The 60,948-nt window shown below is 46.2% G+C and overlaps 3 protein-coding genes across 5 annotated transcripts; 1 reads left to right on the forward strand and 2 right to left on the reverse strand.

Moving 5' to 3' along the window:
- Window positions 1-4,123: 4,123 nt before the first annotated feature.
- LOC149320400 (uncharacterized) lies at window positions 4,124-37,825 on the reverse strand. Of its 3 annotated transcripts, none has more exons than XM_089501300.1 (4): window positions 36,375-37,825; window positions 14,884-15,005; window positions 10,081-10,184; window positions 4,124-7,950 (listed from the first exon to the last, which is right to left on the reverse strand). In XM_089501300.1, exons 3-4 carry the CDS (start codon window positions 10,109-10,111, stop codon window positions 6,245-6,247), a joined length of 1,737 nt encoding a protein of 578 aa, XP_089357426.1. In that variant the 5' UTR covers window positions 10,112-10,184; window positions 14,884-15,005; window positions 36,375-37,825; the 3' UTR covers window positions 4,124-6,244. The 3 variants fall into 3 exon arrangements, with proteins under 3 accessions (XP_089357426.1, XP_089357419.1, XP_089357412.1); XM_089501293.1 differs by lacking the exon at window positions 36,375-37,825 and adding an exon at window positions 23,509-23,573; XM_089501286.1 differs by lacking the exon at window positions 36,375-37,825 and adding an exon at window positions 19,009-19,101.
- A 3-nt stretch (window positions 37,826-37,828) lies between these two features.
- LOC149320401 (uncharacterized) lies at window positions 37,829-48,190 on the reverse strand. Its single transcript, XM_089501607.1, has 4 exons — window positions 48,121-48,190; window positions 41,940-42,043; window positions 41,042-41,162; window positions 37,829-40,671 (listed from the first exon to the last, which is right to left on the reverse strand). Exons 2-4 carry the CDS (start codon window positions 41,973-41,975, stop codon window positions 39,455-39,457), a joined length of 1,374 nt encoding a protein of 457 aa, XP_089357733.1. The 5' UTR covers window positions 41,976-42,043; window positions 48,121-48,190; the 3' UTR covers window positions 37,829-39,454.
- A 341-nt stretch (window positions 48,191-48,531) lies between these two features.
- On the forward strand, window positions 48,532-57,945 carry LOC149320402 (uncharacterized). Its single transcript, XM_089502309.1, has 4 exons — window positions 48,532-48,794; window positions 49,720-49,832; window positions 50,713-50,833; window positions 55,342-57,945. Exons 2-4 carry the CDS (start codon window positions 49,797-49,799, stop codon window positions 56,004-56,006), a joined length of 822 nt encoding a protein of 273 aa, XP_089358435.1. The 5' UTR covers window positions 48,532-48,794; window positions 49,720-49,796; the 3' UTR covers window positions 56,007-57,945.
- The last annotated feature ends 3,003 nt before the right edge of the window (window positions 57,946-60,948 follow it).

Genomic DNA, 60,948 nt, shown 5'->3' on the forward strand with positions numbered 1-60,948 from the left:
GCTTCTGGGCACAATACAAGGTGTTGGTGATTACCTATAAAGCCCTAGATGGCTTGGGCCCAGGGTACTTGGAGGACCGCCTCTCCCCATATAATCTGCCCCGCACTCTCAGATCGGGTGAGAAACACTTATTGAGAGTTCCTAAATTTAGATACATCTCATCTCAAAGGGCTTTTTCCATCACAGCCCCACAGCTCTGGAACTCTTTGCCCAATGAGCTCCGCACTGTCATCTCCCTAGACGTGTTTAGGAGGAATTTGAAGACCTTCCTATTTCGCCAGGCTTTCTCCCATGAGCATTAATTGTCATCTTAATCGCCCTTCAATGATGTATATGGTTCAATCCAGCTATTGTATGGTTTTTAATTGGTTTTAATCTGTGGTTATTGTTGTTATATAGTTTGGTTTTAGTTCATATATGTTTTTTTTTATTCTATGGGGGATGGGTTTGCACACTGTGGGATATTATTGTATTATTGTCTTTATTGTACTTCTATGTTGGAAACCGCTGTGATCTGTATAGGAATAGCGGTATACAAATTATTATTTATTATTATTATTATTATTATTATTATTAAAATCTCTTAAAGGGTACAGTTTGGGGACCACTGGTGTAGATGATACACCCCAAGTGGGAAGAGTGGCCCTGCTTTGGGTGGATGTGGGGGAAAGAATAAGAAGAGGAAGGGAAGGAGATTCCTGGGTTCCTGGAGCAGAAAAAGATAACCCTTTTGTCAGGCAATTGTGTGTTGTATGCTGTGTGTGTTTGTGTGTGGGTTTTTCTGCATGGGGGTTGAAACTGAGGGGGGCCCTCTTTGCCTTCAAGAGACCCAGTCTGGAGGTTTAGAAAATGGAGGGAAAGCAGGGAGGGCCTCACAGTATCCCACCCAGACACTCCCTGCAGGAGGAGGTTTAGTGTTAGGGAACATTAATGTAGGAATAATGTAGGAACAGCATTACTTTTCCTATCTGGTTTTTTATTTCCTCCCTATGGGAAGCCCTGCAAGAAGGATGGGAAGGTAATACCCAGAACACACAAACCCCAATACTCATCAACTGGCTGGATTTGGCCAGGAAGGTCCTGAAGAATCCTCTGCTGCCCCATTTTTTCACACGCTTTTAAAATAGCCCAGTTTCCTTCCTCCTCCTCTCACTTACCCCCTTTGTCCTATTGATTCTTTGCCCTAATAATAGAATCGCATTGGCCTTTTTAGTTGCTGCATCACACTGATGACTCATGTTCAACTTGTGGTCTACTAAGACCACAATAGAAGTATAGTGTCTAGATCAAGGGAAGTAATGGTGCCACTGTATTCTGCCTTGGTCAAGCCTCGCCTGGAATACTACTGTGTCCAGTTCTGGGCACCACAATTCAAAAAGGATGTTGACAAATTGGAGCGTGTCCAAAGGAGGGCCACCAAAATGGTGAAGGGCCTAATAACCATACCTTATGAGGAAAGACTTAGGGAGCTGAGCATGTTTAGCCTGGAAAAGAGATGGTTAAGAGGTGATATGAGAGCCCTGGTTAAATATTTAAAGCAGTGTCACATTTAGGATGGAACAAGCTTGTTTTTGCTGCTCTAGAGGCTAGAACACAGAACAATGGATACAAGCTCCAGGAAAAGAGATTCCAGCTTAGTATTAGGAGGAACGTCCTGAGAGTAAGGGCTGTTCGATAGTAGAACAAACTCTCTTGGAGTGTGGTGGAATCTCCTTCCTTGGAGGTCTTTATGCAGAGGCTGGATGGCCATCTGCTGGGGATGCTTTGATTGTGAGTCATGTATGGCAGGTGGTTGGACTGGATGGCGCTTGGGGTCTCTCCCAACTCTATGATTCTTTGTGCAAAGGATGGTCTGGAAGTCTCTGCCAGCAGTTATATAGAATTAGGCTGCTAGTTCCACACACACACCCCAACTCATTGGTGGTAAAATTTGAGGTTCAGAGTATGGTGCTTATTCTAGTAAATGTTTACATACCTCAACTGCCTCCTAATGTTCCATAGAATCATAAAGTCATGGATTTGGAAGAGACAAGGGTAATCCAGTCCAACCCCCTGCCATGCAGCTTTTCACCCATGCCAGCCTTGCAGCAAAGGCCAGTGAAGACAAGAGGCCCTTTGGTTGCTGCTAAGGCAGCTGCTCAGTTCCTGCTGCCAGGATGACCAGATACAAACTGTATTTGTAACTGTATTTCTGTAGTGTGTTTTGGACCTTAGTTATTAAAAATGCTCAAGGTCCAATCCATACTGCAGAAATAATCCAGTTTGAGACTGCTTTAACTGCCCTGGCTCAGTGCTAGGGAATCCTGGGAATTGTAGTTTTGTGAGATAGAGCTCTGGTGCCACAATAAACTGCAATTCTCATGCATTTGAGGAAGTACGCTTAAGTCTAGGCAAGCTCATGCTGCCAACTTCTTTCTTTCAGTGAGTCTCAAGGGTGCTACAAGATCTCTCTTCTATTATTATTATTATTATTATTATTATTATTATTATTATAATATCCAAAAGCACCTGAGGAAATGGACTTAAGTCTAGGGAAGCTCATGCTACCAACTCCTTTCTTGCAGTGAGTCTCAAAGGTGCTACAAGATCTCTCTTCTATTATTATGATTATTTCCAAATGCATCTCAGGAAGTGGACTTAGGTCTAGGAAAGCTCATTCTGCCAGCTCCTTTCTTGCAGGGAGTCCCAAAGGGGCTACAAGATTACTCTACAAATTATTATTATTATTATTATTATTATTATTATTATTATATCCAAATGTATCTGAGGGAGCAGACTGAAGTAGGGCAGGATTGGATGGAAGAGCAATTTTGGCCAATCAGGAGGAGGAGAGCAGCGATTGGCTAAGGCTGCTGAGTGTGAGACTGGACTGGGGACGGTCTGGGCCTGGCCTCATGCATGACTGACTGACTGGCTGGGGATGTAGTTTTAAGTTCTTCTACTTCGGATGGGCAAACGGATGGATGGAACTTCGATTCCCATCAGCCTCTTGGAAGATCTGACCGGGACATGGGCCTAAAGGAGCGGGACTGAACAGGAAGGTATAATTCCCCATAAACGGAAAGAATTACCCAACGGGAAAGTTTTACAATTTTTAATACCCAGAAATTACCCAGATTGGCTTGTTATTACCCGGAAACCGGGGAATTATCCGGAAATTGGCAACACTGCTTCTCTCAGCCTGTCTGATGAAAGAAAGCAGCAGCAGCAGCAATACAATCCCAACCTGCAAGCCAAGTCCCAGCAAATCTCACAAAGCTTAAGCAGGGTCCCCGATCTGAAGTTCCTTTTTGCCGCCACTTCCCCTCTGCCACCATGTGCTCTCACTCTTTGCTCCAGTCTGTCCCAAAATTGTGCTGCTCCAAGCAACAAAAGCAATGCCCTGTGCCCAACCTCACACGAGTTTCCCAATTGCCACTATTAGTGAAAGATTCCAGTAATGGAGTGAACTCACATGGGCAGGCAAAGAGGATACCACCACACAAAATGAGGAGTGGTGGTTTTCTGGGTTCCCTGAAAAGAAGGTGAATGTAATCCACATCCCCAAGACTGCTGGTTCCCCTTGTCTTTCCTGAACACCAATACTTTGACTGAAGGCCCACTTGCTGACTCTTTTTTGCACCCCTTTACTGCCCCCTTTCTAGTTCACCACCCCTCTGGATCCTTCCACTGCTGCCAGAGGGGCTGTACTGCTCACTTTGAGAATGACTGTTCTAAATCATATTCAGCATACAATTAAACAGGGTGATTAAAAGTCAAGGTGTGCATCATCTGGACATGATGTCCTGACTCCACCACCAGGCCGGCCTGAAGAGTCTATATATGCAGGTGTAAGGTATATTCTGAAATAATTTTTCAGATTTAGAGAGAGAGAGAGAGAGATGTCCTTTCTAAGATTATGATATGTATGTTTAAATTCTGAGGTAAAATTATATCCAGCAATGGTGTTCCACACCTTCAGCATTGTTGTTGTTGATGATGATTAAAATGCCACTGAGGTGACTTGTTTCACCCCTTTTCTCCTTTGTCTCCCATCTTGTTGTCAGTGGGAAGATCAAGAAAAGATTTCCAGCTTACACCTTTCCAAGCAATAGATTTTTAAATGTCAAAATAATGATGTTATAATGCATACTGAGTCACAATTTGAAAAGCTTGAGGGACAGATAAAAAAAATGAGCATTATATTACAGAAAATATATCCGGGGGTAGCTGTGTTGGCCATGCAACAAATTACAACAAAATACAAAATCCACAAAACAGTATTGCCTTTATGGGACCAAATACACAAAATACATCACACAAGCTTTCAAAGCTTCACTGGCTTCTTCACCAGGCAAAGATGTTGTAAAAAATGAATAAATAAAGTCTGGAATTGAATGGTGAGGTAGTGAAAAGTTCTCCAAAGAGATCTTCAGAGAAACAGAGGGGACAGTTCCATGGATAACTTTCAAAAGGGAGACTGGATTCAGAGCCTGACAAACAGTGGCAGGATTAAAGGCTATTTGGAGAAAGCATAGGTGCAAAAGAAACATTTGTTAGTGATCTCCTGGCTTACAGTGAGGATTTGGGGGAAAGTCCTCAAAATACTTTCAGACACCCCAAAGGGCATTCCTGGGCCAGAACATTGAAAAAGGAGGCCAGCCAGGGGAGGCCAATAGAGAAAGTGTGGAGGTTATGGATCTAACTATTGCCAATCCTACCGCTCAGATGTCAGGGCTGTAAATATCCAAATTCTGTCATGTATGGTACAAGGGAAGAGATTAACAAGATGATTACATATTAATTAGTCACAATAATTTCAGGGACGTCTTTGCTTGCTGGTGGAAAGAGCATACAAAACAGCAAAACACAAAAACAAATATTTAAAATTATTGAAATACAATTTACACATTTAAAATGTTAAATACAATTTACACATTAAGAACATTTAAAACAAATATATTTAAAAAGAAGCTGTTTTTCCTTCAGCTCTAAATGTAAAGTAAAAGGTAAAGGTTACCCCAAGGTTGGCATGGTTGCAAAGTCAGCTGGTTGGCAGTTCTAGACCCAAGTGCCGTGTGACGGGGTGAGCTCCCACCACTAGTCTCATCTTCTCCCAACCTAGCAGTCGTGTTTGACTGTAGGGGGCAGTGCTCATCTCCATTACTAAGCTGAAGGAGCCAGTGCTGTCAAGGACAACTCTGTGGCCATATATGGCCAGCATGGAACGCTGTTGCCTTCCCACCAAAGTGGTACCTATTTATCTACTTGTACTTTTCCATGCTTTCACACTGCTAGACTGGCAGAAGCTGGGACTGGGACTAGTGACAGGAGCTCACTCCATCATGCGACACTTGGGTCTTGACCTGCCAATCTTGCGTCAGTCAGCATCTTAACTGCTGAGCCACTGTGTCTTGCAATGTACCTCTGATCTAATCTAGCCAGACAATTTATTCTGCTTTCACTTATATGCAGAAAGAAGAACCTCAATTTTCAGGGGCAATCTACCTCCAAGTCCTACTTAGGTGGCTAATGGGCTGCTTCTAAACATCTGATTTCCGAGAGGCGGAAAACAGAACTGTGGATCAAGGACTCAGATAAATATAATCTAGAAGCAACTGTTCTTCTGGAGGAGAACCCTGATTCCTCCTCCTTCTTGGGCACCATGTGAGGAACAGGACAAAATTCCACTTGTGCCTCTCTAGGCATTCTTAGAGGTAAAGTTTCCCAACTTGTTGAATGGAAACTCCTGACAGATCGCTGATTTTTCCGTTTCCTACTCCCCTAAGAAATCTATGTATTTAAGGCCGCAATGTATATTCTCGGGTAATTTTTCAAGTTTACATATACAGATTCTTGAGTAAATAAGCACAGTCCTTTATTCTGAATGCAGGTAGGTAGGTGGGTGGATAGTCCTAGGCATCAGAAGACAGTCACTAATCTCATCCCACAGCTTCAGCATGTTTTGTACTAAGGAACTTACATGCTCCTTTTTGTTTAAACAATTTATAGTGACCCCCAAATTATCTCTAAGGGAGGGGGGTGCAGGACAAAAAAAGAGCCATATCGGATAAGCCTATGAACTTATCTTCTATCTTTCCCAAAGGAGAGACCATTGCCCACCTCCTACTACATGTCCCTATCTTGCTCATAATGAACTCCATTCATTCCTGTTGTAAACTTGTCTTATCATTTGGCCCCTCCCACATTAGTCTGCTAACGTGGGGAGGAGGTAGTAGCACTCTCATTCATTCTGTTCCATATTTCATGCATTTATATGGTTTCTACCCTGTGTGAATTCTTTGAAATGAATAAGACTTTGTGGATAAGAGAAACCCTTTCCACCCTCTTTTGTATGGGTCCTTTGATGTGACTGTAGATGTCCACTCTGACTGTACCTTTTCCCACATTCCATGCATTTATATGGTTTCTCCCCTGTGTGGCTTCTTTTATGTGTCTGTAGATTCCCAGAATGCCTGAAGCTCTTTCCACATTCTATGCACTTATATAGTTTTTCCCCCGTGTGAGTTCTTTGATGAGTATATAGATTTTGTGGATAAGAGAAACTCTTTCCACATTCTATGCATTTATATGGTTTGTGCCCTGTGTGAGTTCTTTGATGTAACCTAAGATATCCATGCTGACTGAAGCCCTTTCCACATTCCACACATTTATATGGTTTCTCCCCAGTGTGGGTTCTTTGATGTAAATGTAGATTTCCACACTGACTGAAGCCCTTTCCGCATTCCATGCATTTATATGGTTTCTCTCCTGTGTGGATTCTTTTATGTAAAGTAAGAGTATGGCTCATACTGAATGTCTTTCCACATTCCATGCATTCATAGGGTTTCTCACCTTTGTGAGTTCTCTGATGTGAACGTAGGTTTCCACTCTGATTAAAGCTCTTTCCACACTCTATGCAGTTATATGGTTTCTCCCCTGTATGGGTTCTTTCATGAGACTGCAGACTTCCAGAATGTCTGAAGCTCCTTCCACATTCTATGCATTTATATGGTTTTTCCCCTGTGTGAATTCTTTGATGTGACTGTAGATGTTGTGGACGAGAGAAACTCTTTCCACATTCCAGGCATTCATGTGGTTTCTCTCCTGTATGAGTTCTTTGATGTAAATGTAGCTGTCCACTCTGAGTGAAGTTCTTTCCACATTCCATACATTTATATGGCTTCTCCCCTGTGTGGGTTCTTTTATGTATGTTTAGTTTGCTGCCTTCACTGAAGCTCTTTCCACATTCCATGCATTTATATGGTTTCTCTCCTGTATGAGTCCTTAGATGTTTACTATATGTTCCACTATCACTGAAGCTCTTTCCACATTCCATGCATTTATATGGTCTCTCCCCTGTATGTATTCTTTGATGTGACTGTAGATGTCCATGCCGACTGAAGTTCTTTCCACATTCTATGCATTTGTATGGTTTCTCCCCTGTGTGAGTCCTTAGATGTTTATTATATGTTCCACTATCACTGAAGCTCTTTCCGCACTCCATGCATAGATATGGTTTCTCCCCTGTGTGTGTCCTTTGATGTGTATATAGATGTGAACTCTGACTGAAATTCTTTCCACATTCCATACATTTATATGGTTTCTCCCCTGTGTGTGTTCTTTGATGTAAACGCAGATGTTCACGCCGACTGAAGTCCTTTCCACACTCCATACATCTGTATGGTTTCTCCCCTGTGTGGACCCTGAAGTATATGTTTAATTGTGATTTATATTTGCATCTTTTCCCATAGTCAGGACACTTTATTTGATTTGATTCTGAGATCCAATATTCAGAACGGTTAGCATCCTGAGAGGGAGAGGAGTTCTTCTCATTTTTCACTTGGATTGTGCTTTGTGTTTTCATTCCCTTTTGATTACCAAACTCCTCTTTTTCCATGACAGGCTCTGTTATTTCCCATGATGACACAGGTAGCTCCCCGTAGTTCTCATTCCCCTGTTCATTATTTTCTTGAGGAAAAAGAAGAAGAAACCATTAGAATCAAACCACAGAAACCAAAGAGCCAATCAAGAGTCAATCTCAACTGCTTCTTTGTCTCCTAGACTCTCCCTGATCTGTTTAACATGCCACACTGACTTCTACCATCCCGTTTTATATGCTGCTCTTAGGTGATAAAGAGAAGACAAGCCCAATTGGGAAAAATGCCTTGCTAGATGTGAATTCCCAGACAATAGGAGTCCCTGCTCAAATACACATACCAATATTCATTTCTGTTGTATTTCTCCACATTGCAATGGGGTAATCATACCATCTTTCTAAAAATGATATTCCTGACATATCAGTAGCACATAATAAAGCAAACACTACAAAGGTATTTTCATTTTTATACTGTATTCTTATTATATGTCACAAAAAAACCCCTGGGACATCTCAGATTAGCCCCTGACCCTTATTTGTGATCTACTTCTGGATGCTTGAGGAGTTGACTACCAGGTTCTGATCCTCAGCATTTAAAATGCAATCGTCTATATGGAGTCCTAGAGCTGGCACTGTGAAACCTCTGTGCTGGGGTAGTAAAACTTTCCCCAGCTAAGGATTCTCTGCTTGTTTTGAGCCTTCTCATAGAGTCATAGAGTTGGAAGAGACCACAAGGGCCATCCAGTCTAACCCATTATCATGCAGGAATACACAATCAAAGCATTCTCAACAGATGGTGATCCAGCCTCTGTTTAAAGACCTTCAAAGAAGGAGACTCCACCACAATCTGAGACAGTGTCTTCCACTGTCAAACAGCTCTTACTCTCAGGAAGTTCCTCCCAACATTGAGCTGGAATCTGTTTTCTTGTAGTTTGGATCCATTGTTCTGGGCCTGTTCTCTGGAGCAGCAGAAAACAAGCTTGCTCCATCCTCAATATGACACCCCTTCAAATATATTAACATGGTTATCATGTCACCTTTTAACCTTTTCTTCCCCAGGCTAACCTAGCTCCCCAAACTGCTCCTCATAGGGCATTTCCCCTATTTTATATCTGTGCATTTCATTTTTTCTGCCTAATCATTTCTCCCTGCTGAATTCATTTAGTTAGTTTTGGCCCAGCTTTCTAATATGTTAAGGTCCTTTTGCATTCTGATCCTGGCCTCCGGGGCATTAGCTATCCCTCCTAATTTGATATTATCTGCATCAGCTTCTCTTTTCATTGGGAAATAAGCCAGGGTTTGGGAAATCCTTTCAAGGAAAAATGGGCTAGTCACCTCTCACTATAAAATATTCAGGCACTCCAAATTGGTACATCTTTCCATCCCAAAAGGGAAGAAGAGGGAAACCTCTCTTGCCCATCAGAAAAAGAGGGAAAAGGGAAGTGCCAGCTAGCAGTGACAATCTCTGCATTACACTTCCCTGCCTGTTCCACTGAGGTACAATAAAGGGCCACCCTGTTTAAGAAAATAATGAATTGCCAGTCCACTCTATGGAGTGGAAGGGGGATCCATCTGGCCTAGAATGGACATTTTCTACACAATTCTGGATACTGACATTCTGTCCAAGAGCCACAGTGGTGGAGAAAAGGGACCCTTCCTGGACACCCAAAATCATCTGGCAGAACATAGGCCATGTCTGATGTAGCTAAGGAAACAAAAGCTCACTGTTGTTGTTTTTTACAAATACTGTGAATGATGACAACTGTAGTTTTGAGGCTGCAAATGAGGGGCTCACATGATGACATTTTCTACTATGAAAATAAAAGGAAATGAAAAGATTTTCTCAGAAGCCTAGAATATCAGGGTAATTAAGTACTTCTTTCTTATGTTTTTTTCTGTGCACAGAGAGGGGTGACTTTCCAGGGAATATGGGAGAGATGAAAAATCCCAAGATCAGCCATCAAAAATCCCTTACTTGGGACTTTGCTACTTCAGACCACTGGATCTTAAAAGGAGGAGGAGGAGGCACTACACTCACACCAATTTGTGGCGATGAGTTCTGCAAGCATCACACTGACAAAACTGCAGTTTTACATTTAAAGAGCAGCTCAGGTCTGGCATAGTTTGGGCTAAGGGACATGTTCTGGCATCCTAGACTAACATCCCAACAATGGCGTGTTAAATCTATTAAAACAACAACAACAAAGTAAAGAGAACCTTACCCAGAAAGGCCACGGTCATATAGTTCTCCATTGTGACTTCTACACACAGAGCCAATTGGCCTTCATTCAGGACATCCCATTCCTCTTGAAATACAGGGCCATCTCTTCAAAGGTTGCCAGATGTTGAAAGGAAAGATGGGAGAGGGAACATCACAGAAATACAAATCCTCATTTTTTACCATGTAATAATCAAATGTGGAACCCCCCCCCCAACCCACCGAGATGTCTTGCCTTCATGCATGGCCTTCCTTTCCCTTCTCAGAAAATTGAGACAGATCCTTTCTGAAAATGAGCAAAAGATGCATGATTTCTCCTTCCCCCTGCTTAACCTTTTTCTAGGAAACTGAGCTCACTACTTAGAGGACAGAGGACTAGCAGCTTCCCCCTCTCCGCCTTTTCTCATGGAGACCTCTAATTTGTCCCTAAAAGAGAAGCCCACACAAAAACACGGGGGGGGGGGGGGGGCTAAAGAAATAAATGCCCAAAACATGCAGAAACTGCCTCTCCCCCATCTTCCCTCACCCTAACCATCCTTGAAACACTTTCCTTTTATAGCCTTTCAAGGCTAGTCTGTTTGTTTGTTTGTTTTAACCTTTAATGTATCCTGTATCTTTTATGTAATATTTCTGATTTTATATAGTTTTAAGTTATAGCATGTCTTGCTGGGTCTATTGCCTGTACATAAAGATTGTATTGAACATAGGCCACATGCTCAGGACTGGAGACTGATATGGATGGGGCAAGAAAAAGATTTAAACTATAGGAGCCAAGACAAAGAATAATTTCCAAGAATAGACCCCAGATACTCCTCCTCCTGCTTGCAAAGAGACATGCCTTCCTCACACACCTTCAACTCCTTCCCATCCTACAAAACATGTTTCTTCTGCTATTTCTTCTCTTGCCATGTCCAATGAAAGAAAGCAGGAGCAGTAGTGCAATCCAAATTGCTCTAAGAGTGTAAGCAAAGCTCACAAAGCTTAAACATGGTCCCAAATGTGAAAGCTTTTTTTGTTGCTGCTTCTTCCCACCACCATGTATTTTAACTCCTAGCTACTGTCAGTTTATCCCAAAGTGGCACCATTCTGAGCCACAGAAGCAATGTGCTGTACACATGTCTCATGAGTTTTCCTACTGCTGCTATAACTACTAGCAAAAAATGTGGCCAAGAGAGTGAGTTCAAGCAGGCAGGAGGAGAGCTAGGGGAACCTCCACACAAAGCAATCAGTGAGGCTGCATGCTGATTTAAGGGACCCTGAAAAGTGAAGTTTCATGCAAACCTCATCCTCACCATGGTCCCAAAGGTCGCTCATGGTTGCTCTTGTCTTCCTTGTGTGCTAATATTTTCACTGAAACTCTCCTTTCCTTCATTGCCCCATGCTGCTACACCCCCTTTTTCCTCACCATCTCCCTGGATCTTTCCACCTCCCAGGGGGAAGTACCACCCACTTTGGGAATCAGTGATCTACATTGTAGAAATAATGCTGTTTAACACCACTTTAACTGTCATTGTGCCATCCTAGAGAATCCTAGGAGTTGTAGTTTTGTGAGGCATCAGCATTCTTTAGCAGACAAGGCTAAAGGCCTTGTAAAACTATAAATCCCAGCAGTCCATAGGATGGAGCTACAACACAGAAGTGTCAGACTGCATTATTGCTATAGTGTAGATGCACCCTTAAAGCAAATGGAGTCTGAACTCACATTAGATGCAGAAATGACCAAACAGAGGCTGTGAGTTCAATAAAATTGTAACATAAGTGGAAACAATTAGCCAGCATTTATGCTTAAGTTATAAATAAGCCTCCTGTTCCAGAAAATTTGTTGTTGTTGGTTAACCTCCAGTTAAGTCACTCTACTGTCAATGTACTGTACTGCCCCATAATTGGCATATGATGTAGTGAATGGAAAGAAGAATTGAAAACCAAGGGGCAAGGTGAGTGGGTGGCAGAAACCCAGGGAGAAATTCTGGGTGAGGAACCTGCAGGGAACAATTGTCACAGTTCCTCTGCACAAGGAATGTGTATCTCTCACTACACACACACACTGAGAAAGGAAGTGATACCCAAGCACCTATGGGTGTGTTGTTTAATTCTTAACAAATTATTTTGGCAGAATTCATGATTCAGCAGGTTCCTGTAGGTTGAAGAAGAGGGTTAAGGGTGGTTGGGTTTTGAGTTAATTTCTTAACCACCCTAAAAAGGAGATTTTGCAGATGCAATAGATGCAGAATAGAAAGATTTCTTTGCTGCAGCTATTGCCACTCGACAGGCTTTAAGAAAAGACCAAGTGCCCAAACTCAGTGGCATTCCTGCACCAGGTGTCACTTTAGGGGGGAGAGACTTCCAGGGGCAGGACTTCCACCTTCAGGGTTGGGACTTCAGGGAATGGGACTTCCACCTTCTGGGGGTCAGGACTTTCAGGGGGAAAACACAAGGCACTCTTTCTCAGCCTCAGGCTAGCAATAGGAAACAACCCTCTGACAAAACTTGCCAAGAAAACTCCATAATAGTTTCACCTTAGGTCGCCATAAGTCAGAAACGACTTGAAGACACTATGCATACAAGTCAGCCTCGGAGGATGGCAATGGAAATCCCCTTCTGACGAAGCTTGCCCTATGATAATTTCACCTTAGGGTTACCAAGAACTGGTGCTCGCAAGAGAGGGAGGTTGCTCTGGGCCAGGGGTAGGCAACCGTTTTGAGCCGGGGGCCGGGTTGCTGTCCCTCAGACAACTGGGGGGCCGAAGATGGGGGGTGGAGTTTCCACCCTCTGGGGGCGGGGCCGCATGCTGGGGGTGGAGCTTCTACCCTCCAGGGGTGGGGCCGCATGCTCCGCCCCTGGAGTGACAACAATAATAATAATAGTTCCAAGCATGGAAACTACTACAAAGCAATTTAAAAAAGAAGAAGAAAGCATGCACACTGTCTCAACCCAGAAAGGCACAAGGTGCTGAGAGGGGATTTTGCACAGAGAACACCAAGGGCAAGTAAATAATAATAATAATAATAATAATAATAATAATAATAACAAGCATGGAAACTACTAAAATGCAATTCAAAATAAAAGGCAGAAAGCATGCACACTGTCTCAGCCCAGAAAGGCACAAGGTGCTGAGAGGGGATTTTGCACGCACACACACACACACACAACGCCTGTCTCTCACACACACAACCTCCCCCTGTCTCTCACATACACCCTCTCTCACACAACTTGCTCTCTCACACTCACAACCCACTTCTCTCTCTCTCTCTCTCTCTCTCACACACACACACCAAACCCTGTCTAACACACACAACCACCCCCTCCCTCACATACACAAGCCACTTCTCTCTGTGTGTGTGTCTCACACATACACACACACAAAACCCATCTCTCTCTCACACACACAACCTCCTTCTCTCTCACACAACCCACTTTTCTCTCTCTCATACACACATACACAATACATCTCTCTCTCACATACAACCTCCTCTTCTCACACACCCTCTCACACAACCCACTCTCTCACACACAACCCACTTCCCCCCCTCTCTCTCTCTCTCTCTCTCACACACACACACACACACAACTCGTTTTCTGACACACACAAAACACACCTCTCTCTCTTACACACACACACACTGCTCTTACACATACATACACACGACTTCTCTCTCTCTCTCTCTCTCTCTCTCTGCCCTCCTGCTGTAAAATGAGGGGAGGCCCCTCAGAGGCCAGGAAAGAGGCAGGGGACACCCGTGCTGGTGTCTTTACCGGCTCTTTCCCGGCTTCTGAGGGGCCTCCAAGCCCCTCAGAGGCCGGAAAGGAGGCGGGGGACACCCGCGCTGGCGTCCTCGCCGGCTCTTTCCCGGCTTCTGAGGGGCCTCCAAGCCCCTCAGAGGCCGGGAAGGAGGCAGAGCACACCCGCACGGGCATCCTTGCCAGCCCTTTCCTGGCTTCTGAGGGACCTCCAAGCCTCTCAGAGGCCAGGAAGGAGGCGGGGGACACCCGCGCACGCGTCCTCGCAGGCTCCTTCCCGGCTTCTGAGGGGCCTGTGTGAGAGGCTTAAGGCCCCGCGCGCCTGCGCGAGAAGCCCAAGGCCCCGCGCGCCTGCCCCGCAGGGACTTTGGCAGCGGCAATCGGCAGCAGGACCGAGCAGGGGCTGGACCCAATGGCTCGGTGGGCCGTAGGTTGCCTACCCCTGCTCTGGGCCATAAGTTGGAAATCACTTGAAGGTACACAACAACAACAAGCATAATAAAGCACACAAGGCACAAGACAAGAACAAGAACAAAGTCAGCAGTTTGAGTATGCGACTCTGAAGACCAGGGCTTGAATCCAAGATCAACCATGAAACACACTAGGAGTGCCCTTAGGCAAGTCACAATCTCTCAGCCCCAGCAGAAGGCAAACCGCCTCTGATGAAATCTTGTCAAGAAAACACCATGCATGGCCTCATTACACCTTATAAAACTACAGGTCCCAGAATCCCATAGCAAGGTGTGGGCCTTCCTCCCGGGGTGCAAATCCGCCTGGAACGGGCAGACCTTCCACTCAGAAGGCCTGCACATGGCCCCCTCCTTGTCACGGCTGTTTTCCATGGGGGAACTGGGCTGTGGCACGGAGCCAGTCAGGCTGTGTGCGCCTCCCTGGCCCTCCTTGTCATGGCCCGCTTCTCCAGAGACAAAACAAGCCGTGACAAGGAGAAAGGACAAGCGTATGTGCCCCGTCCCTACTTGCTGTGGCCTCAGAGATAGCTTCACATGCCAGAGAAGTCACACATGCCACAGGTTCTCCAACATGGCTATAGAGTTTACTGTTTTCTTACTTGGTCTCCTTGACATTTGCTTGTGCTTGAAGAGCAAGAATTCAGGCAGGGTGGAAGTGTGTGGTAGCTCTTCCGCCTCCGTCCCAAAGATCTGGATTAGTCCTCTGCTGCCATGGCAGTGCCTGGGGTTGAAAAGAGAGGAGAAATTACTCTGACGGACTCCTCCTGCCCCTCACCTGCCCCACACCACAATGGGACAGAAACCTGAGTCAGGATTTAGCTGGGAAAGGGGGGCCTGATCCATTCTTTGGGGGGAGCACACAGAGGATTGGAAACTTTTTCCTTTCTCCTCATTTGAGTTTCCTATGTTTACGTTGAATAGATATCTTGCCACCTGCATTTGGGGACTGGGAAATAAAAGGCTTTCCAAATTCCTGGTATTGTTTTTCTTAGATCTATTTGCTCCATTTTCAGAGGCATAGCTAAGGTTTTTGTGGGTTTTTCGGGCTATGTGGCCATGTTCTAGAAGAGTTTATTCCGGACATTCTGTCTGCATCCATAGGTGGCATCTTCAGAGAATGCTGGCATGGAAGAGAGTGGGATATATATACGTACCTGTGATGGCAAAGCTATATGACATGTGACGCCATTTTGCCAGGCACAGGCCAAACATGAGGAGGAAGGGGCATGTTCCTCCTTCCCCCTGCCTTTTCCTGGCCTCCAGCTGCCTCTCAAAGACAGCTGGAAGTCAGAAAATGGCGCTGGGCAAGTATTCCCCAATGATCCCCTATGGGCAGGTATTCCCCAATGATCCCCTATGGGCAGGTATTCCCCAATGATCCCCTATGGGCAGGTATATCCCAATGATCCCCTATGAGCAGATATTCCCCAATGATCCCCTATGGGCAGGTATTCCCCAATGATCCCCTATGGGCAGGTATTCCCCAATGATTCCCTGTGGGCAGGTATTCTCCAATGATTCTCTATGGGCAGGTATTCCCCAATGATTCCCTAAGGGCAAATATCTCCCAATGATTCCCTAAGGGCAAATATCTCCCAATGATTCCCTAAGGGCAAATATCTCCCAATGATTCCCTATGGGCAAGTATTCCCCAATGATTCCCTATGGGCAAGTATTCCCCAATGATTCCCTATGGGCAAGTATTCCCCAATGATTCCCTATGGGCCAGCATTCCCCAATGATTCCCTATGGACCAGCATTCCAAAATGATTCCCTATGGGCAGGTATTCCCCAATGATTCCCTAAGGGCAAATATCTCCCAATGATTCCCTATGGGCCAGCATTCCCCAATGATTCTCTATGGGCAAGGTATTCCCCAATGATTCTCTATGCGCAAGGATTCCCCAATGATTCCCTATGGGCAAGTATTCCCCAATGATCCCCTATGGGCAAGTATTCCCCAATGATTCCCTAAAGGCAAATATCTCCCAATGATTCCCTAAGGGCAAATATGTCCCAATGATCCCCTATGGGCAAGTATTCCCCAATGATTCCCTATGGGCCAGCATTCCCCAATGATTCCCTATGGGCCAGCATTCCCCAATGATTCCCTATGGGCCAGCATTCCCCAATGATTCCCTATGGGCAGGTATTCCCCAATGATCCCCTATGGGCAAATATGTCCCAATGATCCCCTATGGGCAAGTATTCCCCAATGATCCCCTATGGGCAAATATTCCCCAATGATTCCCTATGGGCAAGTATTCCCCAATGATTCCCTATGGGCAAGTATTCCCCAATGATTCCCTATGGGCAAATATTCCCCAATGATCCCCTATGGGCAAGTATTCTCCAATGATCCCCTATGGGCAAATATCTCCCAATGATTCCATATGGGCAAGTATTCCCCAATGATTCCCTATGGGCAAGAATTCCCCAATGATCCCCTATGGGCAAGTATTCTCCAATGATTCCCTATGGGCAAGTATTCTCCAATGATTCCCTATGGGCAAATATATCCCAATGATTCCCTATGGGCAAGTATTCCCCAATGATTCCCTATGGGCAAATATCTCCCAATGATTCCCTATGGGCAAATATTCCCCAATGATTCCCTATGGGCAAGTATTCTCCAATGATTCTCTATGGGCAAGTATTCCCCAGTGATTCCCTATGGGCAAGTATTCTCCAATGATTCCCTATGGGCAAGTATTCTCCAATGATTCCCTATGGGCAAATATCTCCCAATGATTCCCTATGGGCAAGTATTCCCCAATGATTCCCTATGGGCAAATATCTCCCAATGATTCCCTATGGGCAAATATCTCCCAATGATTCCCTATGAGCAAGTATTCCCCAATGATTCCCTATGGGCAAGTATTCTCCAATGATTCCCTATGGGCAAATATCTCCCAATGATTCCCTATGGGCAAATATCTCCCAATGATCCCCTATGGGCAAGTATTCTCCAATGATTCCCTCTGGGCAAGTATTCCCCAATGATTCCCTATGGGCAAGTATTCCCCAATGATTCTCTATGGGCAAGTATTCCCCAATGATTCCCTATGGGCAAGTATTCTTCAATGATTCCCTATGGGCAAGTATTCCCCAATGATTCCCTATGGGCAAGTATTCCCCAATGATCCCCTATGGGCAAGTATTCCCCAATGATCCCCTATGGGCAAGTATTCCCCAATGATTCCCTATGGGCAAATATTCCCCAATGATTCCCTATGGGCAAGTATTCCCCAATGATTCCCTATGGGCAAGTATTCCCCAATGATTCCCTATGGGCAAGTATCTCCCAATGATTCCCTATGGGCAAGTATTCCCCAATGATTCCCTATGGGCAAGTATTCTCCAATGATTCTCTATGGGCAAGTATTCCCCAATGATTCCCTATGGGCAAATATCTCCCAATGATTCCCTATGGGCAAGTATTCCCCAATGATTCCCTATGGGCAAATATCTCCCAATGATTCCCTATGGGCAAATATTCCCCAATGATTCCCTATGGGCAAGTATTCTCCAATGATTCTCTATGGGCAAGTATTCCCCAATGATTCCCTATGGGCAAGTATTCTCCAATGATCCCCTATGGGCAAGTATTCTCCAATGATTCCCTAAGGGCAAATATCTCCCAATGATTCCCTATGGGCAAGTATTCCCCAATGATTCCCTATGGGCAAATATCTCCCAATGATTCCCTATGGGCAAATATCTCCCAATGATTCCCTATGGGCAAGTATTCCCCAATGATTCCCTAAGGGCAAGTATTCCCCAATGATTCCCTATGGGCAAGTATTCCCCAATGATTCCATATGGGCCAGCATTCCCCAATGATTCCCTATGGACCAGCATTCCAAAATGATTCCCTATGGGCAGGTATTCCCCAATGATTCCCTAAGGGCAAATATCTCCCAATGATTCCCTATGGGCCAGCATTCCCCAATGATTCTCTATGGGCAGGTATTCCCCAATGATTCTCTATGCGCAAGTATTCCCCAATGATCCCCTATGGGCAAGTATTCCCCAATGATTCCCTAAAGGCAAATATCTCCCAATGATTCCCTATGGGCAAGTATTCCCCAATGATCCCCTATGGGCAAATATTCCCCAATGATCCCCTATGGGCCAGCATTCCCCAATGATTCCCTATGGACCAGCATTCCAAAATGATTCCCTATGGGCAAGTATTCCCCAATGATCCCCTATGGGCAAGTATTCCCCAATGATCCCCTATGGGCAGGTATATCCCAATGATCCCCTATGGGCAAGTATTCCCCAATGATCCCCTATGGACCAGCATTCCAAAATGATTCTCTATGGGCAAGTATTCCCCAATGATCCCCTATGGGCAAATATTCCCCAATGATCCCCTATGGGCAAGTATTCCCCAATGATTCCCTATGGGCAAGTATTCCCCAATGATTCCCTATGGGCAAGTATTCTCCAATGATTCCCTAAGGGCAAATATCTCCCAATGATCCCCTATGGGCAAGTACCCCTTTCCCCCAGAGGGGTCTCCTCTCCCCCGCCCCCCAAGGCCAAGCGGCTCTTCTCCCCTCCTTCGGCCCTGCTGCTCCTCCTTCCTTCTGCCCTCCCCTCATCCGTCGTAGGGGGCTATTTTCGGAGGAGAGAATGAGGGAGGCAGGAACCAGGCCCTCCCCCCACAGCTGGGAGACGTCCCCCGCCCCTAAGCCCCTTTTTGGGCGCTCCCTCACCGCAGTGTGCCTCCCTCGCCTCCTCCTCTCCCGCTGCTCGACCCTCTAGGCCTCTTCCTCCCTCCCTCCCTCCTCCCTTTCCCAACACATGAACTTTCCAAACATTTCCTGTCTCTCTAGGAACTGAGAACTCTGCTCTCTCTCCCTTTAAAGGTCTCTCTAGGAATCTGAGCCTCTGCTCTCTGACTCTCTAGGAATTTGAGGCCTCCACTGTCTCTCCCCCTTGGAAGACTCTCTAGGAATCTGATGGCCCTGCTCTCTCTCCCCCTTGGAGTACTCTCTAGGAATGTGGGGCCTCTGCTCGCTCCTCCTTTGGCGGACTCTCTAGGAGTCTGAGCTTTTCTGCTCCCTGGGACCCTCCCAGGCAAAGCAGGCGGTACCTTTGTGAGGAGGGGGGGTGCCCAAATGGAGCTTTGTTTGTGGAAGGCTGGGAGGAAGAGGCGGAGGAGAAGGAGAGCTCCTTTGGTGTGTCCCAGCTGGAGAGGGGCCCTGGCCCTTGCCACCCTCTTAGGGAAGGCAGGCATCCCCATTGCTCCCCCTCCCCTCCCCCTCAACCCCCCTTTCAAAGGCCCCTTCTTCCCTCCCTCTCTCCCCCAAAAGACCCCCCCCCCATGATGGGGAGGAGAGGGCCAAGGGAGACCTGGCTGTCTACACTGTAGGAATAAAGGCAGTTTGACACCACTTTAACTGCCACGGCTCCCTCCTACAGAATCCTAGAATTTGTAGTTTTTATGTGGGATTTGTAGTTTTTAGGGGGCCTTGGGCAGAGGTGGGGAAAGAAAAGACCCGGTAAAACCTCCAGGATCCCATAGGATGGGGCTGTAGCACTTAAGGTGCATTTATTTCTATAGTGTAGCTCAGTCATCCCTAAACTGTACCCTTTAAGAGATTTTGGACTCCAGTTCCCAGAAGCCTCAGCCATGTTGGCCAATAGTCTGGGATTCTGGGAGCTGACGTCCAAAATCGCTTAAATAGTGCAGTTTGGGGACCACTGGTGTTGATGATGGGAATGGGAAGAGGAGGATAAAGGAAAGAGATTCAGGGGTGCCTGGAGCAGGAAACAGACCCCTTTCCCTCAGGCAGTGGTGTCTTGACTGTGTTGGGTGTGTGTTTGTGAGGGGTCAATGAAATTCTGTGGGCCTTCCTCTATGCCTTCAGAGGTTCCTCTGGAAGATGGAGGGAAGAAAGGCCCCAATCACTCTCCCACTCAGACACTCCCTGCAGGGGGAGGCTCAGTGTTAGGGAATATTAACAGGGAGCTAATATAGGAACAACAAAAGAAGAACACAACTGGATCTAACCCCTCTTTCCCTCCAGCTTTCCTGTCTCCCTATGGGAACCTCACAAGAAAGACAGGAAAACAACACTTGCACATGTGCGCGCGCACACACACACCAACACTCTCCAGGTGTTCCACTTTGGCCAGGAAGGTCCTGATAAATCCTCTGTTGTCTCAGTTTTTCACCTCCTTTTAAAATGTCCCAGTTTCTCTCCTTCTTCCACTTTCCTCCTTTGCGCTCAGCTTTCTTCTGTTGCTACAAACTGAGTACAAGATACCAAAGTAGTTCCCACCTAGTTAACCCAGAGGAGGGATAGGAGAGGAGGGGGCACAGTCTCTTCCTTTCCCTCCAGGTAACTATATACATCAAGGTAGAGCTCATTTCCTGAAGGGAAACAGCCAGTATGTTAGTCAATGGGCTTCTTAGCCATGCTTAAAATGGAGGACATTTTGGAATTCCTCATGGGCAGAAGGTTGAAATGCAGGATGTTTCTTGGAAAAGGTGGACATCTGGTCACCCTGCACAGGCAGGACCATGACAGCCCTCCTCGCCTCCTGGCTCTTGCACCCCTGATCCTTGGCAGAGCTGAAATGGCAGCAGTGGTGGCAGAAGCAAAGCAAGTCTACCATCCACTCTTTCTCCTCTTCCTCACCCTCCCGGATTCCACCATCTTGGGGAGGGGGGAACAAGGTAGCCCATATAACCATGGAATCTTTGAATCAGAAGGGACTCCTGAGGGCCATCCAGTCCAACCCCATTAGGATAGAAGGAGAATTGGCACAAGAGAGGGAGAGGTGCCAAGGGGCTACCCATTCTGTCCAGCTCCAGAGTCTCTGGTTCTCATTTAAAGGAACGAAAAATTTCACAAAGCAGCGATTCTGCCTTGGAAGTACCTTGGATTGCCTGTGGAACTCCCCATCCCTTGAATATGTTAAGGAAAAAACAACATGGGATATACAGTGAAAGAAATAAAACATGTATGTGAGAGTCAGGATGACTCAGCAAAAGCAATTAGGAGCCACACAGGTGTAAAAGGTAATGTAATTAGCAAGTCCTAAATGCCAAGGACAGAAATGCAAAGTGGATAATTGAACACACCTGAGAATTGTTAAAGTGGACAAGGTGAGATGATGAAATCATTAATTGTAGGATGAACCAAGAGGACCAATGAAAATGGATGTACACGCCCACAGGGTGGAAACTAACAAGAGTGGATGGTGTTTTCCAAGGGCTATAATAATTGCTATGAATCGCAATGTATTTTGTGGGTAGTAGTGGATAGTAGTGAGGAGTATTGTTGGAGTTGTGTTGGATAGTTTTGGAGCTGTATAAAGTAGAATAAAGTAGATCTTTTATATAAGACTACTGAGTTGTCTGGTGTCTTGGGTGAAGATACAAGAGCCATCTAGATCCTGAAGAAGTGTGAAGACTTCTGTGGAAGCAAGAGTGAGAAGGCTTGGAGAGTTTGTCAGGGTCTTCAGCCTGTTCTCTGTAACTCTGCTGCTTTAGAGCAAAGCTTTAACCACTGGCCAAAACGGGTCAGCGCCGGTGCGTAAAAAGGTGGTGAGTTTGAGCCAGAGGTGAAGAGCTACAACTCCCATCATCCCTGACAGAATAAGCTCCCTGTTCCTAGAGTCTCCACACTTGAGATCTTCTCCCTTGGGTTGTCACCTTTTCTTTGAGTTTCAGCACCAACTGGAAGCTTCAGTCCAGTTTTCGATGGCAAAACAAGACTACTTCAAATCATTGATCTGCGCCAACAAGAGGCGCCCGCAGCGCTTGTTCTCCTGTTTCAACACACTGTTAAAACCCTCTCCTCCCTCCGTCTCTCCATTATTTTCTCCCTCCGACTTCACCAATTACTTCATTACAAAGATCACCACCATTCGTTCTGAGTTAACTCCTCATGATTTGGCTCCCACCATTAATCTCCTCGCCCCTCCTACTAATAAACTCTGTGTTTCCTCCTGTTTCTTTGGAAGAACTCTCTTCGCTGCTGAACTCATCCAAACCCACCACCTGCTCTCTTGACCCACTTCCTTCTCGTCTTCTAATCTCTATAGCCCCCTCTTTGTTACCCTCCCTCCTCTATATCTTTAATCTCTCTCTCTCCTCGGGTTCCTTCCCCTCAGTCTTCAAACATGCCTTAGTTTCCCCTATCCTGAAAAAACCCTCTCTCGACCCCTCTTCCTTGGCTAGCTATCGTCCAATCTCTCTTCTTCCTTTTCTCTCTAAGGTGTTGGAACGAGTTGTCTATTCATGCTGTCTTGAGTCTGGTTTTCGCCCACGGCACTCCACAGAGACGGCCCTTACTAAGATCTCGAATGATCTTTTGCGGGCCAAGGTGAATGGCCTTTACTCTATCCTTGTCCTACTTGATCTGTCTGCGGCCTTCGACACCGTGGACCACTCTCTCCTAATAGATGTACTCTCTGACCTTGGTTTCTCGGGCCTTGTTCTCGATTGGTTCACATCTTACTTGTCAGATCGATCTTTTTCAGTGGTCTCGGGTGGTCAGACCTCGTCTTCTGTCCCCTTATCTGTTGGAGTTCCTCAGGGCTCTGTTTTGGGTCCCCTTCTGTTCTCTTTATACACACTCTCCCTTGGCAAACTTATCAGTTCCTTTGGTTTCTCCTACCATCTGTACACCGATGATACCCAACTGTACCTTTCCACCCATAACCTCTCGCCAGAGCTAGAGCAACAAGTGTCATCCTGTTTAACAGCTGTCTCCCACTGGATGCACCATCGGCGTCTGAAGCTCAATATGTCCAAGACCGAGCTTCTTGTTTTCCCTCCTAAGCCCACCCTTCACTATTCCTTTTCTATTTCTGTCAATAACGTCTCTATCCAGCCGGTCCAGGAAGCCCGCAGTCTTGGTTTCATCTTTGACTCCTCTTTGTCATTCATCCCCCAGATCCAGACTACAGCCAAAGTCTGTAGATTTTTTTCTCTATAATATCGCCAAAATCCATCCATATCTCTCAGCTTCTACCGCAAAGACACTGGTCCATGCCCTAGTGGTCTCACGACTAGACTACTGTAACCTCCTCTTGGCAGGGCTTCTCCTCTCTCATCTCCACCCATTAATTTCTGTTCAGCACTCAGCTGCACGCATTATTTCACTCGCTCGCCGTTATGATCATGTCTCCCCTCTGTTGTCCTCCCTTCACTGGCTCCCTCTTCCTTTCCGCATCAGGTACAAACTTTTGCGACTCACCTTTAAAGCCCTGTATGGGCTGGCCCCTCTTTATTTAACCGATCTTCTCTCTCCCTACATCCCTACTCGCTCTCTCTGCTCTGGCAGCCAAAGTCTCCTCTCTCAAGCCAGGATCTTCTCTGCCCCGTCCCGGATCCATCCCTTCTCTCTTGCTGCCCCTCATTCCTGGAACCTTCTTCCTCTGCATGCACGGCTCATCACTTCCCTAACCAGCTTTAAGGCTGAGCTGAAAACCATATTGTTTAGGGAAGCATTCTCAGGGAATTTGTGATTGTCATCTGGCTGTCCGATAATATTTGATGTGATGTGATTTGTTTTATAGTTGATGTTTTTAATTTGTTTTTTTCCTTCTCTATATGGTAATTTTATCTATTCCTCTTTTTAATTGTTATTATCTAAGAATGTACGCCTTGGGCAGGCTTTTATTTACTCTTTAATTTTACCGACTTTGTACTGTGTATAATTACAGCGCTTTAGAAATAAAGTTTAATAATAATAATAATAATAATAATAACAACTCAGTTGGCATCTACACCCAGCATTGGGAAGATTAGAATGAACAGGTTGCAGTCAAGAGTCTGGCCCTGAACATTATCCCGGGTGAAATTCCATCTCTATTCTTTTGTGGATTGAAGGGATGCTCTTTTTAAAAAAGACTATGTCGCATTGACACTTGGTCCCCAATGGTATATTTTTAATGGAGTCCTTTAAATGTGCTTTTCTGGGGTAGATCTTTTGTTGTTTTCTCAGTTGCAACTAGTTGCAGGTCCTCCCAAGATTTCATTTGAGTCTGAAAATTGGCATCTTTCCCTGTACTCAAGTAAGCTTTCTTGGTAGTGGTCAACAGATGCAGCAGGTGGTCTGCTACACAGGAAACCATCCCAGCCCTTGAGCTGAGGGACCCCAGCATCTCCTCACAGCCACTAGTACTAGACTCCAGGGCCCTAAGCAATGGATTCTTCCCAGACTATCCCATGGCTGCAACCTCAGATTCCCACAAGTTTGCTCTCCATTCCATTCCTAGCCAATCTCTCCCTAACCTTGAAGGGGTCAGCTCAAGTGAAACTGTCTTCCAGACACAATTAGGCACAAAATAACCTTTCTGTGCCCCTGGACAGCTGCTAACACTTGGCTGTGAGGCTAACAAGGGCACACGAACCCGGCTGACTTGCAAGAGGGGCCACACTTCTTACACCCTTGCCAACCGGGAACTTTCCTGACGCATCAGCCTACAACCTTATTGCCTGAAAGCTGGGGATGTTTGAATTTGTAGGGAAAGGACAAGACTAAAACACAGAAGCTTCACAACCAATTAAGTTTAGTCACTGTTCTGCATCCTGATTCTTGTATGCTTTCAACATTGTAGATTATTTGACTGGACTGGGAAAAGCAAATGAGAAACAGCATGCTTGTTCTTATTCTAGGGCACTGACATCCTTTCCTGGAACAGGGGGGCCTGGAAAATGTGGTACATGCTCTGGTAACCTCACGACTCGATTTCTGCAATGCACTCTACATGGGGCTACCCTTGTGCTTAGTCTGGAAACTTCAACTAGTTCAGAATATGGCAGCTAGGTTGGACACCGGAAAAACCAAGAGTGATCATATAACACCTAAAATCACTCCACTGGCTGCCCATTGGTTTCTGGGCGCAGTACAAGATGGTGTTATCATCTTTAAAGCCCTACATGGCTTGAGTCCAACCTATTTATGGGATTGCCTCCTCCCGTATAATCCACCTGGTGCCTTCAGGTCCTCTGGGAGGAATTTATTGCAACTGGTGAAGGCCAGAACAATTATGGCGACCCAGAGGACATTTTTGGTAACTTCTCTCAGACTATGGAACGGCCTGTTGGATGAGATCTGTCATAGTACAAAGCCTGGACAGCTTTAAGAAAGCTGTCAGGATGTATCTCTTGTGACAGGCCTTTCTGGAATAGTTCAACCACCCACTGAGTAGACTACTATGTAGCCTATTGATTTTCTCGCACTCCATCCTCTGGTTTATTTGTTTTAATTAATTTTTTTAGTATGAATTTTTAATATAACTTATTTAATTGTTATTTTAAGGGGGGAAGGTAGAACTTGGGACTAGTGTATTACTATGTTTTGACTGTTTTACTGTCAATGCCACTTCTCTCTCCTTCCCTTTCTCTAGGGTCTGTGATTAGCTGATGTATGTGGTCTTGTCCGCACCTAAGTGTCAACTAGATATCTATCTAAATTTTGATTGATTGATTGAAATTTTATTTATATACCGCCGTTCCTATGATCACGGCGGTTTACAAACAGAATAAGATACAATACGATACAGGTTATAAATATAATACAATAAAAATCAGAGTTTAAAAATCAAAATTAACAGCTAAAGTCCTTCATAAAAAAAAAATTGTATACTACTATATATCATTAAAATCCATCATTAATCAATCAAAATAATAAAACAATATAAAAAATACAATAAATAGTATGCAGGAGCAAAACAGTCAGGACATGTGAGGGAAGGCTTGACGAAATAAATGAGTCTTAAGGTTTCTCTTAAATGACTCCAGGGAGGGGGCTAAGCGGAGCTCCTCAGGGAGAGCGTTCCAAGACTGTGGGGCCACCACAGAAAAAGCCCTTTGCGCAGTCGCTGCGTATCTTGTCTTGGGAACACTCAAAAGTTTTTCCCCACGAGATCTGAGAGTGCGGGGCTGATTGTATGGGGAGAGTCGGTCCTTCAAGTACTCTGGGCCCAAGCCATTTAGGGCTTTATAGGTAACAATCAACACCTTGTATTGTGCCCGGAAGCGAATTGGCAGCCAGTGCAGATCTGCTAATACAGGTGTTATGTGGCTGGCCCTGGAGCTACCAGTGACCAGTCTGGCAGCCATATTTTGAACCAACTGCAGCTTCCGAGTTTGGTACAAGGGTTGCCCCATGTAGAGCGCATTACAGAAATCGAGTCGAGAGGTTACCAGTGCGTGTACTACTGTTTCAAGGTCCCCCCGGTCCAGGTAGGGACGCAGCTGGCGTATCAGCCAAAGCTGATAACAGGTGCTCCTAACTGTCGCATCCATCTGAGGAGTCAGGTGAAGCAAGGAGTCAAGAAGCACCCCCAAACTGCGAACTGAGTCCTTCACAGGGAGCGTGACCCCATTCAGGACTGGTGGACAAACCTCCTTCCCAGGACCAGGAGAACCTATCACAAGTACTTCCGTTTTCTCTGGATTCAGGCTGAGTCTGTTTTCCCTCATCCAGCCCATTACCGACTCCAGACAGGCATTGAGCGGAGAGATGCCATCCTTAGTCACTGCATCAGTCGGAGACATATAGAAGACTATTTGGGTGTCATCAGCGTATTGATAACATCGCGCCCCGTGTCTCCGGATGATCTCTCCCAGTGGCTTCATGTAAATGTTAAATAGCATAGGGGACAAAATCGCTCCCTGAGGGACCCCAGATGTAAGGGCCCTCCTATCGGAGCGACAGTCCCCCAGCTCCACCATCTGGAATCTGCCTGAGAGGTAGGAACGGAACCACTGCAAAGCAGTGCCTCCGATGGCCAACTCCCCCAGGCGATCCAGAAGGATACCATGGTCGATGGTATCGAAGGCCGCAGAGATGTCCAAGAGCACTAACAGGGATACGCTACCCCTGTCCATGCCCAGACGGAGGTCATCGACTAAGGCGACCATGGCAGTCTCAACCCCAAAGCCCTTCCGGAAGCCGGTTTGAAATGGGTCCAGATAATCCGTATCTTCCAAGACCCTCTGTAGCTGGGAGGCAACCGCTCTCTCGATCACCTTCCCTAAAAATGGCAGCAGAGATACAGGCCGATAATTGTTTCGAATTAGGGGGTCAAGGGAGGGCTTCTTTAGTAAAGGTTTTACGATGGCCGTTTTGAGATTAGATGGAAAAAGGCCCTCCCTGAAGGATGAATTGATAATACGACGCAACATTTCTGTTGTCGCTGTTCCCCCTTGAACTGCCAGCCATGAAGGACAGGGATCGAGAGAGCAGGTCGTTTTCCTAACGCTACTAAGGATCCTGTCCACATCCTCGGTACTAACAGACTCAAACTGATCCAGTACAACTGAGTCCACGGAAGCTCTGGACGCCTCTACTCTCGATTCTGAACTAATAACAGCGTTGAGATCGGCTCTTAGCCGAGAGATTTTATCTGCGAAGAAGTTGTTAAACTCGTCACAGCAGGCTTTAGAAGATACCAATAGTGGGTTCAGGGGGGGAGCCGATTGAGTAAGCTCTCTCACAACCCTGAATAGCTCTGCCGGACGCAACTCCACGGATGCAATTCGTGCAGCATAGAACGAATTCTTAGCCGCACCAATTGCCACTCCATAATCCTTCAAAAGAGACTCGAGGAGTGTCTTGTCGGATAAGCGCCGATGTCTCCGCCATTTTCGCTCTAGTCGTTGCACAGCCCGCTTCATTGCCCTGAGATCTTCCGTATACCAGGGCTTTTTATTGGAAGCAGGCCGGAAAGGACACTTGGGAGCGATACTGTGTATAGCCCTGGAGAGATCAGTATCCCAGGTGTTAGTCAGGGCATCAACAGAATCGTCGTCAGCTCCAATCAGATAGCCCTCTAAGGCTTCCTGGAACCTATTGGGTTCCATCAGCCTTCGAGGGTGGACCATTCTAATAGGTCCGCCACCCCCGGGGGGGATCTGGACAGTAGCCTTGATACTAGCCTCAACCAGGAAATGATCTGTCCATGACAGGGTAGAGATATTGGTTACCTCAGCCCACGGAGACTCCATGTCTGTACAGAAGACAACATCGAGTGTCCTACCAGCGGAATGCGTGGGCCCTGTGACCAGTTGGGACAGGCCCATGGCAGTCATGGTAGCCATGAACTCCCGAGCCGCACCCGTTGGAACGACACCGGCCTCAGAGGGAATGTTGAGGTCCCCCAGGACAAGAAGCCTAGGGGACTCCAACACCAGCTCCGAGACCAGCTGTGTCAGCTCGGCCAGGGAGTCTGTTAACGCACGGGGTGGCCTGTATACCAACAGAATCCCTATACTGTCCCTGGCCTTTAGGGTCAGGTATAAACATTCGATATGGTCTGTCCGGCGGACATGGTTTCTGGTCAAGGAAAGGGTGTTCTTATAGATCAAGGCAACTCCTCCCCCCCGCCCACTTGCCCTGATCTGATTCTTCACTGAGTACCGGGCAGGGAGGGCCCGTGCCCACACCGCTTCGCTCTCAGGCCCAAGCCAGGTCTCAGTAATGCAAGCCAGGTCGCAGTTCTTATCCTCCACAAGATTATATATTATGTGGGACTTGTTCTTAACTGACCTGGCATTGCATAGGAGCAGAGAGAGGGTTTGTGGTATAGTTGGGCTGACCTTCAGACCTCTTTGGCTAGAAGAGTGGATGGAAGGTGAGATAGATATTACACATCGATCCCGCCTTCCCTTACGACATAACTCCACTCTCCTACCACTATATCTCCCCTTGCCCCACACTACTCCAATGGGAGCCCCACTTGACACAGTCGCACCCCCCTCTCCCTCACCAAGCCGATTACAAGCCATGTCCAACAAACTCCAGTTGGAGCTCTCCTGCCTCTCTCTCCCCTTCCAGATGGTGGCTGAAGGGAGGGCTGGTCCTCTTTGAGGAAGGCAGTTGGAACTCTCCTGCCTCTCTCTCCCCTTCCAGATGGTGGCTGAAGGGAGGGCTGGTCTTCCTTGAGGAAGGCAATTGGAGCTCACCTGCCTCTCTCTCCCCTTCCAGATGGTGGCTGAAGGGAGGGCTGGTCCTCTTTGAGGAAGGCAGTTGGAGCTCTCCTGCCTCTCTCTCCCAGATGGTGGCTGAAGGGAGGGCTGGTCCTCTTCGAGGAAGGCAGATGGAGCTCTCCTGCCTCTCTCTCCCAGATGGTGGCTGAAGGGAGGGCTGGTCCTCTTTGAGGAAGGCAGATGGAGCTCGCCTGCCTCTCTCTCCCAGATGGTGGCTGAAGGGAGGGCTGGTCCTCTTTGAGGAAGGCAGTTGGAGCTCACCTGCCTCTCTCTCCCAGATGGTGGCTGAAGGGAGGGCTGGTCCTCTTCGAGGAAGGCAGTTGGAGCTCTCCTGCCTCTCTCTCCCCTTCCAGATGGTGGCTGAAGGGAGGGCTGGTCCTCTTCGAGGAAGGCAGTTGGAGCTCACCTGCCTCTCTCTCCCAGATGGTGGCTGAAGGGAGGGCTGGTCCTCTTCGAGGAAGGCAGTTGGAGCTCTCCTGCCTCTCTCTCCCCTTCCAGATGGTGGCTGAAGGGAGGGCTGGTCCTCTTCGAGGAAGGCAGTTGGAGCTCACCTGCCTCTCTCTCCCAGATGGTGGCTGAAGGGAGGGCTGGTCCGCTTTGAGGAAGACAGTTGGAGCTCTCCTGCCTCTCTCTCCCAGATGGTGGCTGAAGGGAGGGCTGGTCCTCTTCGAGGAAGGCAGTTGGAGCTCACCTGCCTCTCTCTCCCAGATGGTGGCTGAAGGGAGGGCTGGTCCTCTTCGAGGAAGGCAGTTGGAGCTCACCTGCCTCTCTCTCCCAGATGGTGGCTGAAGGGAGGGCTGGTCCTCTTCGAGGAAGGCAGTTGGAGCTCTCCTGCCTCTCTCTCCCCTTCCAGATGGTGGCTGAAGGGAGGGCTGGTCCTCTTCGAGGAAGGCAGTTGGAGCTCACCTGCCTCTCTCTCCCAGATGGTGGCTGAAGGGAGGGCTGGTCCGCTTTGAGGAAGACAGTTGGAGCTCTCCTGCCTCTCTCTCCCAGATGGTGGCTGAAGGGAGGGCTGGTCCTCTTCGAGGAAGGCAGTTGGAGCTCACCTGCCTCTCTCTCCCAGATGGTGGCTGAAGGGAGGGCTGGTCCTCTTCGAGGAAGGCAGTTGGAGCTCACCTGCCTCTCTCTCCCAGATGGTGGCTGAAGGGAGGGCTGGTCCTCTTCGAGGAAGGCAGTTGGAGCTCACCTGCCTCTCTCTCCCAGATGGTGGCTGAAGGGAGGGCTGGTCCTCTTCGAGGAAGGCAGTTGGAGCTCACCTGCCTCTCTCTCCCAGATGGTGGCTGAAGGGAGGGCTGGTCCTCTTCGAGGAAGGCAGTTGGAGCTCACCTGCCTCTCTCTCCCAGATGGTGGCTGAAGGGAGGGCTGGTCCTCTTCGAGGAAGGCAGTTGGAGCTCTCCTGCCTCTCTCTCCCAGATGGTGGCTGAAGGGAGGGCTGGTCCTCTTCGAGGAAGGCAGATGGAGCTCGCCTGCCTCTCTCTCCCAGATGGTGGCTGAAGGGAGGGCTGGTCCTCTTCGAGGAAGGCAGATGGAGCTCACCTGCCTCTCTCTCCCAGATGGTGGCTGAAGGGAGGGCTGGTCCTCTTCGAGGAAGGCAGTTGGAGCTCACCTGCCTCTCTCTCCCAGATGGTGGCTGAAGGGAGGGCTGGTCCTCTTCGAGGAAGGCAGTTGGAGCTCTCCTGCCTCTCTCTCCCCTTCCAGATGGTGGCTGAAGGGAGGGCTGGTCCTCTTCGAGGAAGGCAGTTGGAGCTCACCTGCCTCTCTCTCCCAGATGGTGGCTGAAGGGAGAGCTGGTCCTCTTCGAGGAAGGCAGTTGGAGCTCACCTGCCTCTCTCTCCCAGATGGTGGCTGAAGGGAGGGCTGGTCCTCTTCGAGGAAGGCAGTTGGAGCTCACCTGCCTCTCTCTCCCAGATGGTGGCTGAAGGGAGGGCTGGTCCGCTTTGAGGAAGACAGTTGGAGCTCTCCTGCCTCTCTCTCCCAGATGGTGGCTGAAGGGAGGGCTGGTCCTCTTCGAGGAAGGCAGTTGGAGCTCACCTGCCTCTCTCTCCCAGATGGTGGCTGAAGGGAGGGCTGGTCCTCTTCGAGGAAGGCAGTTGGAGCTCACCTGCCTCTCTCTCCCAGATGGTGGCTGAAGGGAGGGCTGGTCCTCTTCGAGGAAGGCAGTTGGAGCTCACCTGCCTCTCTCTCCCAGATGGTGGCTGAAGGGAGGGCTGGTCCTCTTCGAGGAAGGCAGTTGGAGCTCACCTGCCTCTCTCTCCCAGATGGTGGCTGAAGGGAGGGCTGGTCCTCTTCGAGGAAGGCAGTTGGAGCTCTCCTGCCTCTCTCTCCCAGATGGTGGCTGAAGGGAGGGCTGGTCCTCTTCGAGGAAGGCAGTTGGAGCTCACCTGCCTCTCTCTCCCAGATGGTGGCTGAAGGGAGGGCTGGTCCTCTTTGAGGAAGGCAGTTGGAGCTCTCCTGCCTCTCTCTCCCAGATGGTGGCTGAAGGGAGGGCTGGTCCTCTTCGAGGAAGGCAGTTGGAGCTCACCTGCCTCTCTCTCCCAGATGGTGGCTGAAGGGAGGGCTGGTCCTCTTCGAGGAAGGCAGTTGGAGCTCTCCTGCCTCTCTCTCCCAAATGGTGGCTGAAGGGAGGGCTGGTCCTCTTCGAGGAAGGCAGATGGAGCTCTCCTGCCTCTCTCTCCCAGATGGTGGCTGAAGGGAGGGCTGGTCCTCTTCGAGGAAGGCAGTTGGAGCTCTCCTGCCTCTCTCTCCCAGATGGTGGCTGAAGGGAGGGCTGGTCCTCTTCGAGGAAGGCAGTTGGAGCTCTCCTGCCTCTCTCTCCCAAATGGTGGCTGAAGGGAGGGCTGGTCCTCTTCGAGGAAGGCAGATGGAGCTCTCCTGCCTCTCTCTCCCAGATGGTGGCTGAAGGGAGGGCTGGTCCTCTTCGAGGAAGGCAGTTGGAGCTCTCCTGCCTCTCTCTCCCAGATGGTGGCTGAAGGGAGGGCTGGTCCTCTTCGAGGAAGGCAGTTGGAGCTCTCCTGCCTCTCTCTCCCAGATGGTGGCTGAAGGGAGGGCTGGTCCTCTTCGAGGAAGGCAGATGGAGCTCGCCTGCCTCTCTCTCCCAGATGGTGGCTGAAGGGAGGGCTGGTCCTCTTCGAGGAAGGCAGATGGAGCTCACCTGCCTCTCTCTCCCAGATGGTGGCTGAAGGGAGGGCTGGTCCTCTTCGAGGAAGGCAGTTGGAGCTCACCTGCCTCTCTCTCCCAGATGGTGGCTGAAGGGAGGGCTGGTCCGCTTTGAGGAAGACAGTTGGAGCTCTCCTGCCTCTCTCTCCCAGATGGTGGCTGAAGGGAGGGCTGGTCCTCTTCGAGGAAGGCAGTTGGAGCTCTCCTGCCTCTCTCTCCCAGATGGTGGCTGAAGGGAGGGCTGGTCCTCTTCGAGGAAGGCAGTTGGAGCTCACCTGCCTCTCTCTCCCAGATGGTGGCTGAAGGGAGGGCTGGTCCGCTTTGAGGAAGGCAGTTGGAGCTCTCCTGCCTCTCTCTCCCAGATGGTGGCTGAAGGGAGGGCTGGTCCTCTTCGAGGAAGGCAGTTGGAGCTCACCTGCCTCTCTCTCCCAAATGGTGGCTGAAGGGAGGGCTGGTCCTCTTTGAGGAAGGCAGTTGGAACTCTCCTGCCTCTCTCTCCCAGATGGTGGCTGAAGGGAGGGCTGGTCCTCTTTGAGGAAGGCAGTTGGAGCTCTCCTGCCTCTCTCTCCCAGATCGTGGCTGAAGGGAGGGCTGGTCCTCTTTGAGGAAGGCAGTTGGAGCTCTCCTGCCTCTCTCTCCCCTTCCAGATGGTGGCTGAAGGGAGGGCTGGTCCTCTTTGAGGAAGGCAGTTGGAGCTCTCCTGCCTCTCTCTCCCCTTCCAGATGGTGGCTGAAGGGAGGGCTGGTCCTCTTTGAGGAAGGCAGTTGGAACTTTCCTGCCTCTCTCTCCCTTCCAGATGGTGGCTGAAGGGAGGGCTGGTCTTCCTTGAGGAAGGCAGTTGGAGCTCTCTAAATTGCTTCATGTGCAAAGTGAATGAAGGCTCAAGTCTGTTTCAAGACTGTGAGGAACAGCTTTTGGCCAAGGTAACGGTCTGACCCTCGCGTGACTCATCCACAAGGTAGGAAATCCAAAGGGTTCTCATCTGCAGGTGACCCTCCCTCTTTCCTGTTTGCCTACAAGAGCGGTTACTGAAGCCAGGCCTCCTTCTCTCCACAGGTGAAGACGATTAGAGGGATTGGGCCATTATAAGATACCTCAGTGAACTTCTTGATCACCTAGTCCTGCAGATCCAAGGAGGAAGGGACCAGCAGGAGCTCCAAAATCTACATGGACCGAGGGTGAATTGCTTACAAAACAGGCCTGGGGGCAGAAGTTGCCAGTGGGGCTAGATGTAGGAATTCAGACACCTGAACCAACTATCTTTTCTGGCACCTCTGGCCTCACCTTCTCTTTTCTGCAGGGAAGTAATTGATATCTTGGGAACTCTGCTCCTGAAGCTGGATCTGGTATACCAGATGAACTCAACCTGCCTTCCATCACAGTGAGTTTGAGTCTCCCAGCCTCTCTCTGGGACAGGGGTAGGCAACCCTTTTGAGCCGGGGGCCGGGTTGCTGTCCCTCAGACAACTGGGGGGCCGAAGCCAAAAAATAAATAATTAAATAATTTTTAAAAAATTAAATAAATAAATAAACCGGGACAGATGTAGGACAAAATTTCAAAATGGAGGGCACTTTTTAAATAAAAAATGGAGGACACGCAAAATTTTTTGCTGATTTTTAAAAAAACATTAAGATAAATGCATGTTTCTGAGGCTTCTATAGACAATTGCCCCACTATGCCCCTCGCGTGAGACGCCAAAGGCCCCGGCGGCAATCGGCGGCAGGACCGGGCTGGGGCCTGTCCCAAGGCCTCGCCGGGCCGCATCCGGCCCCCAGGCCGCAGGTTGCCTACCCCTGCTCTGGGAGATGGCTTTCCCTTCAAAAGGAAAGATGCTGGAATCAAAAGCATCTCTGCTTCCCCCAGCAGGACTGAAAGACCATTACTTCCACCTGTGCCATGGCTGGGCCACAAAGGACCCCCATCCCCAGCCTGCAGGAGTCCTACTCTTGCTGAGGTTTGAGAAGTCACCAGAAGATTCATCTTAAGACTCTGCTGCCTCTGGGCAAAGAGAAGGATGCCACCACATCTTTCTAGCCACTCGGACACTGGGTGGGGACATTTCCCAATTTTAAAGTAACAAACAAACACAACTGAACTATGCAATAAAGCCATGTGGTGTGTGTGTGTGTTTTGGATTTTTTGGAGGGTAGGTTGTTGATTGTTGTATGTGTCAAGACCATGTTGTAAAGAGGTCTGATAAAATGACATGGATGTAGCCACTAGACAGAGCTGTAGTGGAACTTATTACAGTTCTAAGTGGCAGTTACATGTGTCTGCATTTTTTAAACAGTGCATCATGGGAAGGCTAATGCAACTGTCAACTGTCAGTCCTTCTGAGAGAAAGTGTCAGTTAGACAGTTGGTGTTACTGTAACTGCCTCTGTGTTTGTTGTTATAGTCGATTGGCTAGCAAAGTAACTTATTTGAGAATATTCAAGACGGCTGTCTGATACTTGGCGTAATCTTTGTATGTAGTTTTTGCAACAAAGATTAAAAAGCCCTGTTATTGAGAGAAACCTTGTTGTCCAGAGATTCATTCCTGTGTGAGAGGAAGTTTGCTACACAACTAAGATTCTTCACAGACCTCCTTCTGGGCATCTTGTCTGCGTACATAAACTCTGCTTGTGTTTGCTTCGACAAGGGTTATGAACCCAGCACACACCTTCTTGACAGTATGTTGGCCAGTAAAGAGGAGCTACATTTCTGCCTGCTGTCCAGGAACAATGTCAAAATCTCCATTTTGAGCACGACTAAGAAGAATGCATCAATAGTTTTTTTTTAAAAATAAATACTGTATTTTCTGGCATATAAGACGACTTTTTAACCCAGGAAAATTTTCTCAAAAGTCAGGGGTCGTCTTATACGCCGGGTTTCATCTTATAGGGTGGGTGCTGAAACTACCGAGCCAGGCTGGAGAATCTGCAGGCTTTGTATACAATCCAATCCAAGCAGGCTTTGTATACAACAGGTTTTCCTGCTAAGTACCTGCATGTCATAAGCATTTGAATTAAAATTACCATATTGAAATCAATTCTGATGTTTTTTTAATTTTTATTTGGTGTGCGTTGGAAGAGGGGTAGTCTTATATGGCGAGTATATCCCAAACTCTATATTTTAACTGGAAAAGTTGGGAGTCGTCTTATACGCCGGAAAATACGGTACATAATGGTTTTTGGCTTTTAGTTGGCCATGCCTCCATTTTGCTTGATTGTCCTACATTGGGGGATTTTGTCCTACATTTTTTCTGCATTTTGTCCCGGTTTGTTAGTAGAGAATTATGGCCGGCATCCATAGTTTTTTGTGGGTTTTCTGGGCTATGTGGCTATGTTCTAGAAGAGTTTATTCCTGACGTTTCGCCAGCATCTGTGGCTGGCAAAATGTCAGGAATAAACTCTTCTCAAACATGGCCACATAGCCTGAAAACCCACAAAAAAACATTGATGATCTCTTTTGCTCTGAGCATTTATATTTACTGTATTTTCTGGTGCATAAGACTACTTTTTAACCCAGGAAAATCTTCTCAAAAAGTCGGGGGTCGTCTTATAGGGCAGGTGCTGAAACGTCCGAGCCGGACTGGAGAACCCGTGGTCGCTGCATATAATAATAATAATAATAATAATAATAATAATAATAATAATAGGATGTATTTATATGCCGCCCAATCACTGGGAATCCAGGTGGCTTACAGCAGGGGGAATAATAATACACGGCTCCCTGCCCTTAGGCTTACAATCTAAAAGGAGAAGGGAATGGTGGGGGGGGGGATCAGGTCCAGCATTCTTTTCTCCCTCTGAGGCCTGGGCCAAGGCAGATGGACTGGAGGGGGGCTCTTTTTCTTAATCGAGGCCGTGCCCGATGGTGGGGGGAGCTGAAAAACGGCCGCGTCTGCATCCCCACCATATGCGGCGACCGTATGAAAGCAGCTAGGGCGGCACTGTACAAGTACGGTAGAAAAAAATCCACTCACCAGGATATGTGGAAAGAAGTGATTTAACGTGGTCCTGATGACAAGGTGAGGGAAGGTGTAAGTGAAGGGCAGAGCAAACTGCAGGCGTCCAGGACACTTGGGGTATGGAAAAAAGAGCTGTGTTTGTGCTACAGCTCCGATAGTCTTGGAGACAGGGAGAGCTGGGCAGGCAGGGAGAGCTGACAATCCAAGCAGGCTTTGTATACAACAAGTTTTCTTACTAAGTACCTGTATGTCATTTGAATTAAAATTACCATATTGAAATCAAATCTGATGTTTTTTTTAATGTTTATTTGGTGTGCGTTGGAAGAGGGGTAGTCTTATACGGCGAGTATATCCCAAACTCTTTATTTTAACTGGAAAAGTTGGGAGTCATACTCAATAAAAATATTGTGATGAAAGTCCTTACCAGATGAGTACTTATTTCTTTTGTAAAATATTTATAAAGGTTACCAGTTAGCCCATCTGGCCCAGGAGATTTTAAACCTTTCAGTTGATCTATTACTCCCTCAACTTCTTCTTTATGTCTTCTTTACTTATTGGGACATTTAATCAACAAACAATTGCTCTCTCTTGATCTACTACCACTCTTTGTATAATTTTTTCATAAAATCTTGCCATTGTTTATCCATTTCCTTTCGTTGCTTTGTTTATTCTTTTATTCTCTTTACTCATTATCAAATATCTAGCCAATCTTTTAATCCCTTGTATATCCCATGCTTGAAATTCATATTTAACATATACAGTAAATGTTTCTTACTATCTAGCTGTTCCATGTCCTCTATGTCTTCCTTTTTATCCCATTATTTTTAAATTTATTTTTATTTTTTATATTCTATTTGTAATTTCCCTGCTTCTTCTGTTAATATCTTTCTATATACATATTTTTATATATTGCAAAACATTTCCCCTCAACGCCGCCTTAAAAACATCCCATACCACACTTTCCCTAACCAAACCATTAGCAATTAACACTTTATCTATTTCTTTTTTATTTTTTCTTTCATTAACTACAAATGGGCCAAATCTCCATTTTCAAATCTATTACCTTTAGTCATTTTTACTGTCCTAATTAATGAAGCATGATCAGAAATCCAATTTCTTTCTGTATATACTAATCTGAGCATTATTTCTTTCTTTAACCAAGAAAAAAAAATCAATTTAACTGTACTTTTTATACTTGCCTGAGTAGGATGTTTCTTCATTTTGTTTATATCTACATTTTCATACATCTCTTCAAATTAATATTCTACCCTTTCTACTCTTCATTTTTGAGATTAATATTAAAGTCTGTTCCTAAAGGAAGATTGCCTTCTGAAACGCCACCTAATCTGTTAAATTCATTATTTAAGTAATCAAGTTGATGTTTTGTTCCGCCAAGAAATACAGGCTAAGTTTTAACATGATATAATTTTCCTTTCACAAATGCATACCATCCTTTAAAATCTACTTTCGCCCTTTCTACTTGGAAATGTATTTTATCCTTTGTCATTATTGCTACTTTTTTTGCTTTATTAGAACTTCTTGATCCAAACTGTGTTTTCCATTTCTTGTAATTAAATAAAATAGCCCTACTTTTTATTTTGTGAGTCTCCTGCAACATTACTATATATACTGTCTTCTAATTCAATAACCTATTCAGGCATATAATTTCATTCAAGTTGATAATTCATTAATATTTAAAGTCATAATTTTAATTTCTTCCATTTTATCAATTATCTTTTTCCTTTAAGATGCTGAAATTCCACAAACAAAATCTATAAATAACCATTCCCACTATACCCCATCTGACAATTAAGGTCCTCCTCTTCCCTAGAGGAGATGCAGAACAAATAAAGTCTACTACTATTGATTAAATAGTTTCCTCCAGCAGACTGGAGGAGGGCAAATGTTGTTCTCATCTTCAAAAAGGGGGAAAAAAAGATGTTAACAATTATTGTCCAGTTACTCTGACATCAATACCAGGAAAGATTGTGGAGCAGATCATTAAACAGAGAGTCTGTGAACATCTAGAAGGCAATTCCATAATCACAAAAAGTCAACACGGGTTTCAGAGAAAGAAGTCATGCCAGACAAACCTGATCTCTTTTTTTGATAAAATTACCAGCTTGTTAGATTAAAGGAATGCTATGGATATAGTATATCTTAATTTCAGTACGGCCTTTAACAAAGTTTCCCATGACATTCTTGCAAACAAGCTTGTAAAATGTGGGCTAGACAACATAACTGTTACATGGATTTGTAATTGGTTGACTGACCAAAGCGAAAGGGTGCTCAATAATGGCTCCTTTTCATCCTGGAGAGAAGTAACCAGCAGGGTCCCACAGGGCTCTGTCCTGAGCCCAGTGTTATTTAACATCTTAATCAATGACTTGGATGACAGAATTGGGGGCATACCTATCAAATTTGCAGATGACACCAAATTACAAGGAATAGCTAACACCCCAGAGGACAGGATCAAAATTCAAAATGACCTGAATAGACTAGAAAGCTGGGCCACAGATAACAAAATGAACTTCAACAGGGAGAAATGTAAGGTACTGCACTTAGGGCAGAAAAATGAAATGCACAGATATAGGATGGGGGACACCTGGCTGAATGAAACTACATGTGAAAGGGATCTTGGAGTCCAAGTAGACCACAAATTGAACATGAGTCAACAGTGTGATGAGGCACTAAAAAAGCCAATGCAATTTTAGGTTGCATCAATAAAAGTATAGTGTCTAGATCAAGAGAAGTAATAGTGCCACTCTATTCTCCTTCAGTCAGACCCCACCTGGAATACTGTGTTCTGTTCTGGGCACCACAATTCAAAAAGGACATTGAGAAACTAGAGCGTGACCAAAGGAGGGCAACTAAAATGGTGAAGGGTCTGGAAACCATGCCCTATGAGGAATGCCTTAGGATGATAGGGATGTTTAGCCTGGAGAAGAGAAGGTTAAGAGGTGATATGATAGCCCTATTTAAATATTTGAAGGGATATCATATTGAGGAGGGACCAAGCTTGTTTTCTGCTGCTCCAGAGAACAGGACCCGGAGCAATGGATGCAAGCTCCAGGAAAAGAGATTCCACCTTAACATTAGGAGGAACTTCCTGACAGTAAGTGGTCTTTTGTGGTCTCTTCCAACTCTATGAATCTATGAAATTCCCTGTGTTGAATACATTTCTCTCCTATGTGGATTCTCTGATGCTTCAAAATGTTTGACCTGAAAGCAAAACATTTTCCACACTGTTGGCATTTGTATGGTTTCTCTCCTGTGTGGATTCTCTGATGAGTCACTAAGTGTGACTTATGAGCAAAACATTTTTCACACTGCTTGCATTTGTATGGCTTCTCTCCTGTGTGGATTCTCTGGTGTCCTTTAAGGTATGACATGCGAGCAAAACATTTACCACACTGCTGGCATTTGTATGGTTTTTCTCCTGTATGGCTTCTTTGATGATTCACTAAGTGTGACTTGTGAGCAAAACATTTCCCACATTGCTGGCATTTGTATGGTCTCTCTCCTGCATGCACTCTCTGATGTGGTACAAGGTCAGACTTGTGAGCAAAACATTTCCCACACTGCTGGCACTTGTATGGTTTCTCTCCTGTGTGGATTCTCTGGTGAATCACAAGGACTGACTTGTGAGCAAAACATTTTCCACACTGGTGGCATTTGTATGGTTTCTCTCCTGTGTGAATTCTCTGATGAGCCACAAGGGCAGACCTGTCAGAAAAGCATTTTCCACACTGCTGGCATTTGAATGGTTTCTCTCCTGTGTGGACCCTCTGGTGTTTCAGAAGGTCTGATTTGATAACAAAACATTTTCCACACTGCTGGCATTTGTATGGTTTCTCTCCTGTGTGGACTCTCTGATGAGGTACAAGGTATGACTTGCCAGCAAAACATTTTCCACATTGCTCGCATTTGTATGGTTTCTCTCTTGTGTGAACTCTCAGGTGGCCCTTGAGGTGTGATTTGCGAGCAAAACATTTCTTACACTGCTGGCACTTGTATGGTTTCTCTCCTGTGTGGAGACTCTGGTGTCTCTCTAGGTCTGACAGACGAGCAAAACATTTCCCACACTGCTGGCATTTGTATGGTTTCTCCTTTCTATGGACTATCTGATGAGTCAGAAGGTATGACTTGCGAGCAAAACATTTTCCACACTGCTGGCATTTGTATGGTTTTTCTCCTGTATGGACTCTCATGTGTCCTTTAAGGTATGATATGCGAGCAAAATATTTACCACATTGCTGGCATCTGTATGGTTTCTCTCCTGTTTGGATTCTCTGATGAATCGCAATGTCTCCTATAAAGAAGGACAAGGACATACAAAACTGAATCTCAATATTAGAAGGAATTATGGGATTATTATTATTATTATTATTATTATTATTATTATGTTTTCTTATATCCCACCTTTCTCCCAATAAAGGGATTAAGCAGGCTCGGGAGGGAGAAGAACCATCAGAGAAAGAGGACCTTCTGTGCCCCCTTTCCCTTGATAGATATTAGTCATTATTGCAAAATGGAAACTCTTGATATGTATGGGGACCAGACCTTGAGCTGGTTCACACCAGTTCATCCAAACTAGTTCTTATGAACTAGAAGTATGACAAGAATCAGTATGAAAGAATCATCAGTCCCCATAGGAAGGGCAATAGACTCAAATTCCTTACCCAGGGAGGACACATTCTCATAGTTTTCCATCATGACTTCCTCATACAAAAATCTCTGGTTCCAATCCAACAGTTGCCATTCACCCTTTGTGAAATACAGAGCGACATCCCCAAAGGTCACCTGCAATAGAAAATGGAGTGCAAATGACTAGAAAATGACAAAGCAAAGATGGAGAAAAACACATGGTGTATCCCAAATGTTATTTCATCACTTCAGAATACCAATAGAGTGGGATAAATTTGCATATTCTTCCATCTCTTTTCCTTACCTCCCAGGATCCTGAAGAATAGGGCATGAGGGAAGACAAGATTACAATCTCAGTCCCTGATGATACAAATTTCTCATGTGAGTGGAGGCTTTGTGTAGCACATGGGAATTCTTCCGTGTGTGTCTTGCCAATCTGCATTATTAACTGGCATAAATCTAAGGCAGCCCCACTGAATCAGCTGACTTTTTTGGATTTCCAGCCTGTATGATAAGTTCTTTTAGCCTAAGGCATAGAACACCACAAGAATCTCTTTCCATCCTTGATAATAAAAATATGAAAACCAGAAATTAAGTCATTAGGAATTACTGCCTTTCATGAGCCTCAAAACCAGCTGCCTGAGTCAGCCGCCTCCCTAAAAGAAAATGGTGGACCAACCTTATCTAAAAGACATGGGTTTAATGCTAATGTAGGAATAGAACAATACCCCCTGAGGGGCCACCACTGGTAGGAAGCCCAGTCCCATCACCTCTGGCCCTGATTGGCAGGGAACTGATGCAAGGACTAGATGGCAGGAGGCACTGATCAACTGAGCCACTGCAGACAAAGGATGACCTCTGATCATCCATTGCATCCCAGACTGAAAAATTTCTGATGGCTCCATCAAAAAGACGGAGTGGATGAACATTAACCTGTTTTATGTTCATCTTTCCTAGAGTTTCTTCCATGGAGAAGGATTTCAATGTAGGTTCTCCTCTCTGCTTATGTTAGGAGACCATCTTGGACCTATGCACACCTGCAGAAAGAACAAATGGAGGCATTTTACAAGGGTATAAAATCATATAATTGGAAGAGACCACAAGGGCCATCCAGTCCAACCCCTCCCATATAGGAATTCACAATCAAAGCATATCCAACAGATAGCCATCTAGCTTCACATACTTAAACAGGGCTATCATATCACCTCTTAACCACTCTTCTCCAGGCTAAACATACCCAGCTCTCTAAGACTCTTCTCATAACGCATGGTTTCCAGACCCTTCACCATTTTGGTTGCCCTCCTCTGGACACACTTCAATTTTTCAACATCTTTTCTGAACGATCTACTCAAAGTAGGCCTGGAGCTGCAACCGGAAAAACTCAAAACTTCCATAATGGCCAATAATCCCTCCTCATGTATCTCCCCATGTGAGCCCACTAGAGCTCCAAGATCTTCAGGAGAGGCCCCTTTCGCTTATCCACCACATTCTCAGGCTCATATGGGAGAAAGTCTGGGAGACATGGCCTTTTGGAGGCTGATCCCAGGCTTTGGAAGTCCCTTCCTTGGGAGACTAAAGGGTTGTACAGACTAGCAGTAAGTGCCAACTTAGTGGGCTCACATGGGGAGGACGCCTCCACACACCCCACGCCATCGGGGAGAGAGGCCAGAGGACTCGCCTGCGCCTGTTTGGGGCGTTTCCCTCCACCGGGAGGAGGCCGGTGGCAGCGGCCTCTATAAAATCTCGGCTTGCCGGCCCCGACGGAGGACACCTCCACACCCCCCACGCCATCGGGGAGAGAGGCCAGAGGACTCGCCTGCGCCTGTTTGGGGTGTCCTCACTGCCGCTGCTGCTAGCGCGGCCGGAAGAACTGTGGCTTGTGCCCTGATACCATCTGGGCAATCTGGAGTCTTTTGTTTTTGTGGTAACTCTGGGGGTTGGAGGGCTAATTGCTGTTTGGATATTGTTATTGCTGTTATTGTTGTTATGTAATATCGGCTGTTTTGTGATATGCACTGAGAATTATATTGTTGCCTTTGTATTGAGATGTATGGCCACTGATGTTATGATGTTATGATGTTTTTGAGATATGCTGTATTATGTTATTGTTTGCGAACTGTTGTAAACCGCTTTGATTAATTCATTTTAGAAAAGCGGTATACAAATAAATCTTATTATTATTATTATTATTATTATTATTATTAACTTCGGGGAGGCATGGGGGCATGGTGTTTGGATGACGTATGCCCCAACACCACATCCAAGCTGGCATTACACCGCCTCCCTGACCACATAGCGGGCAGTGTTACAATGCTCCTTCGTTGTGGCGATCAGATGCTGCATATCAAAAGTTCTGAAAAGTGCCGCCATGATGACAAAGGCGTCCTTTTTCCACCCCAAAAAGGAGCAGCATTTTGCAGTTTCTTTTTGGGGCCAAAAACACTGGATCAGGGCCGTGGCATGAGGTTTCCGCTGCCCCAATCCAGCAGTCAAGGGGGGGGGGGGCAGCAAGCCACTCTATCAGGGCAGTCTGTTTCACCCCTAGGATGGCTCATTCTTGCTCTTCTTCCATTGGACAGTAAAAATATTCCTATTCCTTCAGGTGTTTAGACATTGTGATGGACTTTCATTCATGTCCTATGTTGCTTTGTATGTAGTCTTTTAATGAATTGTAATTTTTAATAACTTTACAGATAACTGAATTATTTTTAATTTTTATATTTATACATTTTCCATTTATATTTTAAATGCACTGTTTTTAATAAACTGTAAGTCGCCTTGCATCTCATTGTTGATGGAAAAGGTGGGACATAAATGAATCTTTACATATAAGGAGGAAGTGAATTTGGCCACTGTCCCCAAACCTCCAAAGTGCCTTATGGCACCCTAATGACTAAGAGTGCTCCTTGGGATTTAATCTCAGGAAATACGTAGTGACTCACAAATTTAGTTTGCGAGTCCCATTTATCACTAACTGTGGCTATAGATATATATTGTCAATCCTAGATATAGTATGATTTTCTCTCTCCCATCTGCACAACACAAATCCTATATTTCTCCAAGATGTCTGATGAAGCCTGTAGGTTGGGAATAAGGTCAGGCCCAGGGCTCTGAATGGCAACTCTTCACAGGGCTCTCTTTGGCCTATCTGGGATCAGAGACAGGGATCCCTCTCCAAGCCAGCTGCTGGGGAGGATGGGCAGCAGAGTGTGTGGATATTGGTAGGTATCTATGCCATACCCACCAACATTTCGCAGGTCAAACCCAGGACATGTGGGAACTACCAACACCGAGGTGTGGTCAAGGGGGCAAACTTTATCAATGAAGAAGAAGACAGAAGTGAGGAGAAACTGCAGCCCTTTTGCTTTTGCCTGAGCCTGGAGGGAAAGGAAAAGGATTCTGCCCACTTCTCTCTCTTCCTCCCTCTGAGTCAACTGAGTGTGAACTATTTGGCATTCTGGACTCAATTTGGAGCAACAGGAGAAAGCTGAGGGTGAAGGAGGAAAGTGGGAGGAAGAGGAGGAGGAGAGAAACTGAGCTATTCTAAAAGCAGGTGGAAAAGTGGGACAACAGAGGATTCATCAGGATCCTCTCTGACAAATTGGGACAGCTGGAGTATGGTGGGGGGCTGTTTGTATTTGTGTGTATGGTATTACTTTCACATCTTTCTTGTGTGGATTCCCATAGGAAGGAATGAAAATTGGGGGGGGGGGGGGGAGGAAGCAGATCCAGTTTGGCTCTTCTTTTGCTGTTCCTACATTGTTTTTACATTAATATACTTCTTCCTGCAGGGAGACTCTGGGAAGGGAAGGATGAGGGGAGCCCTGCCTCTGCTCATCCTCTGCCCCCAGACTGGGGTTCCTGAGGAAATGAGGGGTCCCTCAGTTTCATTCCTCCTCCCCCAAAACACTCACACATACCTCCCTGGATGCTTTCAGGAGGGCAGTTAAGACGGATCTAGGGTTGCCATAACCTGGCTGCAACTGGGATTTTCCCAGTTTTGGCGGCACCTGCCCGCTCCTGTCACGGGTGCCGCCAAAAACCGGGACAACCCCGGTTGCAGTGGGGTTGTGCTGCAACCTACAGGGCCTCGCTGCCCTCCTCCTCTTCCACCTCGCATGGCCAAACGGAGGAAGAAGAGGGCAGCGAGGCCTGGGGTGGAGGAGGCGAACAGGGAGTTGATGCCTCCTGCGCGTGGCCGCACCACCCTCTCTGCCTCCCTGCGGCCTGCGGCCTCCGAGGAGGCCAAGAAGAAGGGGAGGCCCCCAGCGATGGCCGGTGGCCCCGCGCCCTCCTTTCCAGCCCCTGTGGAGGCCAAGAAGGAGGGGAGGCAGAGGCTGGGAAGGAGCGCGCGGGGCCACCAACGATTTAATTATGAAATGTAGGACACTTTTTTTAAAATGGAGGCCCCATTAAAAAAAAAGTGTCCTACATTTCATAATTTTGTCCTACATTTGTCCTGGTTTGGAGGTCCTGATTTATGGCAACCCTAGACGGATCTCTTCTGGCCACCTTATCCTCCTGACTTCATATAAGAAATCCTCCCTTCCTTGAATTTGTATTCTTCCATCCCACTGTCGATTTGTTAGAACTTGTTTTAACGGAATTAGGAGTTAACTTTTTATTGTAATTTATTATGTATTTTGTGTATTTTACTAGGTTATAATTTTATTATTATTTTCATTGCCTAAGGGGAAAAGGTCTGTTTTTCTGCTCCAGGGATCTCCTTCCCCTCCTCTTCTTCCTCTTTCCCCACATCCATCCAAACCAGGGGCCCTTTTCCCAATCTGGGGGGGGGCATCATGCTCACTGTAGAAATAAGGCAGTCAGATGCCACTTTAAGTGCTGCAGCCTCATTCTTACAGGATCGCCTTCTCCCAAATAATCTGCCCCACACACTTAGATCCTCTAGAAAAATCTGACTGCAGCCAGCGAGAACTAGGCTGGTGGCAGTTACACAGAGGACCTTCTCTTCTGCTGCCCCCAAATTATGAAACAGCCTGCTGGAGGAGGAGATCCAGCACATGACCAATCTTGAACGCTTTAAAAAAGGTGATCAAGGTGTATGTCTTCTGGCAGCCTTCCCAGGTTAACACCCTAGTAATTTTTCCTATTAATTCCAGCAAGCATCCACTTCTGTCCAGAGCTGCCTCTGCCTTGTTTTAACAATTGTTTAATATTTAATTGTGGACGGGTGAGTTTGGATATAATGGTGATAACTGTTTTATTGTGTTTTAAGGGTGCTTTAGCTTTATTATTGTTAGCTGCCTCAATCTGCTTGGAGAGGTTGATACAAATAATAATAATAATAATAATAATAATCATCATCATCATCCTGGGCCTTGTGGTTTGCCAGGTCTTTTGCCTCCTCTGTCCAAGAGGGCTGTTGCCTCCCAAACTACTGTTATAGATTATTGATTATCTTAATCAAGAGAGGGAGCGATCAGGCAGACCAGCAACATCTTGGACTGGCTGAAGGAAGAGGCCCCTCCCTCCTCAACTGTCATCTCGGCCTCAGAGGGAGCGATCAGGCAGACCAGCAACATCTTGGACTGCCTGAAGGAATAGGCCCCTCCCTCCTCAACTGTCATCTCGGCCTCAGAGGGAGCGATCAGGCAGACCAGCAACATCTTGGACTGCCTGAAGGAATAGGCCCCTCCCTCCTCAACTGTCATCTTGGCCTCAGAGGGAGCCATCAGGCAGACCAGCAACATCTTGGACTGCCTGAAGGAAGAGGCCCCTCCCTCCTCAACTGTCATCTTGGCCTCAGAGGGAGCGATCAGGCAGACCAGCAACATCTTGGACTGCCTGAAGGAAGAGGCCCCTCCCTCCTCAACTGTCATCTTGGCCTCAGAGGGAGCCAGCAGGCAGACCAGCAACATCTTGGACTGCCTGAAGGAAGAGGCCCCTCCCTCCTCAACTGTCATCTTGGCCTCAGAGGGAGAGATCAGGCAGACCAGCAACATCTTGGACTGCCTGAAGGAAGAGGCCCCTCCCTCCTCAACTGTCATCTTGGCCTCAGAGGGAGCCATCAGGCAGACCAGCAACATCTTGGACTGCCTGAAGGAAGAGGCCCCTCCCTCCTCAACTGTCATCTTGGCCTCAGAGGGAGAGATCAGGCAGACCCAGCAACATCAGGGACTGCCTGAAGGAAGAGGCCCCTCCCTCCTCAACTGTCATCTCGGCCTCAGAGGAAGCCATCAGGCAGACCCAGCAACATCTTGGACTGCCTGAAGGAAGAGGCCCCTCCCTCCTCAACTGTCATCTCGGCCTCAGAGGGAGCCAGCAGGCAGACCAGCAACATCTTGGACTGCCTGAAGGATGAGACTTCTCCCTCCTTTAACTGTATTTTTATTGTATTAACGATTTTACTGTACACCGCTATGATCATCGCGGAATAGCGGTCTATAAATAAAACATATTATTATTATTATTAAACCCAGAATGTTTACTAGAAATCAGCAGGGAGGCCAAGGAGCTGGACTGGAAAAGAAGCATGTCTAGTTTTAGCTGCAGCTGTTCCCAGTAGGAAATCCATCCAAATTACTGGGACCCTGAAGGTTTTTATAGCATTTTGAACAAAGGAAACTACAAATCACATTTCATTGGTTACACTGAATCAATCTCTCTCTCGTGGCACCCATCAATCAAACCATTATCTACATGTTTTGTTTCATTGTCCTCAAACTGTTTATGCAGTGCTTTCTTTTATTGGGGTTAGAATGATAAGTTAGGAGCCATTTCCAAATTGTTTACACTCCAAAAGAGAACATCTGAGATGACCTGGAATAACCACCTTTGCTCTCATTTCAGTACTATACTTTTAAACTTCTGGGCATAAGAAAAATTCTGAATGTTAGCCATGCTACCACACTACAACTCCCAGGATGCTCTGTCAAAGGAGTCTGGATTCTGTCAAACTGCCTTATTTCTACTATTTCTGTTTGGACACAGAGACACAATGCATGAGTAGGGGGTCTCCTCCCTCCCTCCCTCCCTCCCTTCCCACAAGGTGCCCCCCTGAGCTCCTCCTTTCCTGCCTGCCCCCCTCAGTCAGGGCCTGCCCCCTTCTCTCTCTCTCTCTCTCTCTCCCAAATTCTCTCCCTCCTCATACCTCTTCCTCCTCTTCCCCACCAACCAGGGTCCAAGGGGGCAGAAAGGCTCAGATTCCTAGAGCGTCCTCCTCCAACAGAAGGGAGAGAGAGTAGATTCCTGGAGCGTCCGGGGAGACAGAGATAAGCTTAGATTCCTAGAGCGTCCTCGAAGCGGGCAGAGAGCAAAGGTTCAGAGTCCTAGAGCGTCCTCCTCCAAAGGGGGGATGAGAGAAGAGGCTGAGATTGCTAGAGCATCCTCCTACAAGGGGAGAGAGAGAGCAGAGGTTTAGGTTCCTAGAGAGCCTTCCTCCAAAGGGGAGAGAGAGAGAGCAGAGGTTTAGGTTCCTAGAGAGCCTTCCTCCAAAGGGGAGAGAGAGAGAGCAGAGGTTTAGGTTCCTAGAGAGCCTTCCTCCAAAGGGGAGAGAGAGCAGAGGCTCAGATTCCTAGAGAGGCAGGAAGTGCTCGGAAAAGTCCATGGGGTCATAGAGTTGGAAGAGAGCGCAAGGGCCATCCAATCCCATCCCGAGCCATGCAGGAAATCAGAGTCAAAGCCTCCCCGACAGATGGCCTCCATCCAGCCTTTGTTTAACGACGTCTAAGGAAGGAGACTCCATTGCACTCCGAGGAAGGAGTGGGTTCCATGCCGGGAAAGCGAGGGAAGGAGACAGAGGCCCAGTGAGCGGAGCAGCAGGAGGCAAGGCGGTGGCGCACTGAGAGGGAAGCGGGCCTTGTCTCGCAGGGAGAGAGAGAGAGAGAGAGGAGGCTCCTGCCGGCCATTTGGGAGGAAGGAGACCCGGCTTCGCTCCCTCCCTCCCTCCCTCCCTCCCCCGAAAACAGCCCCTTCCTCTCCCTTTTCCTCCTCCCCAACGATGGAGGGAAGGGGCAGAGCAGGCCTGCAGAACCGAAGGCCCGGGGCCCGCATGTGGGACACAAGGCTCCTCCGCCACTTCGCCTCTTCCAGGCAGAGGAGGAGGGAGGAGTTAATATTGATCCTAATTAATTAATGGTTAATATTTAATTAAACCCTATCTGCGGTCCGAAGAAGTTTCTGGCCCCTGCTGCCTCCTGCCTCCTTGTGGAGCCTGGGGCAGAGGGCCCTGGATGTGAGGAAGGGGCAGGCGGCCCAAAGGGAGAAGGAGAGCCAGCTGCCATTGTGCTTCCATCCAAAAGCAAGCGCTGCCTGGGCGGCTTCTGGAGAGTTCTTTTCTTACCTGCCTTTGATTACTATCCAACCCTAATTCCCATTCATTGAATGTTTACTTTCTTTGCTTACTTGTATCTCTCTGTTTTTGTATTTATCTCTGCCTTAACTTCTGTCCAAAGTTTCAAAATATTTCAAAAGTATCTAAATTTCCAAAAGCCAATCTTGCTTTTGCCATTTTATATCAGGGCTATATCATTTTACTCTGCCTTTGTAATGAATGAGACTTGAGCATCCAGAGATGTTGGTATCCCCAGGTGGTCCTGGAACCAAACCCTAGCATAGACCGACAGGCCACTGTATTTTGTCTTTTAAGGAATATTCTGGCTACTTTTGCCCTCAGAACAATTTCATTGTCTTTTTGATGTTACACAGAAGACTGTCTAAATATATTTACATGTAATTGTATTTTCTGCAGGTACTCGGGGGTCCAAGGTGGGCCTGACTGGTCTCCAGACTTATCGAGAGGGATGAGCTCTGGTGAATTCCTTTTCCATGGCAGACATTTTAGGAAAGATGCCCTTGGAAAAGGTGAACATCCATCCCTTTCTTCTTTGTCATGGGTCCATTGGGAAGGTTATGTGGTGGAGGGCCCCTGACCTTTGATACCATGAATGGAAGGATCCTCCAGTGTTCTTAAACCTCCACCTCCCCAACTTGAAACTTTGTTTTATCAGTCTGGTATGCGACTGATGATCAGATGTCATCCTCCCACCTGCCATGGGGCTCAGTTAATCAGTGCTTCCTGCCATCTTGCCCTTGCTCTTTATTTTACTTTATTTTTATCCCACTCTTCTCCCAAATTAGGACCCAAGGCAGCACACACACACACACACACATTAAAACAACACAGTAAAAACACTTGTGGTCTCTTCCAACTCTATGATTCTAATGAAAATAATCCAATTGAAACAGTAAAACATTTTTAAAAATACAACATACAAAATTTAAAACATACAAGACTAGAAGTAATCTAACCCCCCCCCCCACACACACACACTTAAATCAGGCCCGGCCACTTAAGAGCAGCAGTGGTGGGACTGGGCTCCCATGCAATGCATGCCCTGCAGCAACCCCTCAAGTCTGTCAGCAGGGCTTGCTCTATGTCTGAGTTCATGAAATCTATGGCTTTTAGACAGGGTTGGTGACAGCACTTTGGTGGACAGAGGCAGCCAAGTGGTCTTGAGCCATCATGAAAGGTATCAATTGCTAATTGTTTCATTTATTATTCTTATATTTTTACTGTGAGGGGCAGGAAGAGGTATTCTGTCATTTGTGTGCCAAAATAACAGGAATTAAAGGTAGTAGAAATCCAAATTATCTGCAGGACACTGGATTGGGAAATGCAAACAATAACATCCAAAATCCACAAAACAGTAATACCTTTTTCCTGTTTGATTTTCTGTTACAGGTGACCTTTGAGGATGTGGCTGTGTATTTCACAGAGGAGGAATGGGACCTGCTGGATCAGAACCAAAGATCTTTGTACATGGAGGTCATGAGCGAAAACTACAAAAATGTGTCTGCCCTAGGTAAGAAACTTGGATCAGTTGTCCTTCCTAGGCAGAGTGAAGGCCTTTTCACACTATACATACCCTGAATCCACTTTACTTGCCATGGCAATATCCTGTGAGATCCTGGGATTTCTAGTTTAGTGAGGAACTACGGCTCTTTGAGGATTCTAAATACCTCTCTCTAAACTGCTATTCGCAGGATTCTATAGGATGTTGCTATGGCAGTTAAAGTGTAATCATAGCTTCATAATTGTGTAGTGTGAAACAGCCCTTAATGCTTGCCCAGGTATGATTTAGGGATTTTTCATTTCACTTTCTCATCCAGCAGAGGCTCAAAGGTTTATTTCACACCGAAATGATGAACATAGTCCTCTATTTCATGACCGTCTTGTGGACAATTCTGTGGTCCAATATCCTTTGAATAAATGCATTTGCAAAGCTTCTTTAGAGCTGATAAATTAACTGTGAAACCACATACTAAGGGATGAGGTTCAGCTTCATGTATCTCATAGCAGTTACATTTTATGTTCTCTCAACAATGCTAGCAAGCCCCATGTCCCTCTGTGGGACAGTCATGATCCCTTCTTTTCTACACTTCACTGTCAGCTCCAGAGCCTAAGCTCATCTCTCACATAGGCAGGAGGAAGATCTGGGATTATGGTGTCAGATATCAGGGCTTGAAGGAAGAGGATTGCTTTGCCAGCTCAGTGATACAATTGATGCTTGCCTGAAAAAAAATGCTCGTGCCATAAACCCGGTCACTGTAATATTTAATAACAAGGATAGACATTGCAGATGGCTGGTGTTCACCTGGCCATCCTCCAAAACTACTGGGCCAGAAACTGCACCCCATACCTACAACTGTATTGCCCCACTTGCTGCTATGGGAGTGTTGATAAAAAGGAGTAGCTGTGTTGGCCACACTGAAAACAATAACATCCAATATCCACAAAACAGTAATGCCTTTTTCCTGTTTTGATTTTTAATACGTTTGCCCAATGAAGAAGCCACAGTTGATCTTAAAAAGCTTGCTTCATCTATTTTGTGCATTTTGGTTGGCCAATAAAGGTATCACTATTTTGTGGATTTTGAATGTTATTGCGCTTTTCTGTATAGGCAGGCCAGCATGGGAGTAGAAGTTCCTCTTAGGGGTGAAACAGACCACCCCAAAGGAGCAGCCTGCCACAGACCCTTTGAGTACCAGATTGGGGCTGCAGCAACCACACGCTACAGCCTCGATCTGGTGTTTTTCTGGGCCAAAAAGAAGCAGCCAAATGCCACTTTTTGGCTTGGAAAAAGGGTGCCCTTGCCGCCACCGTGTGGCTGTTCCCCGTTTCTTCAGTGCAGCATGACTAATTGTTGTGCCAAAGATATGTGCCGCCATTCACCATCTGGTTGGGCGGGTGGCATGACACTGCTTTGGGGAGGAGTTGGGGTGTGCAGTTGCCAGGCCCCCACTCCACCCCAACGCCGGCCCTTTTGGCAGGTCTGTACAGCCTTAGTTGTAAAGAAATCAGACAAAACCAGCCATCTGGTATGGACAATTTAATTGACACCTGGCCAACTCAGTTGGCACTTGCCAATTCAATTGATACTGCAAACATGCAAGTCTCTTTCTTTTATAGGCAGAAAACAAAAATGTAGGAAGAATGCAGCATGGCTGGTTAATCATCTGTGCCTCGACCTTTGGATTTTATACCTGTAATAGTTAACCTGTTTTCTTCCTTAGAGGAAGAGCCAGATTAATGTTTGCAGTTTATGTCTAACTAGTAGGAATTTCTCTTGTTTTAATCCGAAAGGGAAGCAATTAATTTCATTATCCCAGGCTAGGTAGCACTATATGAGGCTGATGGATTAATAATAATAATAATATTAATAATAATAATAGTATTTATTTATATCCCGCCTTTCCCTGTGTTGGATCAAGGCGGGTAACAGCATATAAAAAGAGAAAACAATAATATCAAAAGTATTCAAATTGGTCCGAAGAGAAACAATTTAGGCACGCGGAGAGTGAAATTAGGGGATCAATTTGGGAAGGCCCGCCAGAAGAGATATGTTTTTATTGCCTTCTTAAAGGCCTCGAAAGATGTTAGTTGGCGGATCTCATCCGGCATATCATTCCAGATTTTTGGAGCGGCAGAAGCAAATGTCCTCTGGGAGGTAGTTACTAGTCTAGTTCTCTGTGACTGTAGTAGGTTTTTCCCTGAGGACCTGAGAGTGCAATCCACCCATGCAACATTTGATACAAGGAAGGAATACATTGCAAGAGATAGCAAAATACAATCATGATACACAGAATGACAGTGTCATATGCAAGGATTTGTTTTAGCCAATGAAAATCCAGCAACCAGGAAGTTAACCAGTTCCATAGTCCTGAATATCCAACATCTTGATGGATCTGAGTGTTTAAATTATGTAGTTGTTCAATCAAATTATTAATAATAAAATTATCTGACAAGTTAAAGCAGCACATATTTTTGATCTCTTCACACTCATGATTGTGTAGCAAAGGTAAATACTCTATGGCTGCCCTATTGTCAGAATGGCATTTCTAAGTTCATGCTGTTCATCATTTAACATAGGGCAGTAGATGTGAAGTTGTTGATTGAATTGGAGCAACAAGTTCTGAAGTCCTTGATGCTATGCAATGAGCAGATTTGATATACTTGGCTGGTATCTACACTGTGCCTGTTGGAGTTGACACTGCTGTGTATGCCCTCCCCCAAGTGATATGGGGGAGCCTCTGGGTATAGGCAGAGTTCAAGAAAAAAAACACAGAATATTTGCACCTTTTGCCAACTACCTGGGAATTGTACCAAGCAGTTTGAACTGAAAAGATGTACCATCTCTGAGACTGACTGAAAGGTAGAGGTTGGCCATGTGCCTTTCATCTTGAGGACTGGAGAGGGGGTTGTGAGCAAACTGAACTTTTATAGTTTCTCAGCATAGAAAGCAGAAGCAGAGAAAGCAACAACTTAGAAGAGATGGGGTGATAATGAGCAGGGCTGGCCTCACCCTCTCACAGCCTGTGATAAGAGAACAAAGAAAGTTATTAGGGGTATAGCCAAATTGTTAAGAGAAGAAGAGAAACTCTTCTGGTAGGAAAACAGTGGGGATCTTGTAGAACCTTTGAGACTGTGTGAAAAAAGTTGTATCATAAGCTTTCATAGACGTGCATCTGAGGTTTTGTGGAAGAGAGCTATGGCAACCCAAGTGCAAGAAATTTCTTTTGTACACCATTCTGGGACAGGACCAGAGGGAAGCTGAATGGAGAGCTGCCAGAAACAAATCATATCTGGTCAGGCTAAGAGGCAAGAGACCTAGCATGGCTCCTCCAGCAATGCCTGCCTGCCCTCTCTGCCAAAAGCGTGGGAAAGGCGGCGGCAGTGGCAGTGGCCTTAACCCCCTGCAATGGGTGACACCTTGGGCAAGAAGTCACATTCTCTCAGCCTCTGATGAAGGCAATGGCAAAACCTCCTCTGAACAAACCTTGCCAAGAAACCCCCATGATAGAGTCACCTGAGGGTTGACATAAGTCCCCAACAACTCGAAGGCACACAACAACAACACACCCCCAAGTTAGAAAAACACACCACAACCATCACCCCCACACACACAGATTTCGCCCAACAGGCCTCTTGCATGGTGACCAGTCCCTGGGCCACGGCTAGGCCTGCCCACCTAGCCAAAAATGTGGCAGCCTCCTCCTCCTTCTTCCCCCCCTCACAGAAAGGAAGGCCCCAAAGCCTGGCCAATGGGGTGGGAGGAGCTGTAAGCCTGCCCCCAGCAAAAGCTCTCCTGGGAAGGAGAAGCAAAGTTTGGGGGAAGGGTCCATTGCTCATGTCCTGCAATCAGGCGAGGACTCTGGGAACAGGGACATCCTCTGCCTCCTGACTATTTGGCTCCAGGCCTCCAAGAATCCTTTGGTGGGCCACATCCGGCCCCTGGGCCACATCTTGGGCACCCCTGTTCTATCCCTTACTGAAATCTGAGTTCCAATCCTGCCCATCCATGAAGTTCTCGGATGACTTGGAATTCCAACTCCCTTGCTCAGCTTTTCCTATTGAACCTTCTGTCATGGTTAGTTTGACACTTGCTGAATAGGAGGTATGTCCAAGGAGAACCAAAACGGGGCTAGAAAGCAATGGCTTCCAAAACAGCTCTTTGTCCAGACATATCAAGTGGTTTCATACTGAAGCTTCTGTCATGGTTAGTTTGACATTCTGGATGGAAGGTATCTCTAGGAAGGACCAGAACAGAACCAGTAGGGAATGGCTTCCAAGGCAGCAGTTTATTCCCAGGTCCTTCTTCCAGACATATCAAATGGTTGCATTAAGTTATTATGAATGATATTCAGGAAGATAGGGAGGAGGAGAAGACACAATAGCTCCTTGTTCACTGGTGTTTGGTTTTTTCTTTCCCCTTCAGGAAATTGAGCTTGCTTAGCTCCATAGTTATTCTCAGATGATCTTCCTCACTGAATGCTGAAATTCAGTATTGTCTGTGCTTGTCCTTCTTTGCAGGAAATCACTCAAGGAAGATGGATGTGTACACTGATCTGCATCTTATGAGCTGCCAGAGAGTCCACATACCAGGTGCAGAATGCAGATGGCAAGATTGTGGGAAATGTTTTATTTATAATTCACATATGGTGAGCTATACAACAGACCAAACAAAACAGAAGCCATACAGATGCCAGGAGTGTGGGAGTGAGTTTGTTTGCTGTTCTGATCTTGTGACTCATCAGAGAGTCCACACAGGAGAGAAACCATTCGAATGCCAGCAGTGTGGGAAAAATTTTGCTCTCAAGTCAGACCTTTTCATGCATTTGAGAGTCCACACAGGAGAGAAACCGTATAACTGCCAACAGTGCGGGAAATGTTTTGCTCGGAAGTCAAACCTCCTTATTCATCAGAGAGTCCACACAGGAGAGAAACCATTCAAATGCCAACATTGTGGGAAATGTTTTGCTCATAAGTCAAACCTTAAGAGTCACCTGAAAGTCCACACAGGAGAGAAACCATACGAATGCCAGCAGTGTGGAAAATGTTTTGCTCATACATCCAGCTTTTCAGTACATCAGAGACTCCACATAGGCGAGAAACCATTCAAATGTCAGCAATGTGAAAAATGTTTTGTTCTGAGGCAACATCTTTTGAGGCACCAGAGAGTCCACACAGGGAAGTGACCATACATCTGCTGCTTCTGTGGGAAATGTTTTTCTCAGAATACACACCTTTTGAAACATCACAAATATCACATTAAGGAGAAATCATAGAAATGACAGCAGTATAGAAGATGTTTTCTTGGGGAAGCAACCTTCATACATCCAAATTGTTTCGTGTTAATCTCTATCATTTCTGCTTCACAGATAATAATGTTAATGTATCTTGCACTTGGGCTTTGATCTGTCAGTTAGGAGTGATACAGGCAGGGGTCATCTGTTTTGGGTTTGGTCAAGTGTTGTTGTTTTTAATTTTTCAATAGGAAGTTCCTTTTTATCTTTCCAGACTGGAATCCTTTGCAGGTATATATCACCACTTGTCTTTGCCTCCATCCCTGACCTTGTATAGATACACCGAATTGTATAGCTGTCTTGTGCAAGGGAATGGGGGGCTTGGGGCCCAGCAAGGACAAATTTATTTTGATGTTAACTGTAATTTGATTAATTTAACTGTGTTTAGTTAATGTAAGGGGATGAATTTTTAGTTGTTTATGTGTTATGTAATTGTTTATGCATTTTGTAAACCACTTTGATCTGTTGGAAAGGTGGTATATAAATACTATTATTATTATTATTATTAGGGAGAGGGCGTGGCAAGTACAGATATGATTGACGTTAGCAGTAGCAATAGCAGTAGTATTTACATTTCTATACTCCTTCATAGTGAACTATGCACTCTCTAAGCAGTTTACAATGTGTAAGCCAGTTATCCCCAAGCTGGATACTCATTTTACTAGTCTACGAAAGGATGAAAAGCTGAGTCAACTTGGAGCCCTGCAAGCTTGAACTCACAATGTTATGGCTGCATAACTGGCATTTCCATGCACCATCAGGACTCCTGTCAGCAGCAAACATGTAGGAGGCAGAGGAGGAGGATCACTTTATCCATCTTGCTTCTTGCTGATTCTCTATTTGTCTTGTCTAAGCTGTGAGAGAAAGCAACTGTGCTGAGAAAAGAAAGGGGCTGCGCCGTTTTTGTAATGGTCCCCAGCCATTCGGAACAGTCAGATGGCCCAGAACATCAATTTCCAAGTATGGCACATGCTCACCAAATTCACCAGCCATGACTGGATGAGAACAATAGTGGAAGCCACAAAATTTCCAGACATTCTGGCCACATCTCCTGCACTGTGCAAAACAGCCCAAGAAGCCCACTTGTCACAGAGCCACTCTCACCCAGTTCACCAGTTAAGCAGGATATTATGGGAAGGATACAAGAACCCCAATGTGAAAAACAATATATCAAATCTGAAAAGAAGCTTCAGGCCTGTTACAGACAGGCCAAAATAAAGCTGCTTCGAGTCACTTTGGAGGTATGGTATTTCAATGATGCATGCATCCTAAGAGTCCAAAAGCCACACCAAAGCCATGCTCCAGTCCTAAGGACTGGAGTGCAGCTTTGGGGCAGCTTCCAGACTCTTAGGACTCATGTATCACTGAAATACCATACCTCCAAAGTTACTCGAAGCAGCTTTATTTTAGTCTGTCTGTAACAGGCCTCAGTCAGAAACCTTTGTTAAAAGCAGATCCTTTACCCAAGTATTAGATCAATGCATGCTTCAGAGCAGTCAAACAGATCTGAAAGAATATTTCAAAGGCAAAATATCTATCTCCCCTTTTAAAATGTATTTTACTTCTCAAACAAAATATTACAAGTTATTACAAAAAATATTACAATATGCTACAGGCAAACATCTGAGGAAGTAGACCAAGTCTACTACAACTTCTTTCCCACAGTCTCAAAGGTGCTGCAAGATCCCTTTCCATATTGTTTTTTTTTTTTAGTTGAATCTGGATACAATGATTAATTTTTAACTTTTGTATTGCAAAGGTTTGTATTTGTTACTGCTTCTTCTTTCCTCTATCTCACTGTATAAATATATATGATTTTATGTCTTTAGCAGCTCTGGATGGTTGTTCTTTTAGTTTGAAAGCACCATGTACAGTGAGGGCACTGTATCAACGATAATAAGTGCTCATCCTGTCAAAGAGCCATGAGAAACAGAGGGTGGCCCAACTCTTTTTTCCTCTCGGAAGCATTTGTCTGATTTTAGGATCTTGTCTAGCGGACTGCTGAGATGAAAAGACCTGCAGTTTAGTCATGGTTTTTAAAATAGCAAATGCACCAATCATACATGCCTCTTTGTTCATGGCCTTGTTCTCTGGAGGGCTCCCTGACAGTGGAGCATCAGTGCTGGAGGCTCCTCCAAGCAGAGAAAGTGTTCTCTTATGGCCCTGGAAATGGTCCAGGCTGTTTGCGATTGGAAGCCCACCCTGGCTAAAGTCTAGAGTGGCATTGTCAGGGCCTGGTCCTGTCTGTCTAGTTCCCATGGATCATCTCCAGTAGGGAGATGAGGGTGCCTTTTCTCCCGTTTGAGGAGGGAGCTCATCTCTAGGAAAGTGGAAAGGGCTGTGTTAAAATCTCCAGCTCAGCTGAGAGAGAAGCAGCTTGTTACAATTTGCAAAGTTTAATCCATTTGTTGCTATACTGTTGTCCTGTGCCTTCAAGTCATTCTTGACTTACAGTGACCCTATCATGGGATTTTCTTGGCAAGATTTGTTCAGAGTAGATTTGCCATTGCCTTCCCCTGAGGCTGGGAACATGTGACTTGCCCAAGCTTACCCAGTTTGTTTTATGGCTGATCTGGAAATCAAGCCCTAGTCTGCAAAATTGTAGTCCAACCCTCTTAACTGGTGAGCCACAGTGGCTCTCCCCTGGAGGTCTATGAATTTAGTTAGCTTCCTTCTTCCTCCTAATTGTTGTGATACCAGGGCTCCCCCTCTACTCTCCTCTGCATCCACCATCTGACTAAAAGCAAGTAGGCCAAACTTAATGTCCCGTATCCTGTCCCTGTCATAACTCATCCTCTGGATGAATCTGACAAAGTGTAGGTAGATGTCAGGAATCTAAGGATAGTGCTATCTGGACCCCCAAAGGGGAGAATGAGGAGGAGGCTGGTGCATGGAAGAAGCAGGAGAAAGATAAGCATCTGGGCAGTGGGAGATGGGAAGGTGATCGGGGGTGTGCAGGAATGAAGAAGAGTTTGTATATTAGCAAAGTCCCCCCTTCCCAAAGTGCTTTTAATTCTTAAAAAAGATCCCATATTCTTCCCACAATGGAAGCACAGAGAGGCAACCCTTATGGTCTGTGAAGGGGGCAGAGTCTACCAGGGAACTACTGCATTGCTTTTTGCCAATTGGGGCTGCCAAAGAGGGAAGAGATTCACCTTTTTCTGGGGATAGAGGCTGACCTGCAAAGAGCCCCACTGAAGTCTCTTTTGCTTACCTAGAGGATGGAATGGGTGATGTTCAACTGGCCAGGCTCTGACTGTGCCTCCAGTGCGCCAAGTAGCCTGAACTGCTCTGAAGCCCAACCAGGCAAGCAAGTCCTCTTAAGCCTTTGTGCTGTGATGTCACAAAAGACTCAGGAGCAAGAAAGATGCCAAGGAAACCGGAGCTTCAGGGATTGACTGAGCTCTAGTGATGTCAACAATCCAACAGGATCCAGTTCATCCTTTGGCCTTAGGTTTGCATGCATGCATAAGTCTCAAGTGGCAAATGCAGTGGAGGGAACAAAAGGTGTATGGGGTCACAGATCCAAATCCAGAAGCCACTGAGGAAGCACAAACTTCAGGAATTGGCTGGCTTACATTGATGTCAGAGATCCCTTAAAACCAGGAGCTTCATTTTCTCTACTTCGCCTTAGGACCTTAATATAAAGCAGGAACACATCAATAAATAAATGTAAATGAATAAATAATAGGAATAAATAAATAAATAATCCTTCCAACCTAGGATCACACAGTATACACACACACACACAACTCACTTCCTTGCCAACCTTTTATGAAGATGCCAGCCACAAATGCTGGTGATACGTCAAGAATAAACTCTTCCAGAACACGGCCACATAGCCTGAAAAACCCACCAAAAATTATGGATGCCAGCCATGAAAGCCTTCAACTTCACAATACATAAATAGGAAAGGTAGGCCACATTTGCACATTTACATATCTCTCTCTGGATAAACATCTATAGTGAGGTCTAAGCAGGGTGAATCTATTGTGTTCATGGGGGAATTAGGGCATTGCCTCCCCCAATAAAAATTCTGCCCCATGGAAATGCCAGTGTATACAGACTTCCACCACTGCATTGTTCTTTGGTGTGAACTGACATTATAACAAAGGCTATATGTGTAGTTTTCCGACCAGTTCAAGACATTTGATGCCCTTCCCAGGTTTAAGACGGTGGCTTCTTATTCCTCCTTCCCTCCTTCTCTCTTCCTCTTCAATACACACAAAGTTTCCCCTTGAAGACTGAAGATCTGATTGCAATTTCTTTATAGCCTGACTTAATCGGAGCCTCAGCCATTCAACGGTTTTGCCATTGGCTGTGCGACTGGCAACTCGATCGCATAAGCAATGCACCCATATTGGTGTAGCCAGTGACACACTGAAACAGCATGATCATAAAGGCCTTCCAATACATGCCCCTTTCTCCATGGCCCCCTGTCCGACCATGGGGAACTTTGTTTATGTTCTTAGTCTATGTTCTCATTCAATCCATTGTATTGTTGGTGACCTACCATGAAAAATTGGCATCTGGCCTTGTGGTAGAGCTTTGTACCTGTGTCCACATCAGTGTTGTGTGTTCTTCTGTAGGTATTTATTTATTTATTTATTTATTTATACATACTCTGATTGTTAATTTGACAGTTCTCTATCCTCAGGCTTATAGTCTAAGAAGGCATGCCCCAAAAGGAGAAGAACTGCAGTGGGGAAGATACTTCTGGTTTTTGTCTCCCTCCAAGACCAGGATGGTAGCAGTTAAGATGGAGGGAGGGCCTTTAATCTTCCTCTGGGCCTAGGCATGGTGGTATTAGTCATGCTTGTTAAAACACACACAC

Source organism: Sceloporus occidentalis, unplaced genomic scaffold (genome assembly GCF_023333645.1).
Source record: "Sceloporus occidentalis isolate IW3139 unplaced genomic scaffold, rSceOcc1.0.p SCAF_1, whole genome shotgun sequence".
Lineage (NCBI taxonomy): Eukaryota > Metazoa > Chordata > Lepidosauria > Squamata > Phrynosomatidae > Sceloporus > Sceloporus occidentalis.

Bases quoted from the DNA above. Each gene is read 5' to 3' on its own strand.
- LOC149320400 (XM_089501300.1), bottom strand. From the start codon at position 10,111: ATGGAGAACTATATGACCGTGGCCTTTCTGG. The intron at 7,951-10,080 runs GTAAGGTTCTCT...TTTTTCCTCAAG, and splicing joins TATGACCGTGGCCTTTCTGG to AAAATAATGAACAGGGGAAT.
- LOC149320401 (XM_089501607.1), bottom strand. From the start codon at position 41,975: ATGGAAGAAACTCTAGGAAAGATGAACATAAAACAG. The intron at 41,163-41,939 runs GTTAATGTTCAT...TTTCTATTGCAG, and splicing joins GAAAGATGAACATAAAACAG to GTGACCTTTGGGGATGTCGC. The intron at 40,672-41,041 runs GTAAGGAATTTG...CCTTCTTTATAG, and splicing joins TGAGAATGTGTCCTCCCTGG to GAGACATTGCGATTCATCAG.
- LOC149320402 (XM_089502309.1), top strand. From the start codon at position 49,797: ATGGCAGACATTTTAGGAAAGATGCCCTTGGAAAAG. The intron at 49,833-50,712 runs GTGAACATCCAT...TTTCTGTTACAG, and splicing joins GAAAGATGCCCTTGGAAAAG to GTGACCTTTGAGGATGTGGC. The intron at 50,834-55,341 runs GTAAGAAACTTG...CCTTCTTTGCAG, and splicing joins CAAAAATGTGTCTGCCCTAG to GAAATCACTCAAGGAAGATG.